Source organism: Callorhinus ursinus, unplaced genomic scaffold, assembly GCF_003265705.2.
Source record: "Callorhinus ursinus isolate GAN/ISIS: 27379988/994484 unplaced genomic scaffold, GSC_fseal_2.0 scaffold2, whole genome shotgun sequence".
Classification (NCBI taxonomy): Eukaryota; Metazoa; Chordata; class Mammalia; order Carnivora; family Otariidae; genus Callorhinus; species Callorhinus ursinus.
This window is the reverse complement of record NW_027397064.1, coordinates 19,836,367-19,907,046: the sequence shown is the minus strand read 5'-3', so window position 1 is coordinate 19,907,046 and position 70,680 is coordinate 19,836,367. Positions and strand designations below refer to the sequence as shown.

The window sequence follows — 70,680 nt, the reverse complement described above, 5'->3', positions numbered from 1 at the left end:
CTAGCACCCAACTGAGATACTCTTTTTGGCAAAATTGAAAAAAAGAAAAATAAAAAGTGAGTATCCCTACAAAAAAAAAAAAAAAAAAAGAGGAGGTGTGAGGAATTATCCAGGCAGGGAAAGAGTGTACAGCATGGCAAGTTCAAAGAATTGGGGTGGGGGCCCTGAGAGCATTGCTCAGAGAGTGAGGAGGAAGGTCAAGGAGCATGAAGCTGGAAGAGTGGGTACAGCAAGATTTTGCAGGGCCTTGCGGACAATGTTCAGGATTTCATTTTTACCCTGAGACCAACAGGAAACACTGGAGGGTTTTCAGCAAGTGAAAGACATGGTCAAATTCAACTTTGGAAATTATTCCTGTTGCGGTGGAGGGAACAGCTGAGTGGACTTAAAGAAATGAAAGTCATCAGCAGATAGACTGTAGTCAACATCATTGGCATAGTCCCCTGCCTGTTTTTATAAACAAAGTTTTATTGGAACATAGCCATGTTCATTTGTTTATAGATTGTCTATGGCTGCTTTTAAGCTACAGTGCAGAGTTGAGTAGGTGTGACAAAGACAGCCGTGTTCACTATCTAACCTCTTACAGAAAACATTTGCCAATCCCTGCATAGATGAGACAGCTCTAAGAAGAAATCATAGAAAGGACGGAAGACCTAGGACATAACCTGATAGAGAAAAGAATGACAGAAAAGAAAAAATGAGGGAGCAGAGGAAACTGAGAATCCCAACCTGTTTGAGTTTTTAGTCCCATTTTATAGATCTAGAAATAGAGTTTTGGAGAGTGTGGTAGATTGCACAAGTTTCTCCCCTTCTTTTATGCTTATGTCTTTCCAGTACGATGTCACTGTTTCTCCCATCAAGAGATAGAGTGCACCTCTCCACAGCCTTGGTTCTGGGTGGTCCTGGTGATTGACTTTGACCCATAAAATGTGGTAGAAGTGACACTGTAGGAGTTCCAAGCCTTGACTTCAAAGGCCTTACAGTTTTCACTTCTTGTGTCCTGAGACTATCATGAGAGGAGACCCAAGGTAGCCTCCTGGATGTTGAGAGTCCACATGGAGATAGCCCCAGCCCACAGCCAGCAACAACTACCAGACACGTAAGTGAGGCCACCTGGGAGTGGCCAGCTTACTGCTGTCTCCTGAATGAACCAAAGCAAGCCCAGCAGAGGATCTACCCAACTAAGTTTAGCCCAAATTGCAGACCCACAAAGCCACTCAGCTTTGGGCGAGTTTGTTACATAGCAAAATAACAGAGGAAGACATGGAGTGACTTCTTGCAATCACATGACCATATAGTTATTAAGTAGCAAGGCTAGGATTCAAGCCAGGCCTTAGGACTCCAAGTACATAATGTCCTCTCTATTCATGTTTAAACAAGGCAAATAGCAAAAATGATACTATGTTAGTCTGTCTTCCTGATGGTCTATCTTAAGGCACTGAGTCGGCTGATTCTAGAATTGAATGATTTGTTGTTATTTGAAGATGTCTGGGGATATCTTTATAAAATAGAAGATATAAAATTTAGAAAAGTGTGCCAGCTTGCCTAGTGTCTGAAAATTCAATTATATGCATCTTTATGAGTTTGTTTTCTTTCTTTTGTTGTTTTTTTTTTTGAGGGGGGAGGGGTTACCCCCTTCTCGCTCTAGAAAAGATTTCACTCAGGCTTCCTCCAACAGATTCAGTTTGCGTTTGGTATATTCCCTAGTTGGATTGTAAATAATAATCTTGGGAGGAGAGTTAGCTGTCATTATTATGTTTCTTGCAAGGTTAGGCACAGAATAACTAAGTCTTAGTTAAAGCGATGATAGCCAGGGATAGTCATTGCCTGGACATACTTTAAAGGAGACAGAGAAGCAGAGAGAAAGACCCCACTGGGTAGCCAGGGTTAGAAGGTAATGTGAATCACTGGGCATCTGAAGGTTAAGAATTAAGAGAGTGGGGAGAGGGAAGAGAGGAGACTTGGAAGGGCTGAAATCCCCCTTCATGCTAAGTCAGAGGAGCAGCTGTTTAATCAATGAGCAGGAAAAACAAAGTGAAAAAGAGTTAAGAAAAGATTCATCTAGCTTGCTAAAATCCAGGTCCATGTGAACAGTCAGTGTGGGTACAAATGGTGAGGAAGGTGAACTTGGCCCTCGAGGTACTACACTCCATCTTCCAGAACCCTCCTTCTCTGCTGCACCCCCCACCGTGGCCACCTTCACAGCACCTCTACTTACAAACACTGCATTCTGTCCCTGCAATATCCTCTCTTTTTTCTCTTATCTACCCAAACTCTCTCTCAGGAAAGCAGCTCTTGGTTATTTGCATATTAATGACTTTAAATGAACATTAATTTAACATTTAAATGAACATCTTGTTCCAGATAAATTGCATCTGAGGTCTAATTATAGGTGGGTGGGCAATGCTGTGTTAAAGGAATTTCTAGGAGTTGTGAGCATGTGGGAGAAGCTCTTTCTGGAGCTGGAGATGGTTATGGCTTGACTTGGATATGCATTCACTACATTTAGGAATAATTCTCAATGAAAATAGAAGCCAGGAAATGAGGGTAGTATGGCAGGCTCGTAGTTTGGTAGGATTGTTCCAACTCTGTGTTGAGGTGAAGATAAACTTGGAAATTCACTTGGGCAAGGAGCCAAAACAATGTCATATGCATGGTAACAAATGAGAGGGATGGTTAGGAATAGACTGGGAGACACTGAGTTGAAGAATACTGAGTCTGCAGGAACAGGGACAAAGTAGCACAGAGGAAAAGAGATGGAGTTAAAAATGACATAAGAAATGATAGCTGGAAGGATGATCATGGAGAAGAGTGAGCATGATTTCAAAGAGCAATTGAGTTACACTCGTCATGGTGGCTAAAATCGTAAGACTAACACCAAATGTTCACAAGGAGAGGGAACACATGTAATTCTCCTTCACTGCTGATAGAAGTGTCACAGGGCACAACCACTTTGAAGAGCTATTTGGCAGTTTCTGTAAGATTAAACATTCATCTACCCTATGAGCCAGCAATTCCTCTCCTAGATATTTACCCAAGAGAAATGAAAATCTATGTTCTCCAAAAGACTTGTATAATAAAAACTTACATAATCGCAGCCTTATGCATCATAGCAAAAACTGGAGCAATTCCAAATGTCCATCAACAAGAAAGTAGATGAACAAATTGTGGTATGTTGATACTATAACATAATCCTCAGTAATAAAAAAATTAATGAACTACTAATACATATAACAGCATCGATGAATATCAAAAATACTATGTTAATCCGAAATTGGCAAATTATGCTCCACAGGCCAAATGTAATCCACCATCTGTTTTTCTAACTAAAGTCCTATTGGAATACAGCCACACCCATTCCATACTGGTGCTACAAGGATAGAGTTGAGTAGTTGAGACAGAGACCAAATGGAATGCAAAGCCAAAAATATTTACTATCTGATCCTCTATAGAAAAAGTTTGCCAAACCCTGCATTAAGCAAAAGAAGCCAAGCACAAAAGAGTACATATTTAATTCCATTTATATGAAATACAAAACTAATCTATGATGATTGGAGGGAAGGGAGAATTGACTAGAAAGGGGCACAGCATTTTGGAATGATATAAATGTTCCATATCTCATTTAGGGTGGTTACATAACCGTATACGATTGTCAAAACTTCTCAAACTGAACACCTAAGATAGGGGAATTTTATGAATAAAAAGTTATTTCTTTGAAAAAAGTTTGAAATAAACCACCTAATCAACCTCATCTTAGGGGAAAAGATTTATGGAAGAATAATTTATTTAATTCAAATAAAATCATTTTGGAAATCCAATGTAATTTTATTATTTCCTATTGGTGCTGTAATAAATTTTACCATGAACTTGGTGGTTTAAAACAACACAAGTTTATTATGTTATAGTTCTGAAGGTCAGAAGTCTGAAACGGGTCTCCTTGGGCTAAAACCAAGGTGTCAGGAGGGTTTGGGTTCTTTTCTGGAGGCTCTAGGGAAAAATCTGTTCTCTAGTCTTTTCTAGACACTTTCCTGGCTCATAGCCTCCTTCTATCTTCTCAGATAACAGCGGCACCACTATGACCCTTCTTCTATTCTCATATCTTCTTCTCCAGCTCCTGCCTTCCATTTTTAAGGACCCTTGTGGTTACACTAAGCCCACCCAGATAATCCAGGATAATCTCCCTGTTTTAAGGTCAGCTGACTAGCAACCTTAATTCCATCTGCAACCTTAATTTCCCCTTGCCATGTAACAAAACAGTCAGAGGTTCAGAGAATTAGGACATGGACATCTCTGGGGGTCCCATTATTGTGCTTACCACAGACACCCTGTCTGCAAAGCTAATATATCTCTTCTAACTACTACTTGATTGAAAATCTAATCACTCTTTGATGCATATACTCACTCTACTGAACTCCCACCTGTTGTAGCAGATGACCACAGAGAGGAGACACAGAAAAGGTATTTCTTTGAAGCACTGGAGGCACAGGGCTAATGCCTTCCAAGACAATAAGAGGAAATGCCTCTATAAAATTCATGCCAGAGTTGACAATCAAGATAGAACAAGGGACTCTGACTATCTTGTGACAGGTAGCAGGCATTGGTCAGAAGGACAGCAGAGATTAGCAGGGGAACTGATGACTACCAACAGAATAAATCTCGGATATAATTAGTATTGTGCTCCAACCAACTGAACCAGCCAACCCTACATTCCATTTATTCACAACACAACAGAGTGAATGAGAAGGCAGTACGACCACTATTGCACAAGAATTTTAGAATTATGAAACTTTTCTGTATACTTAGAGGTTTCACAATATTTCCATCTATAATTCATAACCGCAGGAAGCACATAAATACTGCTGGTAAAGCCACACTTGCCCATGTCTTTGCTTTTGACTGGAAATAAATCAACCCAATATGGTATTATCAGCCATTTTCACTTATCAGATGTTCTTACCAACTTCTGTGTACTCAGAGGAGTGCTGGGTTAATGAAAGTTTGTTACTAAATCCACATATGAAGTAGTCACAGTAGAAAAGGGGGGTGCAGAAGCATGCCCTTGGACATACGACCTTGGACCTTGGATCTTTTAAAGAACAAAAATTCAACTGAGTAAATTTGAACATCTAATTGTCTTTATCAGATGATTCACGATTCAGGCAGCATCCCATCTAGCAAGTAGAGGGGAGCTCCAAGAAGTTGTATAAAATAGAAGGTTTTCCTAAGAAGGAGGGTAGGGCAAGAAGTTACTAGCAGAAGAAAAGAAAGGATTGTTCCAGGCAAGGTCACCTTCCCTTAAGGGGAAGGGCAGAGGGTCTTATCATGCAGATTACCTCATCTTCCTTTGAGAGGTGGATGGAGAGGGCCCCTGTGACAGATAACCTCATGGGTACTCTTCAGAAAATTCCTGACTGGTTAAGACTACATTTCTGCGGGAAGTTGAAACTGCAATTAGGTTAGGTACTAGTCTCCATTTAGGGGTGTGGCCTAAGTGATTCCATTTTGGGCTTGTGATTGTCTTTTTTTTTTTTTTTTAAGTATGCTCTACACCCAACATGGAGCCCAATGTGGGGCTTGAACTCATGACCCTGACATCAAGACCTGAGCTGAGATCAAGAGCCAGACATTTCACCAACTGAGCCACCCAGGTGCCCTGTACTTGTCTTTTAATGGGTCCTACCCATCCAGTACAATTTCCTCCATATATTTTAGTTACCTATGTGCCAAGGCTCTGTATAGAAAGTGAAAGAGACACTTAGCATGTAGCGACACTGCATACACAAAATGAAGCAATCAGCATCAGGAGATAGTATCGTGAAATACTAGAATCTCAACCATAGCTTTGATTATGTGATTTCATAATGTTTTTATACGCCACTGCATAAAAATTGTTGTTTAAAATATGGATAACTTTGAAATGGAAACACAATCAAAAGTGGAACAAATTATTTACTACAATATAAATGTCATAGTCTAGATAAAAATCTCTCAAAACACGAGGCCATTAGAGGAAAAATAATAAAATAGGTTTTCAGTGATGGAAAAGCCAGTAACTATTGTTCTAATTCAATCACCTCATCTTATAGATGGAATCTCTAGGGTTTAGTGAGATAAAGTGCCAGTTAATGGGTGGTGAAGCCTCAGGATGAGTTCAAGTTACGACCCCAACTGCATCTCTGTATCTCCTGTGGTTGGGTTTTTTTTTGTTTGGTTGTTTTTTTTTCATTTCTGCCTAAAAAGAATGTGAGCATCTGAGTAGGAGCTTCCTGGTGCTCTGCGTCGTGCTCAGATAACTATTCTTAGAAGTGTCCCAGAACTCAGCACTACTGGACTGTCGCCCCTAATGTGATGAACTCTAAGCAAGAGTGGTCAAGATTAATAGCCAATTCATACAAAAACTGGCCTTGCCAGACTTTCAGGGTCCAAGACATTAGTAGATGCATTTCCCAGTGTCAAAGATTAGTGCCTGGAGCTAGCTGGCCTGGATTCCCTACAGTTTCCCATGTCACTGGTGAGAGAAGACTTACAGATTTATTGCTGGACTATAGTGAAATGAAATCATCATTCGGTCATCATTTCAAACCAACACACAGTCTTACTTTTTTTTTTTTCCTTATAAAAGCCCCTTGACACATTTCCCTCCTTCTTCAAGCAGCCATTATCTGCACTATGTAAAATAAGATCAAGTAATAAATTTTTGTGCAGTAAAGGTAGTCTTCCTGATTATTCGCTATGTAATGATAACATTTGCTTTTTAATTCTTTCAGTTGGAAAAATGCCTTTATTTGTAAATAGCTGCTTAGCAACATTCTTTGTAAATGCTCGTATCTCATTTGGAACACCTATCACTTGGTTCTGGAAATCCTTAAATTCCTTGGGGCTTATGCAGTATTCTGAAAACATGGACAAAAGCAGGAGAAAAGATGTGAGAAAGTTGAATCATTCCAATTTTCTAACCAGAAGAGGAATTTAATAAATATGAAAAGCTGCCTTCATTTTGGATGGAACTGATGTGATGCTGAAGGAAAAATATGAAATTAAAATCTGGAGAGATAAAGAATAGTGTGTCTATCCATGAAATAGCACATGCCTAGAGCAGATCAAGTCAGGAGTGGGAAATTGGGAAGGTAAAGAAGATCTAAAACTGTGGAGTTTTATCATCTGTTTATCACTGGGAATCCCTGGTGTCTTGGAGCCAAATGCAGCCCTAACTTTTTACAGATGAGGGGAAAGAATCCCAGTTACGATTATTGTCCTGAGGAGCCCCATTTCCTCACTCACATCCTCAAGGTGTGTGTGTGTGTGTGTGTGTGTGTGTGTGTGTGTGTGTGTGTGTGTTGAATGGGAAAGGAAATAAAGAACCCCAGTGAGTTTGTAATAATGTACACCTGTCCACATCCAGGGTAGGAGAAATGTACATAAAGGGATTTCTCTTGGTGTTGGCAGACTCCAGCCAACAATGGGAAGCTCTGACTTCCCTCTTCTGGATCTTTCCCAGGAGCATTTTTTCTCTTTTCTTACTTATCTATATACCAAGGCTCTGCACAGAAGGTGAAGCTGACATGTGGATGCAAGAGTCACCATAAAGTGGAGGCCCAACACTTCCTTGTTGAAACTCAGCCACTCCAGAAAGTGGTATGAAGGTTCTTCAAGAAGTTAAAAATAGACCCACCCTACTACCCAGCAGTTGCACTAGTAGGGTATTTACCCCAAAGATACAAATGTAGTGATATGAAGGGGCACCTGCACCCCAATGTTCACAGCAGCAATGTCCACAATAACCAAACTGTGGAAAGAGCCCAGATGTCCATGGACAGATGAATGGACAAAGAATACGTGGTATATATATGTAATGGAATATTAGCCATCCAAAAGGATGAATACTTACCATTTACATCAATGTGGATGGAACTGGAGGGTATTATGCTGAGTGAAATAAGTCAATCAGAGAAAGACAATTATCATATGTTTTCACTTATATGTGGAATATAAGAAACAGGGCAGAGGACCATTGGGGAAGGGAGGGGAAAACTGAATGGGAAGTCATCAGAGAGGAAGAAAAACCATGAGAGACTCTTAACTATAGTAAACAAACTGAGGGTTGCTGGAGGGGAGGTGGGTTGGGGGATGCAGTAATTGAGTGATGGGCATTAAGGAGGGCACGTGATGTGATGAACAATGGATGGTAACACAACTGATCAAATTATTGAACAAAACATCTGAAACTAATGATGTACTACTATAAATTGGCTAACTGAATTTAAATTAAAAAAAAAGAAACTCATTGACATTTCCTGTGAACATTAAAAACATCTTCCCTTCTGCTCATCCACTCTTGAATGCTGGGAAAGAAAATGATGCTCAGATACAAAAGAACATATATAGGACATTCTGTGAAAATAAATCAGAATAGGTGTGCCAGAAAATAAGCCAGAATAAGAGGCCAGCTTCTAAGATGGCCCCTTATGACTCCTGTCTCCTTATAACCACATCTTTAGTCTCCTTCCACACTGCACCAAGTTGGTCTGTGTGACCAGCGGAATATGGCAGAAGTGATGATATCACTTCCAAGATTAGATTCCAAATGGCATCCCAGTTTCCATCTTGGATGTCCTCTCATTCTGTGTCTCCCTTGGAATACTCACTCTAGGAGAAGCCAATTACCTGCCACGTCTGGAGGACATTCAGGCAGCCCCATGGAGAAGCCATGCAGCAAGGATCTGAGGCTTCCGACCAACACCTGTGTGATTGAGCCTTTTTGGATGTGGATCCCCCAGCACCAGTCAAGGCTTCAGGTCATCCAACCCAGATCCCGAGCCAGAACCACCTAGTTAAGCCACTCCTGGATTTCCGAACCTCAGAACCTCTGAGACAGTAAATGCTTGTTGTTTTAAGTCCCTAACTTTTGGGGTGATTTTTTATATAACAAGAGATAAGTAATATAACAAGTTAGAATACAACATTTGAGAAATTTAGTCCATAAAAATCCTTGATGATAATGTTATATTTCTTCTTTCAGGGGAAGAAAGATCCTGAAGAGAAATCGTTTTTACCTCACTGAAAGGACGTAAAATGTTTTTTTGAGCCATGTTAAATTCAGTTTTCAAAGCACTTTTATTTGCCCAGTTATCAAGTATCTTTTATATACACACTACTAGGATAAAATGATAGAAATATAAAGACATACCAATGTCTTTAAAGTGCTTAAACCAAAAGTCCCACATGGATACCCTGCAGCATGTTTTGTTTTCTTCCTTGGTATTTGTTTGCATTTTACTTAATCTAAATTAAGAGCTATCAATGCCGGATATTTTCAATTTGACCTTTGCGATCTGCTCCCTAGGCTGCTGGCCTTTGGAGACTGAAACAATGGGCTTCTCTGTCCTCTGGGTTTCTCTTGGTTTAAGGCAACAGAGAAATATGTGGGAGATCAGAGGATGAAAGGAAAAGGAGATGGAGGTATTTATATCCCTGGCTCCTTCCCTACTATGGATTGGCTATTTCTCTCCACCCAAGACCGTGCTCCTGGCAGGCAGCCCTCTCTGCCCCCTCCCATAGCCACAGCCAGGCCCTTTAGACGAAGAAGCAGTAATGCCCTCTGCTGTTACTGGCCCCAGTGGTTTCACCATTCCTTGATGGGTGAGGGAAATCCTGCCCACACCTTTTAAACAGTTCCTTTGTCGATTACCCATTTTGAACGTGTCATACATTTCTTGCTAGGGCTGAACAATATACCCACCTTTTAAAAACAGAAGATTTCCCATAAAGGTCAGTGTTTCCACACTCATCTTAAAAATCAGAAGATCAAGTAATACTGGGTCCATATTCCCAAGCAGCTGCTGTCTGTGCCCTTTTTGACAGACCATGAGCTCTCAAGTTACCCACCAGTTCCTACCAACTGCCTGTTAGGTGAACCCCCCACCTTGGTCAACCTTTTTTGACATTTGTATGATAGGCTTGTCCCCTTATGCTCATTTGAGTCTGTGAACTCAGGCTAAATCTATGGCAGGAAAGAGATAATCTTGAATATAAATCACAATTATATCATATGGTACATTGGTGCCAAGAAGTGATTAAGATAATATGGACAATGGCAATTAAGTAGATGAAATATTCATTTCTGTCTTTGAGACATTTCATGGAGGAACAGGACCATAATGCCTCATTTTGAAGAGCAATACCACATACTTGAAACATTATAGGGTATAAACTCACAAGGAAGCCTGGTCATTATTTATACCGTTGCTTACATGGAAAAATAAGTTCTAGAATCCAGTTGATTTTAAAATAACATTTTTGAAGTATAATCCAACAGTTAAATTAATGACCCTCTTATAACTAACCTTAGGCATCAAAATCCAACTGATTTCAAAATAACATTTTTGGAATATAATCCAATAATTAAATTAATGACTCTCTTATAACTAACTCTAGGCAACAAAATAATGACCTTTTAAAGAAAGTACATCTAAATAGAAAAAGTCTGGGATTAGTGACCTTGATCCAAAAGATTTTAATGGTAAAACATTAAAATCTGGGGGGCGGGGGAGGAGGAATAATGTTCATTATCACCAACATTGTTTAACATCATTGTAGATGAACTAATCGATGCAATTAGACAACAGAAATAAATGAAATATAAGTGTTAGGAAAAAAGAGTCAAAATTATATGTAGACAATATGAGTTTATAGACTAGAAAATACAAGAAATCGACATAAGAACTACTGGAAACAATGGTAAGTAAGGTGATGAGTTACAAAATAATTTCTTAATAAAAAACTTTTCTATATATTTGTTCCTTCAGAAAATATTTACCAAGTATCTATTTTTTTGCCATACAGCATTCTAGACATTGGAGATGACATTAGAGATATAGCAGTAGACAAACCAGATCAAAAAAAAAAAATTCTTGCCCTCATGGAACTTACGTTCTAGTGAGGAAAGACAGACAATATATAAGATAAATAAGTAAAATGTATGGTATGTTAGTGGTTAGTGTTAAGGATAAACATGAAACAAGGAAGGAAGTATATGGTTTATGAAGAATTATCATTTTATAAAGTGGCCAGGAAAGGCCTCCTTGAAAAGATGGCGCTTCATAAAGATCTCAAAGGAATAATGGAGCAAGCTATGGGTGGATCTGAAGGGACGACAGGAGCAAAGGCCCTGAGGTAGGATCCAATTAGAATATATCATGCAAGGAAAATTCCATTCACAATAAGCAAGCAAAAAGATAAGCTATCGAAGAATAAATACTTTAAAAAGTATGTAGGATCTATATGAAGAAAACATAAATACCACAGTAAGAAATAAAATAAGAGCTAAATGAATGGACAGTGTATTCATCAGGGTTCTACAACGGGAGTAGCGCTTCTATGAGCACTATGAAATAAGGAATTAATTACAGAATTGGACCCTACTTAATCGTGGAAGGAGCTAGGGAAGTAAAGATCCAAATGGGGGATCTTAGGATCAGAGAAAAGTCACCAGCTCTTCTGAAGCACTGGCCCAGATGGGAAAGTCAGAGCTTTCAGGGGAATCAGGAAGCAAGGCACCTGCAGCTGCCAAAAGTTGTAAGCAAAGGGAGCCTAGTATACCAGCCGAGAAGCCTATTGCCTCTGCATAGTACCTCCTCTGTGAACTCACAGCCAGTATCTGTTGGTGGGACTGGTTTGCCCTTGGTCAGTAGGGCTCGAGTCAGAAAGAAAAGCAGGACACAGAATGGGGAAGATTAAGAACTCACTGGAACCCACTTGGTCTTCTGCCTCTGCCTTTCATCACCTCTATCCATGAGGACCTTTAAAGATGATGGATGCTGCCTCAAAACTGCCTTGTAAATTTCACACAAATTTGTTTTTTGGTGAACTCCAACCTGGAAAGAAGGTTCTGGAAAATATGGCCTGGTTGACATGTAAAACCTCTACAGACAGACACACTGGGCTCTTGAATAAAAAGACTCATGAAGATGAGTCTTTCATCATTAGTCTTTCACCTAAACTGATTTATAAGCTCAATACCAACACAATTTCACTTGGGGAGGGTTGTCAACAAATGTATGAATAAGGTTTACCTATAAAAATGAAAATGTGAGGGGCACCTGGGTGGGCTCAGTTGGTTAAGAGTCTGCCTTCGGCTCAGATCATGATCCCGGGGTCCTGGGATCGAGTTCTGCACCGGGCTCCCTGCTTTGCAGGGAGTCTGCTTCTGTCTCTCCCTCTACTGCTCTCTCTCTCTCTCTCTCTCTCTCTGTGTCAAGTAAATAAATAAAATCTTTAAAAAAAATGAAAATGTGAGAATAGCCAGGGAATTTCCCAAAAGAAGTAGGAGCATCTGCCTCAAAAGACATTAAAACAAACAATGAAAAAAATAGTTGAGAAATCAACCCTAAAAACACATAGAGATTTTAATAAAAGTAGCATCTCAATTCAGTAAAGAAACAGGATTTTTTTTTTTTTTGGTAATGGTGTTGAAACATGTTTAAGGAAGGCCTCAAGACACAGGATAGAAAACCTAAAAGCCAAAAAAGAAAAGAGTGATAAAAATGACATTAAAACTTAAAGATTGGTAATAGAAAAAATATGTAATAAACAAAGTTGAAAGACCAACAACAAATATCAGAAAGCATATGTGTACCACAGCTGGGGCACAAGGGCTAATTCCTTTTCTTTAAAAAGAACTTTTACAAAAAAAAAAAAAGGCAAAACAAAACCAACTCATACACATTTTTAAAAGGAAAAAAATCAGTAATGCAATAGAAAAGTGGAGAATATCTATAAAAGGTTTACCGAAAATATAAAGAAAAACATCTAATAAATTATTTGAAAACATGCTCAGATAGTCAACCTCACTAATAATTAAAGAAGTGTATGTCAAGATAAGAAATGTATTTCGTCCCAGTCCAATGAACAAAAATTAGAAAGCGCAATTATACCCAGTGTTGTCAAGGGTGAGGGAAGAGGCACTTCAGAGCCCAGTCTCTCAAACGACTTTAATTCCTCACATTGATGTTTCCTCTGGGTTGATTTCTCTGTCCTTCACCTTTTTACTCCAAGCATAGATTCAGTTCCTTCCTGGTCCAATCTAAAGAGGAGCTGAGACCACAACATAGTGTTGGTAAATATAACTTTGTGAATGATTGAGGAATAAAAGTAGAGTTTGGAGTTTGTTCGCTGTTACCAAATAATCACTCCCAACTTGACCCTACACCTAAATTCCCCATCCTACTCTTAATTGTCTTCCATGAGACAAAGTGTACCCCTCACAACCCCAAATCTCTAGGTCCCTCCCATCCTGAGCCCCATAAAATCTTCGGCCTCAACGGCAGGTGGAGATCCTGCCTAGCCCAGTCTGAGGTAAACTAATTTCATGCCTCAGGATGACTGACGCTGGGATCATTCATTTCTTTCAGTAGACAAAATCACAACAGTCAATGGTATGTTTCTCAAAATCTGTTCAATACCAGCATTTAAGAATTATTAATAGTTGGGGCACTTGGGTGGCTCAGTCGGTTGAGAGTCCAACTCTTGATTTCAGCTCAGGTCATGCTTTCAGGGTCCTGGGATCGAGCCCCCTACTTTGGACCCCATGCTCAGTGTAGAGCCTGCTGAAGATTCTCCTTCTCTCCCTCTCCCTCTGCCCCTCCTCACCCCCCACTCACATGCGCGCTCTCTCTCTCTCTCTAAAAAATTTAATTTTTAAAAAAGAATTATTAATAGTTCATCTAAATTCATATTTAAGAAAAACATTTTCTTTAATTCTTCAAGTACCTAGTTGTCTATGTCAAAATGAACACAATATCTTCAACTGTAGCTTCTACAGTCAAATCTATAGTGACTTCAAGATTTTTGTGGTTTTTTTAAAGATTTTATTTATTTATTTATTTGACAGAGAGAGGGGGAACACAAGCAGGGGGAGTGGGAGAGGGAGAAGCAGACTTCCCGCAGAGCAGAGAGCCTGATGCGGGGCTCGATCCCAGGACCCCAGGATCACGACCGGAGCTGAAGGCAGATGCTTAATGACCGAGCCACCCAGGCACCCCTGACTTCAAGTTTTTGACAAGAACTCTAGATAAGTATTTGCATTACACCAATTCTGATGATGAAGCCATATCAAAGTTGCTCCAACTGTAAATTAGTAACTTCACCATCACCAGCAATGAAAAATGGAAGCCTCTCCAAAGGGCAATTATCTAAATAAAAGAGAATTTCAATTCTTATCTTCATCAAACAGTCAGCTTCATGTTCATTCAAATTTCCTATACTTTACATAAATTACTTCTATTTTTAGAACAAATTAATGAATGTCCTTTAGTAATCCTTTAGTCATTTGGGTTTGGTGGACAAAGCATATCTCCATGAGTATATCATTTTGATAAGTTGACCATCCTCTACTGGGATCAATCTTAGACAAACTTGGGACAAGACTAAGGTTTATCTTGGGCACACTTGCTTCCCCTTTGGGTCTCTGTCTTTCAGCACTGAACTATCCTTCCATGAGCATGTCTTCTTTCTGGTTCTTTTTTTTTTTTAAGATTTTTTATTTATTTTTTGACAGAGAGAGACACAGCGAGAGAGGGAACACAAGCAGGGGGAGTGGGAGAGGGAGAAGCAGGCTTCCTGTGGAGCTGGGAGCCCAATGCAGGGCTCGATCCCAGGACCCTGGGACCATGACCTGAGCCAAAGGCAGACGCTTAGCGACTGAGCCACCCAGGCGCCCCTTCTTTCTGGTTCTTAACTACTCTGAATCATTCAGCTAACTCAGGCATAATCCAAAGCCCTCCCTATTGTGCTACCACAACATTTTTTTCTATTTGCTAGTTGTAATTTAAATCAGAAAAAATGATACTGAAATTCTCCGAAGGCATTTTTCTTGTCATCAAAGAAGTGTCAGACATTGCATCAGATATATGTGATATTTCAAATCTCACCACTTAATCTATTTGTAAACTCCCCCATTCCTCTTACCTTACATTTGCTCTTCCATTGCAAACAGAAAGATAGAAAGAGGAGTGCTCTGAATTTATTAAGAATTGAAGAGCAAAAAAGAAAAAAATCAGAGTACTCAACTGTAAAAAAAAAATGCATTCATATTACAACCAGGCAATCAAGACAGCTGTAAAGAAAACCTCATGACATGGAAATTAGGACCTATCCCATATTTATCAGGCCCACAGCTGGCAATTAGCAAGCTTAAAGTGAGCTTTGTGACACATTTTTATAAATTTCCACAAATAAACTGTCCCAGCTCCACTCACACCATTTTTTCTTTCTCCCTTTTTTTCCATATGAGAGTTTTTCTGTCTCCATATGTTTTCAGAATAAAAAACTCTTTCCTTCAGTCGTCAACAGATACACCCTACTGAGAATTGCAGATGGAATACAATCTGTTTAGCTTAACTGAAGGCTGGATCTTGTTCATAAGATTTCAGACTCTGCTTTATTTACCTTCATAAACACCATCCCTTCCCCACAATTCAAAGAAAAAGTACACACAATCACAGTGGTCTTTCTGTAGTTTTCTCTTTAATGATCTAGAAGAGAAATATCATATGGGGGTATAAAAGAGAGGGAAATATTTGGCAAAACTTTTAAAGCATCTGATAATAGCTTCAAAGATTCTGAAGATTAGATTAGGAAGTTTTCTGAATGTTTGAAGAATAAAGCAGTGCATTAATTAAGGAAGTTTGATTTGATTTAGAAGAGACTTCTCCCTTAAACATGCCTATGCAATTGCAGTTCCCAGAGTAGCTGTGCTATTACATGGAATCTTTTGTTTTCTTCATGATATCACTAAACATACTTGGTTTCTTACTAGTTGGAGCACTGAGGCAGGCAGCCTCTGAGAGGACCCCAATAATACATCCTGGCTTCTTGGTATTTTCCAGATAATCTCTTCCCTTCGAGCAATTGGCTCCTAACCAACAGAATATGATAATGTTGCGGGTATGTCATCCCTGTGATTAGGTTGCAGAAGATTGTGCCCTACCTCTTGCCTCTATTGTTGGCTTTGATGAAGCAACTTGCCATGTTGTGAGGAGTAGAGTGTTTTTGCATACATTACAAAGAATCAAGGGTGGCCTCTAGCAAGAGCCAGCTGGGAACCGAGGCACTCAAGTCCAACACCCCTCAAGGAACTGGATCCTGCTCACCATCACATAAGTGAGCTTAGAAGAAATCCTTCCCCAGTTGAACCTTCTGGTGAGAACCTAGCCCTGGGAAACCCCTTGATGATAGCCATGTGATAGACCATGAAGCCAAGGATCCAGCTAAGCTATGCCCAGATTCTTAAATTCCAAATAAATTGTGAGGTAATGAGGTTATGTGTTGTAAGCCATTATGTTTTGGAGTAAATTGTTATACAATAATAGGTGACTAATACAAGTACTTATTTTGCATTTTGGAACTGTCTTTAATACCCACAATTTTCTTTTTTTTTTATATTCAACTTTTATTTTTTTAATAACTTTTACTATGTTGGGGTGCCTGGGTGGCTCAGCCATTAAGCATCTGCCTTCAGCTCAGGTCATGATCCTGGGGTCCTAGGATCGAGCCCCACATCGGGCTCCCTGCTTGGCGGGAAGCCTGCTTCTGTTCCCTCTCTTGCTGTGTCTCTCTCTGTCAAATAAATAAAATCTTTATAAAATAATAATAATAATGATAATTTTTACTATGTTAGTTTCTATAGATATAAGTTACTGTATACTTGTGAAATGACTTACCAAAGTTTTCCCTAACACACTGTTCTTACATTTTAGTTTCAGCTACAATGGACTCAGTCGAACTAATAATGACCAAAAGAATCAGAGGCTGGGGATTCTGATTCAGACTGCAGACAAGAGTATTTGTAGTTTGGAAGACTGCTGGGAATAATTAAGTCATTTTAGGGAAGGCCTTCTACCCAATCTTGTCTATTCAGTACCTCTGCCATCTTGTTTTAATGTTTGGTAATTCATAAATATAATGTATTTGGACTTAAACTGCCAGGACCTTGTCTCCATTTAAAATGAAAGTGTATCAGAGAGGTCACTCAAGTGCAATGTTATCAATTTATACCTTTATCTAAGTATATGAGACAACTATTTGGTTTCAGACTTCTCTGAAAGTAGGTTTTTATAGGAGAGAAAACTGGGTCCTATAGAACTAGAACAGTCGCAAGGTTAAAAACTCAGGAAACTCTTCCAAATTTTATCAAATGCTAGCCCCGCTTGGTTCAACACCAAGAAAATTGGCACTCAGGAGAGATTTAAAAACCCATATCCTCACTTTTTGCACCTCTTTGCTAGATCTTTTTACTATGCCTCTGTGATATTGTGATATAATAAGAAATATATATTTGGTCTCATCCCTGGTTCCTGGCACAAGATCTTCTTAAAACCTTTGGAATTTCCTAAGTGATAGGGGTGAGAAGAGCATCCATTATTATTTATAATGAGCCCCTTTCAACCATACCTGAGTTTGTGTTAATGAGGTGACTTTGCAGGCCCCTAGGTGGCTTCAGGATGGAGCTAGTTGCCAGAGGAAACAACCAGGTGATTAGAAGGTTGAAACTTCCAGCCCACCCTCCAACTCTTGGAGGGGAGAGGAGCTAGAGATTGATTTGATCTCCAATGGCCAGTGATTTAATCCATCATGCCTACATAATGGAACTTCCACAAAAACCCTAACCAATGAAGTTCAAAGAGTTTTCAGATTGGTGAATTCATCAAGGTGTTGGGGAAGCCCTCACCCAGAGTGGCCATGGCAGCTCTGTACACCCCACTCCCATACCTTGCCTTATGTATCTGTTGTATTTGATTATTCCTGAGTTGTATCTTTTATAACAAAATGGTAATAGTAGGTAAACTGTTTTCCTGAGTTCTATGAGCCATTCTAGCAAATTATCCAGACTGAGAAGGAGGCCGTGGAGACCCCTGATTTATAGCTGGTCAATCAGAAGTATGGGAGCTGGGGACTTGTGACTGACATCCAAAAGAGAGGCAGTCTTGTGGGAGTGAGCCCTTCACCTATGGGATCTGTGCTAACTCTGGGCAGTTAGTGTCAGAATTTAATTTAATTGTATGCTACCCAGTTGGTTTCTGGACAATTGGAGAATAAGTTGGTGTTGGAAAAATAACAACAACAACAACATGTATTTGGTGTCAGAAGCATTATCAGGTGAAAACACACCACAGCCTCATATACACAACTGAATTAGATTAGCAGACATTATGGAAGCAGGGTTGTAAACTAATTGTCTTAGGCTCCATAAATGAAAGGTGTAACTAGTTGTGTTGAAGAATGAAAAGTAAGGTTGAAGTCCATGTTGCTGCAGAAGTTCTCGACTGGGACATCACCACCACCAGCAGCAGCAGCACCACCAGCCAGGGTGAGTTTGCAGATGTGGGAGGGCTTTGCCTGTTTGCTTATTTGTTTGTGATAATGACTGGCCTATGCTGATCTTTATCTCTGGCACCTGGCTTTGTCGGGTTCCCTTAGTCAAAAACTGACAGATCTGACTAATTTTGAATCTTGGGAGGAAGCTGTGGAGTCTTGATCCCTTTTCTCTCTTGGAAGGACCCCAGACTCAACAAATGTATCTACCCCTGCCTCAGAAAACTTCACACCCCAGTCATCGATAGCTTCTTTTGAAGGAGGGGGAGGAAGAGGGAAAAAAGGAGAAGGAAGAAGGAAGAAGAGAAGGAGGAGGAAAGGAGAAATGAGAGGGAGAGGAGTTTAAGTTCTTCCTCACTAAACACCACAGAATATAAATAAGCAATTTTAATATGATGTGATCAGTGCTGTGGCATGTTTGGACACTGGGTACAGAAATAATAATGGTGGATAAGATTGAGTGGAGACTTACTATATGTTAAGGTGACTGGCATTCTTAGCTCTTTCTGTATTCATCTATTGTAATACACATCCCAATTCTACACAGTGGGTAGTAACAAGGATTCCCACTTTACAAACAAACAGACAAAACCTCAGGCTTAGATAGGATAGATAACTCCATGAAGCAGAGTTCCCCGGAAAGACTCTGAGATGGAGACTAGCACGTAGAAGGTCTTCAGGGAGTACAGTGTTTTGGGACCAACCCTGAGGGAGGGAGGTAAAGGAAACAGATGGGGCAGAAGAAGTGAGTGGGGTACAACCTCAGTAAAAACTTCAGCCCAGGGGCGCCTGGGTGGCTCAAGTCGGTTAAGTGTCTGCCTTTGGCTCAGGTCATGATCTCAGGGTCCTGGGATCGAGTACTGCATTGGGCTCCCTGCTCAGCAGGGAGCCTGCTTCTCCCTCTCCCCTGCCCCTGCTTATGCTCTCCCCCCCACCAAATAAATAAATAAAGTCTTAAAAAACAAACAAACAAAAACAAACAAACAAAACCTCAGCCCATCTGTGGCAAGCTCTGAAGCTGAGATGGCCCTTCAGAATTGTCTGAGTTGAAGCCAGGGGTTGCTTCAGCGAGTCCCTGGGTGGAGGCTACTCCAGGAAGAGCACATGGCCCTTCAACTGAGGCAATCCCAGGAAGGATCGACAGCCAAGAGCTGCAGCAGCTGAGGGAGCCCGCGAGCGAGTGTTCCATTTCTGCAGCATGGTCCAGGTGGCACATCATCCCATAGAGCTGACCACTGTCTGAGTCTATTCCTCTAAGGGCTGAGAGACTGCTCTTAGAAAGACAATTGTTCTCTTTTATTTAGACTAGTCTCTGGTTGTGAGAGCAGAGATCCCTCTGAACGAATGTAAATGAAGAAGAACCAACACACAGAATGCACCAAATTGCTCCATGGTGTACAGTAGCAGGATTCCGGGATTGTCCTCTGGAAGCTTGGGAGGGAGGAGGCTGTAGAGCCCTGGAGACTCAGAGAAAAGGCCCAGGAGAAAGAGAACAGGTGCTCCAGCACCGCAGCAGCAGGTAACACCTGGAGATAGGGATCGCTGGGAGTGGCTGCCTGTGTGCAGTCGGCCAAGAATCTAAAACGCCATTGAATTTTAGGTTGGCAACTCTTTATACAGTTTTTGGTGGTTCCCCCTCTGTTATTCTGAAAACTTCAGTAAATGCATTTTGCACACATGTTGCGGGGGTGGGGGTGCGGTTAACTGGTACTTTGGGGGAATATAGAAGGAGCTAGTCCATGCCTAGGGAGAAGCAGGGAAGCAAGCTAGATAATTGAGAATTCAAAAAGCAGGAAGTTGTAAGTCTCCCTGAGAATTTTTGGAAATGTTGAGAGGGACATTGAACTTTGAATTATATATGGATTGGGGATCAATCCAGTGAATTTGGTTACCAAAGGCAAAAGTTATCCTCAGAAAACTGAAGTGCTTTTAAAATACCCAGTTTATATTTTCCCAAAAGAAAATGTGATAACACTTTGCTTTGGAAAGTCAAGGAAGACTTCTGAGAGGAGAAAGACAAAGGAGCTGGGCATTGAAAGATGAGTAGGAGCGTCTTAGGTGGACAGACAGAGATAAGGTAGGTGGGATAAAAATACATTCCAGGCACCTCTTGTTTCAGATTTTTATAGGGGTTCCCTTATGTAAGGATGACTGATTAAATCATTGGCCATTTGTGATTAACTCAATCTCCAGCCTCCCCCCTCAGTCTTCTCTCCCACCGGGTCAGAGGATGGGCTGAAAGTCCCAACCATCTAATCACATGGTTTGTTCCTCTGGCAACTAGCCACATCCTGAGGTTCTATAGGGCCCACCTAAACTGCCTTATTAGCGAAAACCCAGGTATGGTTGAAAGGCAACAACATGTGTAAAGGTCCAATGTATATTAGGAATTGTGCCAAAAAACCCAGTGAGTCTGGAGGATAGAGTACCATAAAAGGAAAAGAGATTAGAGTAGCAAGCAAGAGATGACTCCAGGCTTTGTATGCCAGGCTACAGAGCTTAGATTTGACAATGGAAGCTCCTAATTCCCAAACTAATATATGACTACCCACTGGTTGGCTAGAGCTTATAGAAAGATACAAAAGAATGGGGCTTATTTCTCTGGAACATAAATTTTACATATAGACATTAGGAGAAGGACATGCTTTTTAAATGAAAACAAACATATTTTACAGTAAAATTCAAAATTTGCATGATTTTTTAACATAAAAATAGGGTTTCAAATAAACTTTTTTGACTTATTCAAAGCTGCCTTGCCACGTTCTCTGACATGAGAAAAACTTGGATGATACTACCAGTATAGGCGACAAGAAGCTTCAAGCAGTACAGTAAGCCAATCAGCAATTATATTTGGTTTTGTGTTGTTCTTATTTTATGTGTTTCCATTTTATATCTCCCCCAAGTTTGATTTTGTTGTACTTAATAACATGGGAAGAGGAGAGAGAGAGAGAGAATGAGCGTGACAGGGAAAAAATGGAGGATGGGTATATATATATGCTACTGGCTGGCTGCCCAGGCTGGGCTTCATGGGACGTCTGTCCTTTGGCGAAGTTTCAATAAATCTTTGGTTTGCTTGGGCCCCAGCTTTGCTGTTCAAGATCTGGGTTTTGATCGCGTCACCAGTTCACCCATGGTAGAGCAGATCCTAGAAGGTCTTTTCAATATATATTTAGAGGATCCTCCCTATGAAGACCTATAAAGATCTTTCCTTCACACCAGGTGATAAAGATTGTTCTTTCTTCTGGGACCAAGGAACATTAATATTCCAGCTACCGTTCTTAAGCCAAGTAGATCTACAGTTACACTGTCTTTTCCTACAAGATAGCAACATGTTTGATCAGAGGGAAGATAAGTGACATACAAATTCCTGCCTGAATTGCCTTTGTTTAAAAATCCTGATCCCTAAAATATTTATATTTGGTTCTGATTCTGATGGACTCTGTCTGCATGAGGCTGATCGTAGCCTTGCAATGGGTGTAGACTAGCGAGGCTAGTGAATGGACAGGGGGCAATCCCTTCTGCAGAGAAAGGTCTAAAGAGTCAAGACTCTTCTTCCATTTCCTAGAGCTCTAGCTCAGAAATTCCCTGCGAAGTCTGGCTTTTGGCTCTGGGCATCCCCTCTGTTGTTTACCTGAAAACACAAGTGGAGCCACGCTAGCTCAGGGCCTCAGATGCTTAGGAGACTGGGACACACTTTGGATAAAGGGTTGAACACACTGTGGGTCTTATTAGTTTGGGCATTGCATTGGAAAGGGGGTGGAAAAGCTTATGTATCCCTTCAATTGATTTCTGTCTCCTTATGCCCTGAAATGTTCACCTTCTGGTCATTTAAAGAATCGAAGTATATTTTAGAAGGGGCAGAAGAGGGGTCCCTAATGTTAGCAGACCCTGATATACCCCAGCCCTCCCTGCACCCTATGCATTCACAAGGTTGTGTGGTAAACCTAGAATTACAGCCAAGACAACTGGATGGCTCCATGACACATTTTCCCTCCAACTGCAGTGGTGGAGCTGATTATGTCTGCCTCACGCAGTGGCTAACCTCTCTAGCTATGCTGGATTCAACGGGGCTCTTCTCTACATGGGACAACCATGAACACTCCTCATTTTTTGGCCTTCTTTCTATATTGCCCGGATAATGACCCCTTTCATTATAAAATGACTTCGGGGACATTAAAATGAAGGAGAGCACATATTCTCTTCCATTAACTGCATTCTAACATCCTCAGTGAGATTTGGGGAATTCCAAAACCCCTAAGAACCACGAAGGTGCCAATTTCTACTCTTTCTCTCAAATTCTGGTGTCTCTGGCTCTTTACAGAGTGACTACTGTTTACGAACCCAATGAAGGCCAATGCTGTCTTACAAAACAGATGAAAGTACGCACAACATACTAGTTTCGCAATAATTAAACACCTGTTGATTAATTGATGCTTGATCGGTGATATGACCAAAGGAATCGCCTTTTAGAAAAAACTGCTTCCTAATAAAGTCCTTCAATAACTAATTCCCCTTTGCCAGTGCTCAAGACCCTCTGATGCTGAGCAGAGAAAACAGCTTTTAGTGAGGTCCCAGAATGCTAAGTCTGAGATAACTTTGTCCTTCCACACAGTTTAACGGCTCTGTGCAGGGGCAATGGAGTAACTATCTGGGTGCCCCTTGACATTGAGAGATCTAAAGGAATTTTTTCCTTTCCTCTAAAATCTGTGATCAAAGAAGACCTAAGGGTGTCAAGAAGAAAAACAAGCTAACACAATTTGTATTGAATTTTGAAAAATCTTTCCCTGTAGCCATGGGTAACTGGATAAGGAAACACTAAACAAGTCCCTTTGGGGATATTACATGGTGGTATTCAATTTTATATTCTGCCTCTTGCATTAGGGATTTCTTCAAGATACAGACAGGCTCTGAGAGACAGACATATATAAATAGAAGCATTGCTCAGTGATGAGATTACCCTTGGCTATAAGGCAAAATTACTTCTAAATAGATCATGGCGTTTAAAAAAAAATTCTGGTTTCAGTGCTCTAAGAGCATAAGTATTTTAAAGGTTATGCATAATGCTCCAAAGAGTCACATGTGAAATCACTTCAGATATAGAAGGAAATTGTGACGATGAACATACTCGATTCACCTTTTTTTGACAGAGCAACAAAATTCCCTCCAACACTCCCTACACTCACTCCCCCACCCAGATCTAAGAGCAACAAAGGGTAGTTTTGATTTCTTGCGCCAAGAGATATGGAAGAGAAACATTACATGATTAGTTAAAATTTCCTTCATTGGGGAATAAGGCTCCTATGCAACCAGAAAAATCAGAACTCCCTCTGTTAGCACGCTATGTACTTAATTAGGGTCTGAACTGTCAATGTTCAATATGCTAATTATATGCTTAAGAACACTGATTATAATTTTTAATCTATCACTCTGCTGGATATGGCACCTTCTGGATATATAATTACATATTCAAGGGATCTAAAATACTCTCAGGTTGCCTTTTTCCCAAGCAAATCACATCATTCATGTTAACATAATTTTTGCCTATCAAAATTTTTGTTAACAAAAACATATTGGGATTTCTTCTCCATCTATGCCAGAAATTTTCAGACACATCCCTATTTCTTCGTCTGAAATAGTCATCATTTTTTTTTTCTTTCATCTAAGGGAATTTTTCTTTTCCATCATGCAGAATAATGTCCCCAGAGACCTCAAAGCTGTAAAAGGAGTTCCTTCCCTGGTGAGGATAGAAGGGAAGAAGACTAACTGGAGAGACTAGTTATCTCTAGTCTATACTATGACTTCTGGAAATTCTAGGATGCCTGTTCTCACAGTCCCTGGGATTTAAAGACAAGCATAAATGTAAACATGACACTTAACAGGCTCCACACCTCCCCCTGCTCCCAGTAATATATATTTCAGATAAGCCAGGATTCCTATATTCTTATTAACCATTTCATATCACCCTTCTGTGGGAACCACCACTAGAGCTTGTCCCTAGACGGTGCCCTGAACCCAGATCCATGACATCTCCATGGTCTGGAGAGACCAGAGTGTGGCATGAACTGACAGCATAATCATCATGACCTCTAACTCTCTGAGGCTTCCATTCCATAAAGGGAGGGAACATTCTTCTGACTCAGTCACCAAGAGATACCAGGCAGGTTTCTGTATCGCAGCTGATGGGTGCTCTCCTCAGGCTTCCCACGTCCCTCCCCAGTGGGCATATCATGCCTAGAGGCTAAACCTCTAGGATGTTTCGAACTGAAGCTTCAGAGGGAGAGGGAATCAGTCACTGGCTGCCTTGCTGTCCACAATAGCAAAAGACAGCAAGGGCTCATGGACCTACCTATGACCTCCCCTGGAATTCCCAGAAATTCTTTGAGCAGAGAAGCTTTGAAAGGAAGATCCTGTGTGAACAGAGGAGGGAGAAGAGCCTTTGAATGGGGCACTGCACTGAAGGGGGTTACATGTTTCCTCAGACTGCCATAGCCTGGACACTTCGGTCCACCGGTAAGGACAAAACAGTGTGACAGGGACTACAGTGGGGATAGGGCCCCAAACACTAGGAAACAGAGAAATAAATAAGGTGAGAAAAACAAGGGCTTGGGGAGCCAGAGAAGAACCGGTGAGGCTTAACTAGGGCAGGAAATGTAGGTAGGAGTAACTCGTCAAGCTGGCTAGGACGCAGGGTGTTCTAGAAAGAGAAAGCAGCTTATGCAGAGGCCCAGAGGAACACAACCAGGTGGGGGGCAGCAGGGGGCAGGGGTTGGAAGGTGGGTCAATATAGCTGGAGCGGTGACAACAGAATGGAGAAGGGGCCACCTAGGGGAGCCCTGAGAGCCATTTCATAGACCATGGACTTTCTGGAAGACACAGAGAGGTACACAGAGAGGTGGTCTTTGCCAAGGCAGAGACAGAGGGGATGAGAAGAGGAGCTACTGAAGGAAAACTTCTCTGAGAAGGAAGAATCACAACAGTATCTTACCTTCCTGGTTTCTGCACACCTACCCAGCTCATTAATCCTACCACAAACCCACCGAGGCAAATCTCACCCATAGTGTTTTACTTCTCCAGAAAGAAATGGGTTCTGGGTGGTTGACTCAGAGGTAGGAAGCTCCCTCCCAGGAAGACATCACATGCCCAGGCTGGTGCTCTTCCCACTGTGCTGCAAAAGCCTGCAACTAATGAGCTTACGGTTTTGAAGCTGCTGACCGCACTCAGTGGAAATGCATGCGATTTGAGAGAAATCCCACTGGCAAAGAGACCAAGTAGAAAGAGAAATTCTCAAGGAAAAAATAGTTCCTTCTGTTGTTCAGAAAATAATTCCACTCTGAAAGCCATTTTTAGAATGGCTAAATAACCAAAGAATTACATGAGAGATCTATTTTTATCTTGTGGGGTAAACAAATTTATTTAAATATTATATTTTATTTTCTATATTTCCATATGTAGGCTCTATTTTTACTCAAAGATGTTATTTGGAGAAATACATTTATATCTTACTGCCTTCCAGAACATCTGATAGATAGATAAAAGTTGAATTAGCCTCCAAAATTCTGAAAAGGGGAATCTCTATACCTGTTTCTCCTTGGAACAAGCAATATTAAGATAGCTAAATAAGTTAAAAAGTCATTTATCTACCTAAAATGTGTATGCACTGTAATGAAACGGTTCTGTGTTCTGCCAGTTAACTGAGGGTGTTTTATCTGGGAAACACCTAGAGCCATCACACCAAAGAGGAGCAAACAGTAAAAAGTTTTATCATGAACACATGATCTTTGAAGAACAAAATCTACTCCCTTGGCAGTGATCAAAAAGGAAAAGTGTGGGAGTGTTTCCTTCAAAGGAGACCTTCAGGTAATTGCTCTCATGTGGTTAACAGCAGCTCATTTAACCCCTGAGGGCTGTCCAGGGCTGTGCTAACCAGCAACACACTTCCTTATCTGCAGTTTCCTTCTGCACACGTAGGATCATTAGTGGATGGAAAGCAGGAGAAGATACCTAGATGGCAGATGGCGGCGCATAGATGGTATCTGTGAGCTGCTGGTTGTTGTCAAAACTCTAACAAAATCCCTTCCCAAGGACGGGCCACATTCCTTTTGTCTTGCGCCGAAACTATGGAATTGACGATCACAATATATAAAACTGAGTTCTTAATACCCCAGCCAAATCTGTTCTTCCTCTGGTCTTTCCCAGTTTCATAAATGTCACTTCAATTCACCCTGGCACTCCTTTCAGTAGGCATTCCTTCACCCTTCACATTCAACCCACTATCAAGTCTCCAATCCATCCATAATCTCAAACCACGTGGACCACCCTAGTTCATGACGCCTGGTCACCGCAGCCTTGGAGAGCTGCAAGAGCCTCCCGTGAGTCCCCCCACTTCTACTCTGACCTTCTCTACCCCTCCCCACCCAGCAGCTACAGTGATCTTCCAATGCAAATGAGAAATTACAAGTTCCTCAGGTTTCCCTTTGCTCCTAACACCCTGTAGTATGTCCTACAATACATCCAACTTGAGGTCTGGCCCAGGCCCTTTCTCCAGCTTGACCTCACACCTTTCTTCCCCACAATTCCTTTGCTTCCAAAAATATGCCAATGAATTTCTCACTTCCAGGTCTTAGTACATGCTGTTCCCTTTACTTGGAGTGTTCTAATCCTTGCTCTTCACCTGGCTAACTCCTACCTCCAACGGGTCTCAATGAAAATATCCAGTTTTACCTGACCCTTCAATCTTAATTTGATTCTAAATTATGGCATTTTTTTCCTCAGTGCATGTAGTTTTTCTTGGCACTTAACAGCAGTTTGAATCTACCCATATTTGCCGTGTGTTTATCTTTTTAATGTCAATGCCTTCTACTATCCCGTAATCTTGGTGAGAGCAGGAACCAGGTGTGCCTTTCTGGTTCACCTGTTTCCACGGCCCATAGCACAGAGCCTAATACATAGTAAGTGCTAAGAGCTATTCGCTGAATGTATGGATGAACAGATGAGCAAAGCCAAGGCTTACGGATATTTTTACTACACAGAGAGTTTTCATTTCATTTAAAAGGCATTAATATTGAACTCCATTTTGTTAAGATCAGTAGAATACAGAGAATATACAGTTGAGTTAAACTGACTTGTATTCAAATACTGCATATACTATTCAGTAGCTGGATACCATGGGGAAGTTTCTTCCCTCTCTGCATCTTGGGATTTTAAACTCCAATAGTAGAAATAGCATGACCTATTTCATAGTAGGTTGAAAGTGCCTTCTGGTTTTTTTCTCACAACATTATCGTCCTTTCCAATTTTTCTATTGTTATAATTAGAAAAGAACAAAAGTATTATTTTAGAAAATGCCTAGTTCACAAAATGCCTAGCTCACAAAGTCATTATGAAAATTATCAATTAACCAGTGATTCAAATAATGTATTATCTAATGCTGAATGAAAAAACATAAATGTGAGGGTGCCTGGGTGGCTCAGTCAGTTAAGTATCTGCCTTCAGCTCAGGTCATGATCCCAGGATTCTGGGATCAAGTCCCACATTGGGCTCCCTGCTCGGTGGGGAGTCTGCTTCTCCCTCTACTCCTCCCCCCTGCCTGTGCTCTCTCTCTCCTGCTCTCTCTTTCAAATAAATAAAATCTTTAAAAAAAAATAAATGTGATATAAAACAACGACAATATTGGTTATTTCTCTGTAGCTCTGGAATCAGGAGTGGCACATCTGAGTAGTTCTACTTCAGGTCACTCATGAGGTTGCAGGCAGATACAGCCAAGCCGTGGTCATCTACAATCATCCAGTTAGAGCTGGAGGATCCACTAGCTCACTCACATGGCTGGCAAGTTGATGCCAGCTATTGGTTGGGGGCCTCAGGTCCTCCTCTTTCTTTCTGCAGAGCTACTTGAGTGTCCTCACAGGCTGATGGCCGGCTTCCCTCAAGGTAAGGAATCTAAGAGGCCAAAGCAAAGTTGCAATGCCTTTTATGACTCAGACTTGGAAGTCACACACATTGTTGCTCCCACCATATTCTATTGGTCACATGGAGTCAGCCCTGATTCGGTGTGAGAAGAGACCCCACTGGAGCCAGAATACTGGGAGCCATACAACATTTGAGAGCCTGACTTCCATAGACAAAAACCTTTCCCACTTTCTCCCTACAAGATCCCCATAAACTTCTACCACTGTGTGTGATGTGTGACATTGGAAATTGCTAATTGTGGTGTGTCTGGGATTGTTTTCTTTTTAGTACTAGCCTTTTGTCATGCTGCTTCAGGTAGAGCAAAATGAGTGTCCTTTGTATATTTTCAAGGATATACCTAAATCAATTTCATATTCTTTCCAAAGTCGTTTCTTGTTTAATTTGCTTTATCCAACATCTCCGCATGCCACCATCTTTGTTCATATTTAAACATTTTAGATAAAATTCATCATTTGATGATGACAATGAGAGTGATTACACATCTCAGATCACTACTCCTTGATTTCAATGTAGACAAAGGTAATTTAACTAACAATATCTTTGTAACTGTTATTCTGATGTGGAAGCTGGAAAGTGGAATGTGTAAACATGTAATAGGAAAGCCTAACACCTTGGTCCCATATCTAATGACATGTCATTGACTGGAATTAATTGAAATTCTTGAACTCTCTCCTTATTTATCCCCATTACTAAATAAAATTGATAAGAATAGTCCTCACCTTACAAGCATAAATAGTAGCGTCTATGCTAAGCACACATAGAACACTCGGTTTCCTCTGGAGATGGGAACTAGCTGTCTGGGGAAAAGAAGTGAGAAGAAAAATACATATTTTCACTGTATGCTCTTTTGTACCACCTGATTTTTAAACCATTGAATGTAATATCTAGTCAACATCAAAAAAGTTATTTAAAATTATTGGACAATTCAACTGTTCATCAATAGAAGACGGTTAAATAAACCAATTTCCTATCCAAAAAATGGGGTCTTAGTTAGGTGAAAAAGGAATGAGGCACATCTCTATACAGTACTATTAAATGAGCTTCAGGATATATTGCTAAGTGAAAAAAAGCAAAGTATAGAAAAGTATGCTTAGATAAAACTGCACACTAAAATATAATAAAATTTAATAAATAAAATATATTATCTAAAATATAATAAATAGGGGCACCTGGGTGGCTCAGTCAGTTAAGTGTCTGCCTTCAGCTCAGGTTATGACCCCAGGGTCCTGGGATCAAGCGCCGCATTGGGCTCCCTGCTCAGCAGGGAATCTGCCTTTCCCTCTCTTACTCCCCCGTTTGTGCTCTCTCTCTTTCTCTGTCGAACAAATAAATAAATAAATAAAATATAAAATTAAAATACAATAAAATTACAGAGCAGTGGATGGATACCATAGTATTTTTAAAATAATGGTTATCTGTGGAGGAAGGAGGACCTGGGTGAAGGTAGTAGGGATGGAAGCTAGACTTTTTTGAATATTTTTAGATTTGACTTTGAGACCCTGAAAGTATTTTGCATAATTATAAAACCAAATTTAAGTTTAAAAAGTAATCCCTAAAACTTTAAAGTGAAATGGAACAAATGAACCCATGGGCCCAATTGTTGGTACAACCACACAGTAAGGAACGCTTTTGAGTGACATCAAAGCAGAATTCCCTGAGTGTGAACTGGAGCCAGCCAGCAAGGGCTCTCCAAAACTGTGTATGTCTCTTCCCAACTCGGCATCCAGTGATGCAGAGTCCATAGCTTGGAGGCAGCCACTCGAGGGTATTTGTACTGTGGAAATCAGCAAATGCTACAAATCAGTCTTCTGCTTATTTTGGTTTTCCTGCTTCTTTGTTCTTGGAATACTGACTGTTAAACATTTACCAGCACACCACTCAATTTATCTGTACATACCTAGAGACCAAAATAATTACAAAACAAAATTAAAATTACCGCAAATTAGCTTCAATAATCATGGTGTTGGTGTAGTGTCGGTGTTGTTATTCTGAGATTGTCTTGTGAGCAGTACAGGATAAACAAATGAGTCATTATGTTGCTATTGTTAAGAACTGGGATTTTGGAGAGTGGGAGAAAGAAGATAGGAATGTAAGGGATTGAGTAAAAGCCCTCTGTATTGAATTTCATTTGGGAGTATCAGTGTGAACACATGATGAATTTTACTTTATCTAGCATAATCATAGCAATGGAATCAGCAAAATCCAAACTGTGGGAACTCTGAGGCAAACTACACAATTTCTTCAACAAAAACAAAAGCAAAAAAAAAGAAAAACAAATAGAAATGGAGGAGGGTATTATTGATTAAAAGAGATGTAAAATATATTTAACCAATCTCATTGTATGAACTTCTTTGGATCCTGATTCATACCAAAAAAAAAAAAAAAAAAAAAGGAAAGAAGGAAGAGAGAGCATGTGAGCAAAAGAGAATTCCTGTGACAATTATGGAAACATGAAAAAAAGCTGAACATCTGGGGATGCCTGGGTGGCTCAGCTGGTTAAGCATCTGCCTTTGGTTCAAATCATGACCTCAGGATCCTGTGACTGAGCTCCGCATCAGGCTCCCTGATCAGCAGGGGAGTCTGCTTCTCCCTCTCCCTCTGCCCTTCCCATCTGCTTGTGCTCTCTCTCTCTCAAATAAATAAAATCTTAAAAAAAAAAAAAAAAAAAAAACAGGGACACCTGGGTGGCTCAGTCAGTTAAGCTTCTGCCTTCAGCTCAGGTCATAGACGCCAAGGTCCTGTGATCAAGTCCCACATCAGTCTCCTTGCTCAGTGGGGAGCCTGCTTCTCCCTCTGCCTCTGCCCCTCCCCCTGCTTGTGCTCTCTCTCTCTCTCTCTCTTTCTCCCTCTGTCAAAATAAATAAATAAAATATTTGAAATAAATAAAATAAAATAAAAAATGAGAAAACAAATGAGAAAACTGAATATCTGATGTTATTAAGGATTTTGTGTTGGTTTTGTGTGATGATTGTATTGTGATTATGTTTTAATAGCATAGTCTTTGTCTTTTAGAAATACTCCCAAAATATTTACATATGAAATTACACAACCAATATGCCTAGGATTCGGTCAAAATAATCAAGGGTCAAAATAATCAAGGGTAGAAGTTATGAGAGAAGCTGTAGAAAAGTAAAATTGGCTGGCTCCCACTCTCACAGCCATTGCAATACATTGAGCTCCATGGAGAGAGCGCCGGGGCAAGTGAGAGCCAGACAGGCAGTGGGTGACTCTGTGCCTTGCTGAGGAAAATAATTAAACATGGGCAAAAGAGATCCTAAGAAGCCGAGAGGCAAAATGTCATCATATGCATTCTTTGTGCAAACTTGCCGAGAGGAGCACAAGAAGAGGCACCCAGATGCTTCAGTCAACTTCTCAAGAGTTTTCTAAGAAGTGCTCAGAAAGGTGGAAGACCATGTCTGCTAAAGAGAAAGGAAAATTTGAAGACAAGGCCCGTTATGAAAGAGAAATGAAAACTTATATCCCCCCTAAAGGGGAAACAAAAAAGAAGTTCAAGGATCCCAATGCACCCAAGAGGCCTCCTTCAGCCTTTTTCTTGTTTTGTTTTTAGTATCACCCAAAAATCAAAGGAGAACATCCCAGCCTAGCCACTGGTGATGTTGCAAAGAAACTGGGAGAGACATGGAATTAACACTGCTGCAGATGACAAGCAGCCTTATGAAAAGAAGGCTGCTAAGCTGAAGGAAAAATATGAAAAGGTTATTGCTGCATACCGAGCTAAAGGAAAGCCTGGTGCGGCAAAAAAAGGGAGTTGTCAAGGCTGAAAAGAGCAAGAAAAAGAAGGGAGAGGAGGAAGATGAAGAAGATGATGATGAATAAGTTGGTTCTAGCGCAGTTTTTTTTTTCTTGTCTATAAAGCATTTAACCCCCCTGTACACAACTCACTCCTTTTAAAGAAAAAAATTGAAATGTAAGGCTGTGTAAGATTTGTTTTTAAACTGTACAGTGTCTTTTTTTGTATAGTTAACACACTACCCAATGTGTCTTCAGATAGCCCTGTGCTGGTGGTATTTTCAATAGCCACTAACCTTGCCTGGTCCAGTATGGGGGTTGTAAATTGGCATGGAAATTTAAAGCAGGTTCTTGTTGGTGCACAGCACAAATTAGTTATATATGCGGATGGTAGTTTTTCATCTTCAGTTGTCTCTGATGCAGCTTCTATGAAATAATTGTTGTTCTGTTAACTGACTACCACTCTAACTGCAAAAAAAAAAAAAGTTGCAGCTGTTTTGTTGACATTCTGAATGCTTCTAAGTAAATACAATTTTTTTATTAAAAAAAAGAAAAGTAAAATTGGTCATAAACTGATAATTGTTGAAGCTTAGTGATGGATCCATGGAAGGTTAATATATTGTCTACTTTTGTATTTGATAGAAATTTTTAAAATGTTTTTTAAAGATTAATTCCTTCACCCCTATGCCTACAAGATTTTGCTTTTCCCCAAGTTTTTTTTTAAATATAAGCATATCTTTATAGTTACTACAGTTTATAATACTATATTATATACCTGAAAGTCACTAAGAAAGTGGATCTTAAATGTTCTCATTACAAAAAAAAATTTGTAACTCTGTATGATGATGGATGTTAACTGGACTTACTGTAGTGATCATTTTGCAACATATACAAATATCAAATCATTACATTTTACACCTAAAACTACTATAATATTATGTCAGTTATATCTCAGTTAAAAAACATATATAAGCATACTTCTGGTGAGATACATTTCTGTGGATGTGTTTTTACTATCATCATTTACTAAAAATTACTAAGTGCCTCGTGTGTGGGCCTCAATTTAACAAAATTTATAAAGCAACAAAGTATGGACACAAAATCATATTGAATTAGTTAGGAAAAAAATCGACCAAAAGGCCTTGGCAGCTATGAATGAAATGCTTAATTAGGAAACACAAACACTTTTCAAACAATAAGCAATCAGAACTTCTTACAAAGTCACAAGACTTTAAAGGAGTTATTGCTGCTGTATTACATTATATAGGCCCACATAGAAAGATTCTTAAAAACATCTGGAATCCAAGTACATCTGCTACAGGTGAGCAAACAGAGCCTCCATAAACTGATGAAAGAGACAAAACAAGCCGATTGACCCGAGGGGCACTTTTATGAATAGCCCATTAGGAGGAAGCATAGACAGCACTTCTACCCACTGTGCATTTCTCAAGAAAATGAAACCTCAAAAAAGTACAAAGAGGCATCAGCCAAAACCATCTCCGTTTGCTTTTGGTGTGAAATATCCTTTTCCAATTCAGACAGACAGCAAATATTTAACAAGGAAAGGGGAGAAGCAGGTGCAGAATTTGGGCAATAGGTAACGACTCCTTGCACCATTTTGAGTCATCAGTGAGACAATTTAGGTCAGTCACCCTCAGACACAGATAGTGCTTTTGACCACTATAAAAAGTAGGAAGCATTTTAAGAAGAGATCCACTCCTGCCCCTGGCCCCATAGTTCCAACCAAATAAAAAACCCACACACCACGGCGAGTTGGTGGTGAGAAACATCGGCCATCAGCCAAGGTAAGTAATGTAAGCAAACCCTGAAAGTGTCCTGAAGCCAGACTTCAGAAGAGAATGTTGGCTTTTGGAGCTCCTCATCGGTGTCCTTAAAGTCTCAAGTCACGTAGGAAGCATGGTTTTCTCCATGGACATAAGCCAATGTCCCTGCAAATGTGTCTTTTGGGCCACCTACATCAGAACCACCTTGAAATGTTGCTAAATACAGACCTCCTAAACAAAATGGCAAGTGTGACTGGGGAATCTGTATTTTGAACAAGTCCCTGGGGCTGTTTTCGTGCCCCCTAAAATTCTGCAACCACTGTACTAGGCCAAAGCTGAACAGTGAATGTTATCACAGGTCACAAAATGCCCAACAGCAGAAGCGAATGCTCATGACTATTCTTTTACGTAAAGTACATGTGAAATCATTTTGTAATCACGTCTCATATCTACAAAACTTGGTGGGAGGGTGGGAGTAAGGATTACAGATTATTTAGGGTAGGAGTTTCTCTCTCACTCCCTGTATCTATCCTGTAGCTAGCCTCCTTATTTTTCTAATCTCTGAGTCATTCAGATTAAATGTTCATGTTAAAAGAAAAAAAAGTTACAAGGAGAGATAGTGACCCGTTATTTTTATTGAATATCTGTGGTATGGAGTATATGCAAACATCTAGGATAAGAGTGCATTCATCATGCCCATTATCAAAAGACTAAAACTCACTCAGATTAGTGGGTACCAGCAAGAATCTAGAACTGGCATGAAGTTCCACTTATCAGCTGTGTGACTTTTGATAGTTCACCTAACCTTTCTGAAATTGTTCTTCAGTTTGAATCGACAATGAAAATCTCTTACCAGGATGTTACGGGGATTAAATGAAGTACTGTATGTAGAAGCTTTTTGATATCTGCTGAACACAATTGAGCATAAATTGTTACAATCTTCCATTTCTCCAACAGCATTCAGTCAGGCAACTAAGCCTGAGCATCCACTATATACACACACTGGGCTGAAAGGCATTGTGCTCTTGCCATCAAACACATCAATGTAATGCTTACAAGACTATGATGGGCAAGGAAGGGTCCTCCCTCCAAGAGGGGTCTTTAGAGGGGGATTATAGAGAAATCTTGAGCTGGGAGATGGACAAACTGAATGTTATGTTTGTTCTGTGCATCCCATGGGGAGGAAGGACGGTCAATACAGGCTAATCAATCTCCTGAAATCACTTATCCTCAGGACACTGAGAACTCTATGGAGAATCCAGTCAAGATCTCTACTTGTAGAGACTTGTAGGGATCCAGCTTTTAAATCAGCAAGTGAGGGCGCCTGGGTGGCTCAGTTGGTTAAGCGACTGCCTTCGGCTCAGGTCGTGATCCTGGAGTCCCGGGATCGAGTCCCACATCGGGCTCCCTGCTCGGCAGGGAGTCTGCTTCTCCCTCTGACCCTCTTCCCTCTCGTGCTCTCTATCTCTCATTCTCTCTTTCTCTCAAATAAATAAATAAAATCTTTAAAATAAATAAATAAATGAATAAATCAGCAAGTGACTGGAAGAGAGTATATTTCCCTCCCTGATTGAAAGATTGAAAAGAAAGCAGCCACTCTCTCCTCATCAGTTCTCAATTGCTAGGCTTTCCTTGACTTTTCAAAAACTGCTGTGTATTTCTGTTTATCAGGAATCAATCTCTGGTAATGTGGCTGTCCTCCTGCTCTCCATCAGTAAGTGGATATAACTGAACTAGGCGGACTCAGAGATGCCTGCTTGGTTTGCTGCAGTGCCCAGATCTTCCCTTTCCTTATCCTTTCACACACCCCCTCTTCCCTCCCCAGGAGCCCTATATCCTCAGTCTCTCTTAGCAAAGGGAGAAAACTGATCCAAGCACTAACATGGTTTTGATATAGTTTGATGTTTTGCTCCTAATAGTGCTGTGTGCAATTTTAAAGAGGAAACCAAAAGAATGCATTCCAAAGGACAAAATTGCAGGAGGAACTTTCTGGGAGGAAGTGGAGAGATTTTTGGGTCCCCCCCGATGACATCAGTGAGCGACCCCAGACCTAAGAACCCTGCTGTTCCTGTCCTACCCCCTGGCCATGCTTGGCACTTAGTCACCTCCTATGCTAGGCAGCCATGCATGCCTCTGTCATTGCTGATAGCTGGTCATTTCTTTCTTCGGGGAGAGCCAAAACTCAGCATCTTCCATGGAGCCCCCAACACTTGCTCTCCCCTCCCCGGGGTCATTTCCTGCTGAACCACTCTGGTTTCATAACATTATTAAGAATGTCATAATGGACTGGGCCTGGCATAGCTAAGGGGAAGAACCGAGAATTTAAGTCCTGGTTGAGGACAATGGCCAAAGTCTCTTTCTACCTGGAAATTTCCCTAATTCCCTCACCTCTTTCAAGGCTTTGTTCCAATCTCATCTCCTCTGCCCTTAGCAGCCCTACCGAAAGCCACATAGGCTCCCCGCCCAGTGTCCAGACTCCCAATTTCCCTCTTCTTTTTGCTGCAACATTTGTCAACATTCAAGATGTCATAAAACCTACTTGCTTATCTTGCCTATTGTTCATGTCTGTCTTCTCCCGCTGGTTATAAATAAGTTTCATGAGGGCAGGAATATTTATTTGTTCATCAATATATGCCTAGTATCTAGGAGTGCCTGACATATATATAGTAGGTACCCCATAAATAGTTGCTGTTAAGAATAATATAACACTACTAACAAAATAATGTAATTAATTAGAAATAAATAATTTCCTGATTATTAAAATAATAATTAATTAATGATAGGATTGTTGCTGGTGATAATTATAATGTTTGTATGCTGTTGATGGCTAATAAGTATATTGAAAAAGCCACAGTTGTTAACTGAAGTAGAGAGGTCAAGGGGAAAGGAGGACCCACCCCGTGGTGGGCACTGCATGGGCATGCGTGCTTATTAATACAACACTCCCCATTCCCCACAGCGTTTCTAGAACAAGGACCTTTCACTGACAAGTCCCAGCCTAACCACCAGACCCCAGGGCCTGGGGGGCAGCCAATGGGAGAGCTAGAGCATACATTTTCCCCAAGACTCCTGGAAATTCCTGCAGGGAAAAGGAAATACTGGCCAACCCCGGACTTAGACCTCAGGGGCTTCCCCCACCACTTCATCCCCCAGATCACTGAGACAATCCTACAGGTTTCCAGAAACTAAAAGTAGCTCTTCATCAGGAAGCCGCCGGGGAGTTCCCGCCGGCTCACCTAGGACGGTCCAGCCAGCCCAGATGCGGCTCATGAGTCTGTCACCACCTGCCCAATGAGTAGATAAATCAAACGTAGGTCTGGGCTATTAAAACTGCATTAAAACCAATATACATGAGCCAATAGAGCCCATGAGACGGGAGCAGGGTTGCTGGAAAAGTCATTGGCTCAGAACAAACGACTGGGTTTGGTCCCTGCATCTCACCAGACCTTAATCAGCCCCAATCACTCAAGTCCTGCTTGTCTCCTAAAAGCTAAAACAGTAGCATCAGCACTTTGTATCATCCTGTCTTCTGAAATGGAAGACATGCCTGTCGTGGAAAAAACTCTGGAAAGGCAGACACTAAAAGTGAGCAACAGTTACCCCTGGGAGAACAGATCACAAGAGTAGAGAAGGGGATGCATTTAAATTCATCCACTGCTGAATTTTATAAATTGGTCAAAGCAAGCATGTGTTGCTCTTGTAATTTAAAAAATCAATCGTGAGTCTTTTTGAAAAAAGAGTTCTATACCGGAGGACACAAGCTGGCCTCTCAGATAGACGTGCTATGACCCTGTGGAAATTCTGGGTGAAATGCAATCCCAGCTTGCTCCAGTGGGAAGTGTGGAAAAACATGGACCTCATCCGCCGTGGACACCAAGGCCACGTCATCCCAGGAGCCAGCTTTGCCTCTCAAATGGTACTCCAGCCCTGGGGTTCGCTTCTATGCCTTTCGCCTCCGTGGACCGCACGCAAGTGTCCACTCCTCGAAAGGCTTTGCCCCGGAAGGCCGTCTGCAGTCTCTGCAAGTCTGCCTGCCCAAGATCAGGTTATCCCAGCCCATCCCAAATGATTCCTTGTTTGCGGGACACCCAGAGTCCTGCTGAACGAACTGGCCTAAAAACCTGATCCCTGTTCCAACAGGATACAGCAAAGGGATTTAGAAGTCATGGCTGACGGCAAGAGGAAAATACTGCTCAATGAGAATAGCTTTGTCCAGAGGCTGGTGGTGGTGGTGTGTAACCAGACGTCCGCCCTGAGGCAAGACGGGAGCTGGCTCATGCAATCTGGGCTCCCAGGAACCACAGTGAGCCCCATTCACAAAACCACACCCCACAGCCCGGAGGCCGCAGAGGCTCCAGGCCATGCTGAGGGCACCTTTTCCAGAATGTGGCAATACAGATCTGTAACCAAAAGAGTCTACTTTCCCTGTGGTCAGTATCTGCGACTGAACTTGAGGCAAGGCTGGCATTGCACAATGACTTGCAGAGTTGGAAGGGACTCTGGGGCGTATTCAGAGGGTGGTTTCAAACTGGGTTTCACAGAGCACCAGGGGACAAGGGTGAGGCCAAGGGGGGGGCTCTGAGACACCCATTCTGGATTCATCAAGAATCAGTTCACCATTGACCTATTTTGTATCTGGCTTCTTCCCTGCAGATGCCAGACAGTCTTGTGACAGGTCCAATCTCGGCATGAACTCATGTTCAAAGAAACATCTGTCCCTCAAAACAAATATAATCTGAAGCAATTCAAATCTATTCCCAGCCTCTTAAAATAAGAGAAAATAAAATAAAGCCAAAGGGGTGGAGTGCATTCTTAATGCACACTAAGAGATCTTTAAAAACCCATTACTCTCATTCTCTGCCACTCTCGGTACCCGCTACACGGACAGCAGCTGCTCCCTGAAACCTTACTCTCCTCCCTACTTTCAAAAGCCAGACGAGAAACTGTCCGTGACAACCAGTACGGCAGTATGGCTGATTCCACCCACACACCACCACCACCACCATCCCCACCCGCCTCCCTTCTCTGGCTCCCTTCACCATGTAGCTCAACTCAGCTTCTCTGGCTTCACTGGTTGAGCTTTGGGCTTTTCCCCCTTTGCCCCATACAGGAAAGCCCAGACACTGGTACAGCAAGCGTGAACCCTTCTTCCTTACAAGGTAGGGAGTATGGAGAAAGATGGTGAATTCTAGTACAGTGTTTGGTTTTGTTTTGGTTTTTATTCCTTGTTGCGTTGAGTTCCCACAGCAAAATTCATTCTTAAAAGGATGCCACTGATCCAGTCCATTCCAAATGGAATCTCTGAGAAAATTCTAACTGGTAATCATTTTGCCTCTATACATTCAGTGAGAAGGGGTTCATTACTTCACAAAGCAATATGTATAATTTGGGGCCCGCTTTCATTTGTGAAAGGTCTTCCTGAGCCAGATTTTTGACAGGGTTTGAGGTCTGCTTGAAGGACCTTCTGCCTAAAAATATTTCTCTCCATCAACCGGCAGAAATGTCTCAATGTTTGAAGTTCCCACATCGATTCCCCAAGGACTGGTTAAATATAAATATAGTCTCCGAAACAGGTAAACCTTTCAGTCCCGAACACCAACCTCATTCTTTGAGTTCATTTTGCCAATTAGCTAGCCAGACAACAGGTGATACCTTGAGATTTGGGGTTAGGAGTGAAGAAGAAAAACAGTTTCAAAGTATGAGGTGACTAGGAGGCAAGTCTCGAGAAGACACCCAGCAAAGTGGAGGAGGCCTGGAGTAGTGAGAAAGGACAGACCCAGGCACGCCCAGTGTTAGAGACCCACTGCCAAGCCCCCAGACCCGGAGTAACAAGAGGGCACCGCCAGATGTGACCATCCAAGAAGCCTTGAGCTGCCATCATTAGTCGACACAGTGGTTCCTGACAAACTTTTGGTGTGGAGTACCTCCTGAGGGCACCTCCTCAGCATCCGCTCCTGACCCAGTTAACTCACGAATTCTTCTCTCTTCTCTAACTGCCCAACGTTCGGGCTCTTCACCTGGTTCCAAATACCCCACCCGTCCCGTGATCCCTGCTCAGTCTTCTATTCCCACACCACCCTCTCCAAGTTCGCCCACCTGCTGCCCCTCTCACCTCCTGACCCAGCCCAGTCTGTGCCCATGAGCTCTGGCACTCCGAAGGCTCTCCCCACGACTAGCCCTCTTCTTCTGTTCTCCATCTCTAACGACTAATCATCAGCTACACCTGGTGCCCCCCACCTCTGATGACTCCACCTTGGAGGTCTGGCCACGTGCCCCTTTCCTGTCAGATGTCACAAAACCACGCTGCCGAATTCCTTCATTCTCAGGGCTCTCTAAACGTTCATTCATTGAATAAAGGAAGGAAGGAAGGAACGAATGAAAGCTTTATGCGATCTGGCCAGGAATGTTGAGAAAACGACTAAACAGAGGTTCCCTTGAGTGACAGAAGTTGTTCAACAATATCAACACCAAAGATATTATGAGGTTAATACCCGTTAGGCATCTGTCCTCGGAGCTCTCTCTGACCCCAGTAACCGTGGACAGGCATTATTGTTTCCAATCAATGTCTGTTCCCTTTCTTCTGACTTCCCTTGGGGATTTTCAGTCAAGGCACAGTAACCGAGAAATAGGCTGATGGTCCAGTTAGGCCACCCAAGCCTCTTTCCTCCAAGAATTTGCATTTTGAGTTGAGTGACCCAAGAAAGGAAATAATGGAGCAGATTCCTCCAGAAGGCTGTGCCCTACAGAGACTGGCTGGTTGGGTAAGAGGCAGCATGTCACCATGTGGGTACCAGAGCCAGCTTGCCCAGAATTAAACCGGGATCCACCATGTATTACACCTGTGTCTTTGGATTCCTCCAAGTTACTTAGCTCCTTGCTGCCTCAGCTTCCTTTTCTGTATAAAAGCGGTATGCCGTGTCCATCAGAATTCCTCTTAGGTTCAAATCAAGATTCAGACTCACAAGACAGCAAATGGCTCTGCATTTGGCATCAGTTTACTCAGAAGCGTATCAGATGTTCTTCAGCACAGGAGTCCCGACAATAATTCATGCACTAGGATTCAAGTACAAGATGCCAATATTCACATCAAGTGGGAACTGCTCCGGCTTAAAACCTCATGACTTCCCCCACCCTCCTCCCTCTCTAAGAGCTTGTAGTTCTTATAACAATTCTGCAGGGGTAGCTTGCAGGTTCCCACATAAGGACATGCCAGTTGCAAGAGTCAGAGAAGCCAAAAACGATAGCTCCTTAACAGGTGTTTATACTTGTCCCAGCCTAGGAGCCTTTTACCATAAGCAATGTTGCCTAGCAATACGGTTGACACATACCATCATGTCTGGTTTTCCAGAGTAACAGTTGGGCAGTTGATTAAAGGTCAGATTGTCATGCTGCAGGGGACTTGGGGTTTTGTTAACCCTTTCCCTCATAGGATAATAATGGTACCCACCTCAAAGCATTGTTGTGAGGGAGGGTCAGATTAATTAGTACGTGTCAAGGGCTTAGAACTAGGGCCGGAACGAACACAGTCAGCGTTCAGTCAATGCTAGCCACAGTTACTGCATATTTCTGGCGCTGCCTGTGTTTTCCCTCCTTTCCAAAATCGAATTATTCTGGTTTTTCTTCTCTTAGCTACCAGTAATCCTTCCAGTAAATTGAACTTTTGCTTAACTTGACCAGAGCACCTTTCTACGGCAACTGAACAGCTTCAATTAGTCCAGAGGGTTCAGAGGAGAAGGAGCCCATCCGCACCCGGGAGTCTACCTGACTCAGGACCTCTGGTGAGCACCACATTTCTAAGTGCCAAAGGAGAGCCTGAAACGTTCAGTGTCCTGCTGGCCCAGAGGGACGTGGAGCCTGAAGCAGATGTGGCTTCCAGCCCAGAGCCTATGGTGACTTTGTCAAGGGTGCAAAGGGGAGAAAACTGTTCCTCTGCTTACCTCGCTCCGTGATCTGAGGTCGCTGTGTTTACTAGTGACTTGAGGGAAGAATGTTGTCAGAGCACATGGGTCGAAGCAGAGAGGTGTCTCAGAGAGAGTAAGTCGTTAAAGCAGCTCATTAGGGAGCGGAGAGTGAAAACCCAGGTAAACACAGCCGGCCGGGATGCTCCCCCTGTGTGGCCCTTGGCCAGAGCACAGACCTCAGTCCAGGGAGGGGCAGTAGACAGTACATCTGTCCCTAAAGGAGTTGCGCCACAAATGGCATATTCATTTCTTTCTCCCGCCCCATTTCGTGAATAGGAGTGATGGTATCAGCAGACCTGCGCCGCTCCGTGTCACTGAGGTAACTGTCTGGGCTGAGGCAGGATGACTCACTTGAAGGCAGTTCTCCTCCTGTCTCCTCTTTATGGCCATGGTGTCTGGTTTTCTGAATTGATAATTCCGCCCCTTGTCCCAGCTTCCCCAAGTCCCTTTCCTTCCACACCCCACAGCAGATCTGACTTGCATCTTCCCGCTGCTGACACTCTGACTAAAACAAGCCGGGAGAGAAACCGAGGATGCTCTCCTACCCTGGGTCTGCTTGGGTGACAGTGACTTTATTTCTTGCTCAAGTACATTTTTACGCCTGCTCTCTGAGTCTAAGGAACGTTGCCTAGACAATGACTTATTTAGAAAAGGTGAGAAGAAAGATGGATCAGGAAAGCTAGCAAGTGTCTTGCTACAGGCTGACTCCACGGCCATCTTTCCCTTCCAAAGAACGTCAACCAAGCACAGCCCCTGTGCCTCCCCCTGGGCTCAGACTTCTTTGTGGAATGGACAAGTGCTTCCCAAGTGCCGGCCACTTTCTTCATATATCACTGCTCCCCCCCCTCCTATTAGTTACCTCTTTTATTTCAAAATTATTCCCATCTATTTTTTAACATAAATCCGCATTTACCCTCTCCAAATTCAAAGTATCCATGCAATCATAAGTTTAATGTGCTATTGTTACTCTTCCCTCAATAAACATAGAACTCTTAGGGTGTGTCAGCCCCCCCCACAAGTGTTCTACAAATATTAGCTCCATCAGTCCTCACCACCACCCTGTGAGGTAGGGGCTGCTTCGTCCCCATTTTATAGATGGGTACACTGAGGCTTGGATTGATGAGGAAGGAATCACAGTAATTAGTAGAATTGGGACTGAAATCTGGGCAGGAATGCTCTTGAACTTGAGTTGAACCTGAGTTAACCACGAAGGGGTTCTGCCTTTTTAATACAGAATAAAATAACAACACAACTATTAAATTGTTTCCATTTTAATTGATATACCACAACAAATCATCTCGTGCACTACCCGTGGTCCATACCACGCCTTGAGAAACACCGGCTGGGTGGCAAAGAACTCTGGACTTTTCCACTACCGCTGGCTGGGTGGTCTTGAGCAAATTTTTTGACCAGCATAAGCCTCAATTTCTATAGGCAATAATCCCTACTTCTCTCATTGATGGCTGTAGAAACTAAAGAAAATCATACCATTGAAAGTGCTTTGGGAAATATTCTTGCCACAAGTCAACATCATCCCCTCTGATGATGAATAAATGTTTAAAATGAAAGAAACAGTGCCCCTACTTTTTCATTACAAGCGGCTCTTACTGGTTGAAAACTCTTTCACATAAAGAGTAGATCCTTATGTTCCTTTGTGTTAGGGGTGGTTGCTGCTACTGCCAATCCAAAATATACTACTTCATGAAGTAAGGTCTGTTTCTATTATTTCACTACCTGATGACTTCCTGTGTATAACATTCAAATGTGAGCAGCTCAGCCAAAGGCCCATAAAGCCATTTCCCCCACACTTTACACTTAGCCGTGCTAAACATCTGCTTTTCTTGGCCACCTGAGTTGATGAGTTTTGCTTTGCACCGCGGTGAGGTCCAGGTGTCAAGCGAGGACCCAGACATTTTCTTCCCTCCATGCCTCAAGAGGGGTCTGGGTTTATAGCTCCATTTCCCCTTCCGAAAGAGCTGGTGGGGAGAAAAGCACTGCAGCTGGGCTTTGTTACCCTCAGTCAACAGCCATGACATTTTTTTAAGGTGGCTGGCGGGACCCAAAGTTGCATTCTCGAATTTTCGGCTAGGTTGGAGCTGTAGCCATCTGGAATGATGAATATGAATATAAACCTTAGTGAGGGAACTTTGGCTTTTCCTTCTTTGGGAGCTCCTACTCCTTAAAATTTCCTTGCATCCTTACCCTGGGACTATTGCATTTTCTAGACTGAGTCTATAAGCGTGGGCAAGGATCTGATCTGTTCCTTTTTGCTCCTCCTCATCATCAATATGATATATTGTATATATCATAATGTAATGTAATGCTATGGCATATAATGTAATGTGAAATAATGTAATGCTCATGGCACATTTTGATATCCTGGCAAGAGCAGTAATCTGTAATGAACCGGTGAAACCCTGATATCACAATTACCTTTTGGGGTCTCCTACCTTATTCCAACAACCCTTCCGTATCAAAGGATTTCTTTTGAGTCCTATGTCCATTTTCCCCTTGGAAAACACATCTCAGTATAAGAAGAACTTCTCTGATAACTGATCAATGTGAAAAAAGAGGCAAGATAAATAAATACAGAGGAAACATCCCCGAAATCCCTCATGGCTTGTTTCTGTGTCTCTATCAGCCAAATCAGAGCCTCCTATCATGGGAAGAAAGCAACTTTCTTCCTGAATCAATATGGATTGTATTTGGAAGACCAGAGTGTATGAAAGAAATGATTCAAAACATGAATGGGTTTGTACACAGGATACTGTCTGTGTATAGCTGGGTCCTGCCCACAGTTTTCCTAAGCCATGTCTGTTGCCTATCCGACAAGAACAGATCACTTTTTAAAAATGGTCCTGGTTGACTATAAATAACCATATTCATTTAGCTGCTTGGGAATTTCCCTTCAATCATCCTTTATTGCAGAGATATATTAAGAAGTATAATTTTTACATTGGCTTAAAAATGTTACCTGTCCCCCCCCATAGGTTCCAATACGGCTCACTTTCCCCATCACCCACGTCTCACTGCTGTGCTCTGTTCCTAGACCATGGGCCCAGACATCTTCCTGTGCCTCCAAACTTTAGCCTTCAGATTCAGATCTACCATATTTACTAGAGATGACTGTCCCAGGCATTGTGTTAGACACTTTCACATACGCTACCCCATCTGACCCCCAGAATTTTAAGAAAAGCAGAGCGCCCCCATTTCACAAGCAGGAAACCCAAACAGGCAGAGGGTCACCAACCTTGTGGAGATTGATCCCGGGTTTACACCCGAGTCTTCTCCAAATCCCTTATTCTCTGTATTAAATGAACTCCTTCAACTTCTCTTGCCCCTGCTTTGGGCTACCTCGGCTGGTCTCACTAACCACCCATCCCCCTCTTTGCAAGATGTCTCCTCTTTCCTTTCCATCTGTGCTTGCGAATTCAGCCACCCTGGGCCCCTCCCAGACCTGTCTTCCCTGCATTCTATAATTGTCTCCTTTCCACTGACTCCCTCCTTCTCCTTTCCTGCCACAGCTAAGTTCCTAAAATTCCAGCTACACTCTTCCCATTGCTCAGTTCCTATCTGCTGCTCACCTTCCGGAGATTGCCCACCAAAGGGTCAGCTTCCATTCACGGCTGGTCTACGCCTCTATGTTTACCATGTTCTGATTCCATAGAGACCTCAAGCAAGCAAGCCTATGCTGATCTGTATGCCAAGAGGAAATATATATCCAGATATATATTTTTCTCCACAAATTTTTCAAAGCACCTTACTAAATATTTTTCCAGGTCTTCTGTTTTCCTTTTAATTGTTAAACATTTCAAGCTACCTGGAAGTAAGAACTATGTCCTCTCGTTTTCAGTAGTGGCCTGAGGACATGCGTGCAATCCAATTAGAATCAAATAAGATACAGAATCCAAACCGTTCCACCCAATGGAATCAGCTCATCGTATACTCATTCTCTAAATATTGAAATCCCATCACTTCAGGGAACAGGAGAAGTAAGAAGAGCCACATTATCTAGGAAACAACAATTTCTTTTTTGAAAGTTAGCTAATATTACACAGAAGCCCCACTTTGCATAGATGGAGGAGACATAGAAAGAAGACATTGTTAGCTCTGTCACATACCTGGGCTGTGTTAGTAGGAATGTAAGGAAGAAAATACTCCGATATACTGCTGGTATCAGTGTAAATGGGTCACACTTTCTTGGAGGAAGATTTGTCAGTATATATCAAAATAAAAAATACATATACTGTCTGACCCAGCAGTTCCATTCTTTTAGAACTAATCCCACAGATTTACTCACATCTATGCACAAAGAAATATATGTTGTAATATTTCTTGCAACATTTTAAAAACGAGGCAGCTTAATATCATATGAAATCATCTCCAAGATAGGATATGTAAAAAAACAAAATGCAGAACGATATGTACAATGTGCTAATATTTATGGACATGGGGTGAACACACATGAACACACATACACTTGCATTTTAAAAGACTATAGACCCATAAACACACACATACACAGTTGGATTCGAAAAGACTGTCTCTGGCAGCTTATAGCAGGAAATTCTCTTAGCTGTTGTCTTTGGGGAGAAGAATGAGGGACTGAGGGGCTGAGGTAGGAAGGAAACTTATTTTCCCTCTAGATTTTTAGGTGCTAAGTTGAAATTTTGCCTTGCACAAGTATTTTTTTAAAAATTTTTTTTTTTAATTTTTAAACAAAAAGAATTTTGTAACCCCTTGGGTTAACTTGAACATCTTTTTTTCCCAGTGACGTGTAAAGCATTGCTGTAATTTAAACTTTTTTTTTTTTTTTTTCCCAGCGAAGTGTGAAGAGTTGCTGGAAGATTTGAGAGGCCTGGGTGGGTCAGCTCTGAATTGAGATGTTTCAGCCACTGATTTGCAATGGAAGGTTTTTCTGTTGCCTCCCACTGGGTTTCAGAACTTTAAATGAAGTGTCTCTGTAAAGTGGGCACACTTAGTTAATCCATACCCCAAAGTCAGTCCCATTAGTTCACCTCATACAACGGTCATCAGCTATCCCTGAACGCTTATTGTCGAGGGACAATACTCCATAAAGTATTTTTTTTGGGGGGGGGGAATGCAACAACTTTATTGAAAGAAAAGTGCAATGAATTTTGTCAACAGCTTAAAAGGGGGAACTTAGACACCTCCCCTCAAGCGCAGGTTGAGTACTCCATAAAGTATTTTTCTGTGCTACGGGTTCTAGAACATATGTATGTACAGAGTGTTAGCAGTACCGTACCGTTCACCAGCCACATCCAGTCTGCTCCTGCCCCAGGGTAGGAGGCATCCGAAGGTCAGTAACACTACCTCAGCCACCCCTCAAGTTCTCATTTCTCCACACTCATTTGCGAGTCCGCAGAACCATGACAAGTCCGGGCCTTCCATCTCTGGCTCCGGATAACTTTGTGATCTTCCCTCAGGAGCCCCCTAACCTGGCATTTTCTCAACCGTCAACCTCACACCCCATGAAAGAAGGGGAAATTCTGAAGACCAGGATCCCCCGAGCACCCGGAACACAGCCATTGGCAGACAGACTGGGACTCCAGGCAGCCCTGGCCCTCGTTACCACTGTCACCGGAGAGGTGATATTACATTAGCCACTGCTGCCAAGGGGAAATAAACTTTTAATAATAAGAATAACAGCAGCAGATGGATACTTGGGTTCTTCCAGAACAGCCATCCAGGGACATTCCGGCCTTAAAATTCTATCAATTCAAGCAAAAGTCGATGTCTCCACCCCACTGGGGAACACTTGAGCCCCCATTGTTTTAAAGATTTTATTTATTTATTTGACAGAGAGAGACACGGAGAGAGCAGGAACACAAGCAGGGCGAGTGGGAGAGGGAGAAGCAGGCTTCCCGCGGAGCAGGGAGCCCGATGTGGGACTTGATCCCAGGACCCTGGGATCATGACCTGAGCCGAAGGCAGACGCCTAATGACTGAGCCACCCAGGCTCCCCAACACTTGAGCCCTTAATGTCTTTTACTAGCAGCAGAGGACCCGAGAACTGACAACAGCTGAAGACCTGGCTGTTGCCCGGTCACCTGTGAAAGAGTGACCACTGAAGAACTGAGGCCCTTCTCTGCATGTCTGTTTTTCTCACTAGTCTTTCCAACTTTCCCATAGGTGTGGTAAGTCCGAAGGGGTACTTCTCTGAAATCATAACCTCACACTCTCTCTGGGGCCCTCACACCCCCAGAATGCTGAGATGCTTTCAGTAATGCAGTCTCCTTCCTCAGCTTCAGCTTCCAGCATTGATCAAGAAAAGGAGACGGCATCTTGGTTACACTCCCCAATCTCATTCATGTACCATCAAGCCTCACCTATGGGAGGAGGAACACTTCCAGACCCATGATGCGCATTTATATCTTTACGCATCTAATATACTGACTGTTCCTAAAGCCTCGTGCAGTTTGAAAGAGAGCATACTGCAGGTAAAACTTTAATTGATTTTAGGCTGATTTTTCCATGGAACAGGGGCTTATAAATCACTCTACGTGTCAAACTCTGCCCTTTTCCCAATTCAGTCGTCACTCTCCTAGTAACTTGGGAGATCTAAACCAGACATTTGTATCTGCCAGGGGCCCTGATTGGATTATTTCCTTAATTCAGCTGAGAATTGGGGGTGTTACATTCTGTTAATTCACAGATGACCTATTTTAAATGAATGGTTCAGAGCCAACTTCTCTTTGAGACACTGGACGTGACATAAATACAGTGCAGGAAGAAGTCAATTCTCCATTCTGGCTGAACTTTGTTATTGTTCCAACCATTCACATGAGAAAAAAAAACCCTCAAATACTCTCAAGCTTCATAGACATATTTTTGTCTGCATGTTTACTCAGAAAGAGCAAGTAAACAGCTTCATTTTCATATTTAAATTAACAGTGAGAGGAAGATTCTAATCCAAAGACCAAATCCAAAACCAATCCAAAGACCCCAGCTATTCTGAATTAAAGCTAAAATTATGGAAACGAGTTAGAACCACAAATGGCATCTGGCTTTTAAACTCTCTCTAAGGCACGGATGTAATGGAACCACACTTTGTGTTAAAAGAGTTTTAATGGTTTTAAAAGAAGTTTTGTGTCTTCTTCTTTCCTCTTCTTCAGACTAACTTGTTCAAGTGCTATGGCAATAAGACATGGAGTTAACTATTATTATTCATAATGGATTTGCAAAACTTCAAGTGCAAGGAGAGACAAAGGAGCTCCCCACCAATGTTTGCCTATTGGAGGAAGATGCTGGAAAATGAGTAGGCAGATAGAGCTTCATGATTCAAAGCAATGGCTTGTGCCAAATTCCTCACAAAAAGGTACATTTGCGATGGTCATCCTTCACCCCCCAACCTGGAGGTTGATTTTGTATACGACTCGTGCGATCCAGGACTCCATGATTCAGATACCAGGCCACCTCAGGCCCATTGCTTTTCCGCACCAATATTTATGTCTCCTTCTTTTAAAAGCATAGATTTCCTTCTTATTTTTACCACTCCACTTCAAATGGTTTCTTTCAGTCTGCACTATGAGGTCAACAAAGACCAGTCAGAACTGACTTTTCAGATGTCGCATTTTTTTCCCATTTTTGCAAGAACACTGTGATGAAAGAAAACCATTACCAACCAGGTTTGTTAGCAACCTCCTCTCATAGAGTTCTTTCCACTTAGAAGGTCCTCCTCTCCCCTCCACACACCCAAGTCCTTCCTTCCCACACTCCAAATCACATGAAGGACTGTTCTAAGGACCCTTCTGCCCCTTCGACCCACAGAGAGCCAGCCCCACGTGAGCACTCAAAGAATCACAGAAGGGCGATGCTGTGCTCTTCAGTTCTTGAAGGAGCTCTAAGCTGTAACATCAAGACTTTCATGTGCCTACAGGATGTAGCTCAAGGTAAGGCAGAGGCTAAATAAGATGACACTTAGGTTGGTAACACTTGGTCTAAAGCTTGGCTGTAAACCCCGTGGTTAAGCAACTGTCCTTCTCAGCCTGCTCCACTCATCTTAAATGCTACCCACACACATTTCATCCTGGCTTGTTGAAGCTGTTTGAAGAGGAAGTTATAGATCAGGTGCTTTTCCTGAAAGCACAGTCTGTTTCCCAAAAGAATATGCTACTATTAGACAATTAAACCTAATTGTGGGAAAAATTTGTAAAAGACTGACAGGGACCAAAAAGATTACAGGTTGTCCTCAGTGGAAAGCTAGGCATTGTCTAAGTATAATCTTTCCAGTTCTTGGACTCGATGAGACCTCTGTGCCTCTTATTGACTTTGAGCTATTTTACAACACTGTGAATTGTACATAACTGACAGTAAGGAAAATGATTCATGTCAATAGACATGCAAATGAATTTTGTTCCCTGAAAATACCATTGATTTCCCTCCCCTGCTGTGGAATGAGCCCAGTTTTGCATCAATTCGTAGGTTTATTGCGGCATTATTGCTGGTTCTTTGAATTCTCCTTTGAGCTGCTTGTAACATCTTATTGGTTCCCGTGTTAATTAATAACTTCAATAACATCACTAACACGTTAACTTTATATCTGAGATTCATGGTTGTATTTCACTTAAAAAGGAATCCAGTGGACAGTACAAAATTGTTTTTTACTTCTCTCATTGAGAAATCCCTGGAGTTCCCCTCAGGTGGGCATTAAGAAGCTCTTCATCTCTAGTCTCCATTGTTCTCCCCCCACCCCCCACCCTTAGAGTCTTCTTTGTCTTTTTAGTCATTTATCCCCATGACAGGCTTTCAACCAGCCAGTCCCATCTGAAGAAAGGAGAGTAAATATTCTGATTCCTCCATTTCCTCAGTATATAGCAGCTGCAGAAAAAAAACAAACTTGGCTATGACTAGTATTGATGACACATCAGACCAAAACTCTAGTGTATTATACTAATTCCAATAGTCAAGGATGCCCTCCAAGAAAGAGGGTAGGAAGGAAGGGCTTAAAACTCCATTCCACCACCCTATGCTACCTTTCTTTTCCTATTAAAAAGGCATGTTGATAATTTGTCTTACCATGAGTGAAGAAGGTTTCTACTGATCTAGTCTACTCATTTGTCAAGTGTCTATCACGGCTCTCAACCAGTTCTCAACATTAATTGAGCATTTGTTATATAATAGGTATTGGTCTATTTGCTAGAGATTTATAGACCTCAAAGAGCTCACAGTTTTGAAGAATCACCTCCACATGAGTGCATACTTATAATATCATGTCGCCATACAACGTTTAATAAATCTGTACGTTTTCAGAATAACTATCATGAAGATGTCCTGTCTGTGGCTAATGAACACAACTAAAGGGTCAGAAGAGTACTTGGGCCTTAGGGTCCTTGACTTCTTTGCCATTAAATTTGATTAAACCCAACCACCTCTGTACCAGAACCTACCCAAATACAAAATAGTAGAGATCAGATCTTTCAGATGGCTAGTTATCAAGTTACTACCCACAATCCAGAAAATGTCAATACTTGGTTTGGTTTTCAAAATGACAGTTCCTAAAATACAGGATTAATAACAATATCTCGAAGAGCATTTAAGTGGTTGGGACACTGTGTTGAGACTCGACATTTGGGGTTGGTGGGTACAGTTCTGCTTGTGGGTGCCTTTCTAAAGTGAGTGGGCAATTTATTTTCCCGACCTCCAAGAAGCTCCTAGAATCTGCCATGTTTTATGAGTGATTTTTAAAGTACATTCTAGACCTCCCTCCTTTTCCAACTGTTCAGGCTTCACTGGGCTTTTAAACTTTCTATTTCATTACAGTACAAACAACTCTACAAGCGGGCCTCCTGCTTCTTCCCTCAGGCTATGCGGAATTATTCATACTCGAGGTCTAAAGAGGAACATCAGCATGAAGGAAAAACAGACTAAAGAGTGAAAACAAATTAGCAATCCAAACAGCCCTCTCCTTGCCTGTCGTGAGAAGGCCTTTGGTGCCTCCTCCCAGAGTCAAGGGGTTTTCTGAGTCAGAGATTAAAGGATACATTTCCAGGGCTCAGAGAACAGACGCTCTGTAAAATGTATATCCACCCAAGGCAACCAGGACCAATTACGCATGCGTAGAACCATGGCGCCCCCGAACCCTGCAGGAGCCTCCAAAGCCAGAGGAGCCGCACCCCTGGGCACCAGCCTAAAAGTGCATTTCATATTTTCCTTCGTGCTTGGATGGGGAAAAGAAAGAAAAAAGAAGAAAGATAAGGCATTAAGCTATCTTTGGGAGTGTTGTAAAACTTTTCCATAAAGCATTTGTTGTTAACCAAGGTGATCTTGCCCCACAAGGAAACATTTGGTAATGTCTCCAGATATTTTTGATTGTCACAGCTAGGGTTGGGAGGTATTACTGGCATCTAGTCATAGACAACAAATGTTGCTAAACACCCTACCCTGCACCAGGCAGCCCCCACTACAAAGAATGATCTGGTCTATGTGTCAATAGTGCTGAGGTTGAAAAACCCTGTCTTAAAGAGATTAAGCATTGAAAACAGAATTTTTTAAAAGCTTCCCTCTCTCTCTCTCTCCCTCTCTCTCTCTCTCTCTCTCTCACACACACACACACACGGCTGGCTTCATGAGTGTGAAACCCATGAACTTGCCTAAGGCACCACACTCAGAACGGTCCCCAGATTTGAGATCATCCCCTGCTGCCGCCATCTTGAAATCTTAATAATTTTGAACAACAGATCCCACATTTTCTTTCTGCTCTGGGCCTACAAATTATGCAGCTCGTACTGCAAGCAAATGCATGCACATGAAAGACTTGTCCATTGCCTGGAGCAGGACCATATGTCGTCCACTGTACCCTCTCTCTGCCCCAACATTTTCCTTCATCATGGCAGTGTGTGTTCTTGTTCTGTTTTGAAACCTCCTTTGGGGCATGGCAAAGCTGAAACTGGAAAACATACCTATATTACAGATTTCAAAGTGCCTGCAGACTCATTCCCTCTTTCCCTGTCAAACTGTCTAGGATACCCACAGAAGGCACCAAGGAGCAGGCCGCATTATGTTATGTTTGACATACACAGACATTTTCTCAAGGACCCTGGGAAGGAGCTGGAGGCACAGTAGATGGTGTCCTTTGCTGCAAGGGCAGTAGGGCTCTGCTCCAACCACCCTTGCTGGAATCACAACACAGAGCAAGCATCTTAATACCAGAAATCAAATAAAATCAACTTTCACATCTATCCCCTCTTGCAAGTCTTTTTTTAATATAATGTTCTCCATTGTTAACAAACCTGTAATATGCTTTAAATGTCCTATTAAAATTGCAGCAAGTTTCCGTCCATCACTTTGCTTCATTAATCCCTTTTTACGTACTCTCCTAGGTCCGTCAGCCACAGTTTAGTGTGACAGGATGTAAGACCCTATCTGCAAAGATCTTGCTTACATTTCCAAACACGTTCCCTAAAATGTCCTATTTGTGGGATTATCTGTAATGCTTACATGAGAAAACCGCAGGAGCAACAACAAATTGGGCAAGTATGAGAAACCCCCCAACAAGGTCCAGGGCACCTCGTTGGAGACCCACATCATGTGTCTCTGCTGCCATCTCCTGGTAAGCCATCCTGCACACGCGTCCACGAGCATCTGCCACTTGGGAGTCCCCCTGAGCACTTTAGAACAGCGCTTACAAAGTAAATGGGCTTTGAAAAAAATATTAAAGCACAAATCACAGCCGCTGCCACATTAGTAAACAGTTGAGAACATCAATAATAATTTCCAAGTTTGCTGGCGATTTGACTTAAAACCATGCACACAGAGCAGAATTCAACACCATGGTCTGTGAGCAGACAGCCTTGCCTGAGCAGTGGGAGTCTGCAGGGACCCATCCGAGGACTGCGGGAAAGGCCAAGAGAGGGAGTCAGTAGGCTCTCATAGTAACAGCTTGAGCTCTTTAGAGGTTTTTCTTTGCTCCTAGGAAGGAGGGAAGGGGCCTGCTTTTCCCGGGAAAACAGAAATAGGGTCAATATCCCTCCCTAGGCATCATCTGAGATACCCCTGCTTCTCCTTTCCCCTTTGCACATGCAACACAGACCAGATGTGCAATAATAACGATGATGGCAACCATGCAGATTCTACAAGAGCAGGGACTTAATTCTATTCACCGCTGGATTCCTACTAGAAAAGCAGCTCATAGTAGGTGCTCAAAAGATACATGCTTACCAAAGAAACAGTCAAAGCTGTCATTTGCTGATAATATATTTTATGCCAAGTCTTTTTATCTCATTTAATCTTTATAGTAACCTATGAAGTATGTATTATTATCCATGTATTATTGATACAGAAAGTGATTTTTTTTAAGATTTTATTTATTTTTACTTGAGAGAGAGCATGAGAGAGAGAGAGCACAAGTCGGGCAGGGGAGAGGCAGAGGGAGAAGCAGGCTCCCCACTGAGCAGGGAGCCCGATGCGAGGCTCGATCCCAGGACCCTGGGATCATGACCTGAGCCGAAGGCAGACGCTTAACCGACTGAGCCACCCAGGCGCCTCACAGAAAGTGATGTTAAGTGGACTCGGTAATGGCCAGCCTGACCAGAGAGGAAATTCGTGTCACGTTACCAGTAGCCCACGGAGAGGTGGCTGCATAATAATAATAAAACCAGTTATTGAGAAACCACTTTGCACCAGGAGAGTGCTCAGTATTATTTTATTTACCCTTAGCAACAGCTCAGTGAGATCAGTATAACTGAATATTGCCATTTTATAGATAAGGGCCAGAAGGTTTAAGCAATTTGCTGGGCTTCCAACCCAGGGCTGCCTCAGTGATGCAGCTCTTCCCCTCCACGCATCTCGCCTCTCGGGCTAGGTGTCAGGCTATCCTCCTTCCCCCAGGGAGTCACCCATGAGAGTAACAGTGTGAGCCAACTCCAGCATGGAAAGCCCACCAAATGACCACCTGCAAGATACTTCCTGCCTGAAAGATTTAGCAGCCTGGGTATAGAGTAGAAAGAGACCTGATGTGGCCATCTCAGAAGTCAGGGTGGCTGGTTTACAGTAGACAAGAGTCTCCTATATAGAATGACAAAAGTCAAAAGGTCAGCTGTAAGAAGAAAGTATGGAACCATGACAGCAACTTGGTTCCTCCATTTGGCTGTTCTGTAAAGACTAAACTTCACATATTAAAAAAAAAAAACAAAAAACAAAAAACAAAAAAACAAAACTGGGGTACCTGGGTGTCTCAGTCAGTTAAGCGTTCTGCTCTTGATTTCGGCTCAAGTCTTGATCTCAGGGTCCCGGGATTGAGCCTCACCTCGGGCTCCCTGTTCAGCGGGGAGTCTGCTTGAGGATTCTTTCTCCCTCTCCCTCTACCCCTTCCCCTGCCCACATGCTCGCTCACTCTCTCTAAAATAAATAAATAAATCTTTCAAATTTAAAAAACAAGACAAAAAAACCCAACAACTCTTGGATATTCACACAAAAACTGATACACAAATGTTCATAGCAGCTTTATTTATTGTGGCCAAAAAAAAATGGAAACAACCCAAATGCCCATCAGCTGATGAATGGATAAATAAAATGTGGTATCTCCATACAACTGAATATTACCCAGTAATAAAAAGGAGTAAATTACTGATAATGCTACAATGCGAATAAACCTTGAAAACATTATGCTGTATGAAGAAGTCAGAAAAAAAAAGGCTACCTAGTGTGTGATTCTACTTATACAAAATGCCCAGAATACATAACTCTATAGAGACAGAAAATACATGAGTGGTTGCCTAGAGTCTGGGGTGGGGGCAGGGACAGACGTGAAGAAGCGTGAGGAAGCGACCTCTAAAAGGTATAGGGTTTCTTTTAGAATAATAAAATATTCTAAAATTGATTGTGGTCATAAATGCATAGTTCTGTGGATTAAAAAAAAACACTGAATTATATACTTTAAATAGGTGAGTTGCATGGGATATGAATTATACTCAGTAAAGCTGTTACAAAAAAAAAAACAATTCTACATGTGTGTTTAGAAACAAAATGAATCCTTTAATTATTAAGGGAAAAAACTCTTGACACTCCACTGAAAATGATCAGGCCCTCCCCTGTCTTCCTTATCTCAGCAAACGGCACCATGCTCTTCCACAGCTAGAAAGCAGTGAGTCATCCTTGATTTCTCCTTCTCCTGTGCCACCTCCAAAATCCAAATCCATCAGCAACTACTGTTCATGACATCTCCAATACACATCTCTAACTTTGCCCATTTACCCTTATCCACACTGCTGCCCCCTTCCCTCTTTCCTGATCCGGCCATCCTCTGATCCATTTCCTATAAATTGCAAGAGTGACTGTTTTAAAATGGACATCGGTCTGTGACTTTCCCTGGCACAGACCCCTTCGGCGGTTGCCCACTGGAGGACACAACATCCACCTGCACCTTCACAATTGCCCCAGCATTCCACCCTCTAGATGCACTGCTCTCTTTTCTGTCCCACAGTTATGCCAAACTCTTTGTCGCTTCCGGGCCTTTGCACATGCTACTCCGTCTGACTGGACCAGCTTCAAGTTTTTGTGTGACTGGATGTCAGCCGCCCCTTAGGTCTCAACTCACAGGTCCCCTCTCAGAGAAGATGTCCCTGATGCCTCATGTAGAGCGGTCCCCAGTGTTCAATTTCATGGTCCTTATCAAAATTTGTAATTGCCTTATTTGTCTACTCTTGCCTTGCTCATTAGGACCGAGGTTTCATGTCTTCTTTATAATACACTTATAATTAAAAGAAACATCCTTTTTGGGCACCTGGGTGGCTCAGATAGTTAAGCGTCTGCCTTCAGCTCAGGTCATGATCCCAGGGTCCTGGGATCGAGTCCCGCATCGGGCTCCCTGCTCCTTGGGAGCCTGCTTCTCCCTCTGCTTCTCTCTCTCTCTCTCTCTCTCTCCCTCTCTCTCCCTCTGTCTCTCATGAATAAATAAATAAATAAATCTTAAAAAAAATAAAAGAAAATAAAAGAAACATCCTTTTTAATGAAAGGGTGAATGAAAGCCCATAGAAACCCTACATTTTGAGACTGGTTAGAGAGGGATCCAGCAAAGGTGCTATGTTCCTGCAAACTTAAATTCATGATCATGGGAAAAAAACAGGACTCTCAGATCCTAGTGAGACTATGAAAGATGTTACAAGGATTTTTGTTTATTTACTGAACTCAAACAATAACAACAACATACAAGACAAAGAGAATATCTGCAACATTTTATGGAATGTAAATTCATAATATGGGGTATAGAATAATTAATTTCCTCACTTATTATCCTAGTTTGAATTCAACAATTTGGTATTTCCCTCATAAATAATTCCAAAGAGATGCTTATACATTTGTTCTGCTTTGTGTATGGATAATATGAATTAGGGAGGCATTTTTCTTCTGGGTGTGGTTCTCCATCCCAAAGTTGGATGATTTTCTAAAATTGAACGTCTGAGTCTCTGAGTTACTTTTCTCAAGTCATGACTCAAAGGGGGTAACAATTCGTGTATATTCAACCAAAATTCTTATTGTTGCAGAAGAATAATACAGCGTATTTTAGAATCAGTTGCTTGGGGATATCAACAAGAAAGGTTGCCCATACTTCAATCAAATGAGGGGCAAGGAATGAACGGGGGGGGGGGGGGGGGGGAAACGGGGTAGTGGGCAGATGTCCTGGAGAACTGTAACTGCCCAAGTCTCTGTTTTTCTTCCTTCCCCCAGGCTGAACTTGAGTCCTGATTCTGACTCAGGATGCCTGAAGGGAGGGGAGGAGATGTGTACATTTGCAACACCAAAGGTAGCCTAACATGAAATCAGGGTTGAAAAACACAGGCCAGGCACTGTGAAAAGATCAGGTCACCAGCAGTACTAAGACGGCCAGTATTTGGAGCTCCCCAAGAGGAGGCCTTGTCTGCGAGTGACAGTCATGGAAACGTGTATTTCAATGCAATATGATAAATGCTCTGAGCACCTCCCGATGGGAGTACGGAGAGACCTGTCCCCGAGTCGGTCATATTTGTTACGGAAGGATGAGGGAATTTTGAGGACTCAAATGGAGCAAGGGTTCTCTATTGCTACTTGCAATTTTGTGTTTCCAAATAACTTTTAGTGATTTGCTTTTGGAGAGAGGCATCCTCTTCACCAGCTATCAACCCGTCTTAATGGGCCTGTGTAGCTTTAGTGCTCAGTTTGCTAAAATAATAATAATAATGAAAGGAAGCTAAAAAGACCTGACAAGAGTTGTAAAAGGGCATTCCGGACCGCATTCTATGTGAAGAAAAGTCAAGCTACCATATTTGGATTGGGGGGTTGCCTGGGGTTGCTCCAGGAGGGGTTAGGGACTTAAATGTGTGATAGATGGTTTTGAAGATGGAAGATGGGAGATAAAGAATGAGAGCTAGCACAGCTTTCATTTAAAAATATCTGGGCTCTGTGAATGGTCAGCTGTCCAGGGAAGTTCTCACAGGGGCATTTCCACGTTGGCAGTGCAAGCTGGAGAGGACCTTGTACTGTCTGCAACATGAGCAACACCCAGCGGTATGCCAGTTCATAGCTTTCAAGGGATCACAAATATATTCTGGTAGTTTTTCATTCCTTTGGAGAATAAAATGCCTAAATATACACACATTCACAATATACACAGCGGTTACAAATCTAGCTATAACTAAATGTAACAATAAATTGTTCTCTCTTTAGAAGATTCTGGCAAATGTATCTTAAAAGTTTTGAAAATATATCTGTAGGACTGGTCTTCAAGAGAGAATGGAGCTATTCAGATAGGCACACATATCTGGTAGAAGTCAAGCTGAAGGAGGTGTGATAGGAACACTTTTTGGAAATAGAAAGAATTGAGCTTGAATCAGACTGCACCATCAATTAGCTGTATCAAGTCGGGCAGTTGCTTAGAGTCTCTGATCCTCATTTCACTATTAGAAAATGAAGGTGATCAAAACCTGCTTGAAAGGAGGATTAAATAGATGATTATGTAAAATTTGGTGGTTCTTATTAAAGTGCTGGAATAGGTTCCTGGGGTTTGCTAGTCTTTCTACTTTTGTGTTAAAACTTTTTAAAGTGGAAAGTTTAAAAAAACAAACAAACAACAACAACAACAAAAAAACTGGAAAGCCAGTAATGGAGAATAAAGCTCTGGAGACAATAGAAAGATCAGTGGATAGGGAGGAGGGAAGGATCAACAGAGCAGAGGACAGAGGATTGTTAGGGCAGTGAAAACACTCCGCATGATATTGTAATGGCTGATGTGTATCATGATACATCTGTCCAAACCCATAGAATGTGCAACACCAAGACTGAATCCTAGTGTAAGCTGTGGACACTGGGTGATACTGACGCATCACAGCGGCTCCCTGATTGTAGCACGTGTCCCACTCTGGTGGGGAAGGCTGTGCATGGGGCGGGCAGGGGATCTATGGAAGAATCTCTGTACCTTCTGCTCAATTTTGCTGTGAACCTAAAATGGCTCTAAAAAATCAAGTCTATAAAAAGAAAAAAAAAGTCTGTAATGACGCCAACAACCTAGCCTACTGAGTAATAAAGACAACTGTTAGACATATATCCCATTATAATATTCAAGTAAATGCCAAAAGTGGAAACAGTCTGATAGACTATAGAGGGTTAACTGGGGTCTCTTTTGGGCGGAAATTGATAGGTACAAAAGTCATTTTGTTTGCAAACCTCTAGTGCGAGTTGACCTTTCTCCTTTAAGAAACATTCATGCCTCATTATCTATTACCTGCCAATTGTCCAAATGTTGTCTAGAAAACGACAACCTCTGAACTTCAATTTAAAAAAAAAAAATCGGTCATTAAATGGGAGGAAATTTAACAAAACTTTATGTTTTTACCTAGGCTTTTTTTTTTTTTTTTTTTTTGAATTGTGTCTCCTTGCTGAGACGGGAAATTTGAATGGCTAACAGACAACAGAGTGAGTCAACAGTGGCATCTAGTGTTCAACCAGATCCTTTCTGCAAAGCTCCTGGACGGAGGGAAACAGGATCCCAGTGTTAATGTGATGCACATCTGCTACGTGGAACCAACCCGCTGAGATCAGGGAGGTGTGCGCTCACCTCAGCGCTTATGGTACTGCTCCTACAGGCGTTCACCGGGAAAGGACGCGGGTTGTCCTAAGTCCAGGGACACCCAAAGTCCCGAAGCCTTAGAGCACCCCTGGAGTCTTAATAAGGAGTTGGTTCCATCCCCTCTGCCTCAGCATCCTCTCTATCCCAAGTTCAAAGGCAGAGTGATAAGCCTTGAGAGTCCCTAGAGGACAAGAGCCCTGGCTGATTGTTTAACAGCCTTCTCCTGGAGTAAACTGAATGGATCTTGTTCACTTTGGGAAACAATCCTGGTTTTGCATTAACTTTTTCCTGAGATACTGAACTCCTCGATGAATAAAGAATTCTGGGGGAAACCATTTGACCTCTAACAGTCTATGAAGAAGGGGCTAACTTTTATGCATATATGCCAGAGATTTGCAACACTTTTTTACTACATTTTTTTTTTTTTTTTACTAGCTGTGGAACTCCTTAGTAGAAAAAGTGAAGTATTATTTGGAATAACAATGTTACAAAACATAGATAAATTCAGATAAAATAGGTGAAAGGGGCGCCTGGGTGGTTCAGTCTATTAAGTGTCTGACTCTTGATTTTGGTTCAGGTCATGATCTCAGGGTCATGAGATCGAGCCCCTCTTTGGGCTCCTGCTAAGCGAAGCGCCTGCTTAAGATTCTTTCTCTCCTCTCCCCCTGCCCCGTTAGAGAGCACACACTCTATCTCTCCCTGTCTCTCAAAAAAAAATTGTTTTAAAAAATAAATAAATAATAAAATAGGTGAGATATAGCTGCTCTATTTAAAGCAGGAGTAGGTGGAAAAACTGGATCCCCAGTCACTCAACCTTCTAGAACCCCACCCTTTCTCTCTCCTGTCCCCACCCGCTCCCCCTCAGCCACTCCCCTCACGTCCCATTTCCTCAGCCCCACCTGGTCCCAGCTTCTGAGGGTTTTCTGCAGAGCCCTACTTCCTCCCAATACAGGCCCTTTAAACTTAGATCTATTTTCTTAAGGTGACTGTCAACAGGAAAGCACCTGCAGACCTGAGCAAAAGATACAAAGTAATTTCATACAGGGACAAGTGTAACTTACTCAACACAGAAAGCTACAGCAAGCAACAAGGCTGCACAGCCCTTCTCCAGTTGGAAAAACAAGCTTTCCTTTCTTTCTACATCCGAAAAGGTGCCCCACCCTCCCCCTCAGCCCCTTGCTAATGACACCACATTTTTGGATGAGGACGCCATCAGATCCATTGAAGTCTGCCCACCTGTCTTTCCATAGGTGTAATTAACTTGTGACCATGCAAGCAAAATTCTGAAGGTTACTGGAAGGAGAGTCAATGTGACATATTCCTGAAACTTTGTACCATGGAGCTTTCTCTACAATAATCCTTTCAATTCATGTCTTCATTCTCTAAGAGGGCATCATTAAGTATCTTCCAAAGTATCCAAACAAAAAAATCAGCATTTTGATGGCTGGAAGCCACTTATTCCTCTTGACTGGGAAATTAAAATCGTCTTCCAGACAGGAAACTGACAGCCATATCTTATAACTAAAATGTCATCTGTATGGTTTTATCAGAACATAAAATAAGAAAAACTCCTCTTGGTCCACTTTACTTGGTCAAGAGAGGCGCGAGCACTTGGGAAGCTCCGTATAAAAAATGGCATTGTCATCCCTACTGAAAGTTTATTCATGAGAGTTTACACGGAGCAATTTCTACAGACAGGATTTCTTCTCACTTACCTCATTTTCGGATTTCTCAACCTCGGCACTACTGACATTTTGGATCATTCTTTGACGGGGGAGGGCGGGTTCTGTCCTGTGCGCTGTAGGATGTTAGCAGCATCCCTGACCTCTACCCACTGGATGCCAATAGTCCATCCCCCCGAGTTAGGACAACCAAAAAATGTCTCCAGAAATGGCCAGACGTCCCCCCGGGGGACAAAATTACCCCCTTCCCCATTGAGAACCATTGCCTTATACGAATTAACTATTTAATTCTTACAAAAATCCCTACACATTAGATAGCTTTATTTCTCCTATTTTCTAGGTAAGGAACCCAAAGTCTGGGTAAATTCCCCAGTTCTACACCACTGTACTCAGTGTGGAGCCCAGTAATCCCGCTCCAGGGTATGTGCTTTAAATGACTCTGCTACATCCTCCTTTAAACCCCTAACCCCCTTACTGACCGGGATCCACAGCCATCTCAGAAAAGCCAGTAACTTCCCTGGCCCTGCCACCATCTTGTGAGACATCGCTGCTTCTTCCACAGGACTGTCCTCTGTGAAAAGAAAGACAAAAGTGAAGTTAGATCCCTTATAGGTTTGCTCTACTGTGTGAAACAATTCCTCAGAATTGTTCCTATGGCTTAGAGGTTGCCATAAAGTTTCAAGAGCAGTCACAGAATCAAATTTTGCTCCCTACATCTCCACTCATGGTGGAACTCCACCTTCCACCTTTAAACTCCTCCCCAAATTTGGGGCTTCCTGATTCCCTCTGGGACCACAGCTAGAGCCACCACAAGTGGGATCTTAGAGGGTACTTAGTCTGTGTGGATCAAGTTCCCCGCATTAGCTCACTTAAACTTCATACCAAGCCTTCTACTGATATTGCTACAGAGAAAACTAAAGATTAAAACCATTAAGCAACTTACCCAAGGCCATCCGCCTTGTTAGTGACAAAGCTGAAATCTAAATGTAAAAAGCTGTGCTTTTCGATGTAGTGTTCCATGATTCATTGTTTGCAATAAAATAAAATTTTTTTAAAAAGTGCTCTATACTTTGATACGTTGTCTATTAAAACAAAATCTTAAGCTTAAAAAAAAAAAAAAAAAAGGCTGTGCTTTTAACCACTAAGATACCCGTTGGCCAGCTATGGCATCACCGATGTTTGTGATGAAATTACAGCAGCCCACACCTGAAGCAGCAAACAACACCCTAAGACCGAGCCTTTGCTGTCGGAAGCACCAGCACAGATGGCTCATTCTAAGCTGCTGTCAATGCCACTGGTGCCAAACTTCTAGCATTTCCCAGTGTCGGGGAGGGAAGGGGGGCGGCGCGGGCAGAGGAAATAGCTTGTTCCATTCTTTTCTCTTCCTTTTGTGTCTCCTCATTTTACAAGTCAGGGGTCAGCACACAGTGATCATGGAGAAGGAAACTGTCAGTGGCAAACGGAGCTAGACTCAGAATGCCTGCCCTCCATCCCTGATGCTTTGTTCTTGAGTAAAACCCTGCCTCTTAAGGCTCTCTTCCCTCAGGATACGGGCTTTCCTCATTCATCCTCTCAGTGGCTACTTCCTTGATATCTTCCATACGCCAGCCAGTCCAGTAGGCACTGGGGATGGAGTCATGGGCAAAGACAGATGTGGCGCTTGCCTGCCTCATGGAGCTTGCAGTTTATGGAGCAGACGATCATTAATCTAATCATCACAGGAATAGAGTCAAGATGACAGCTGTGTTAAGGACCATGGAGGAAAAGTGCACAATGCTATAAGATTACATATGTTATATATGTTAAGCGTCTGCCCTCCACTCAGGTCATGGTCCCAGGGTCCTGGGATCCAGCCCCATGTTGGGCTCCCTGCTCATCAGGGAGTCTGCTTCTTCTTCTCCCTCTGCCCCTTGGCCCTCCCATTCTCTCTCTCTCTCAAATAAAATCTTTAAAAAAAAAAAAAGAACATTGCTTTAAGCAGGAGGGGACATGAACCTATTTGCATTTTTACTTCACTCTGAAAGAATGAAAGGAAGGATGAAGGGAAGGCGTGGGCTACTTGCAGAATATAAACACAGCAGAGGGGGTAGCTCCCCTTGAAGGGGAAAAAATCTGTGTCCTAAGATGGCTGACTGAGCCAGCAAGGGAGTCCCAGTCCCTGCCCCGGGGCTCTTCTGGGTTCCTCTCCCTGCCCCGCTTCCCGCCCGTGCCAAAAGTGCCCAGGATGAGGAAGTAGAAGTGTATAAATTACCCCCTTTGTTTGGGCTCGGGGCTCAGATCTTCGGAGACCACCCTCCTCTGAGCCCGCCGGGGTTAAATAAACCTCCTATCCTCCAAGATCTCCGGGTGCCTCTTGGTTCTTCCGTCGGGCGATCCAGTCCGGGTTCCGGAACAGTCTTACACCTGGAGAATTATATCCCACGAAATGAACTGAGGAGCCACAGCCGTATCATTTTGCTTCTGTTTTGGATGCTGCCACGTGACACAGTGAGAGACCCAAGGATGAAAGCTGATAACTAGTAGAGAAAAGAAAAGCCCCATAAAACAGATGTTTTAAACATGAAGCAGGTGTTGATGTTTATTTATACCTGGCTACTGCATAGATGGACATTGTTAAGACTTCAAAGTAGGAGTTTTCCCCATAGGCAAAGGACAAAGGAAACAAATAGACAAGTCACAAAAGAAAGAAAAGTGGTAAACAAGCATATGGACTAATGTTCACCCTAACAAACAGACATGCAAATTAAATCAACAAGAAGGTACCTTTTTCTTGTCAGATTTTTTTTTTCCTGGTGTATATTCCAATGATAACAAAGATAAGGTGAAATTATATTTTCAGACATCACTGCTAGAAAGAGCAAAAATTGATACAAACTTTTTGGAAAATATTTGATGCGGTACATAAGGAGTGATTTAAACGATAGTGCCCTTTGATTCTGTAATTCCATGAACAACACAGAACAAAGTAATATGCATGAAGATGTTCATTGCAGAGAAAAAGTGGAAACAACTCTAAATGTCCAAAATAGATGAAAGATGATAAAATGTATTACACCTACACAATGTACTATTAGGCAGCTTTATAAAAATGATGCTTTCAGGGTGCCTGGGTGGCTCAGATGGTTAAGCCTATGCCTTCGGCTCAGGTCATGATCCCAGGGTCCTGGAATGGAGCCCCGTATCGGGCTCCCAGCAGGGAGCCTGCTTCTCCCAATCCCTCTGCTCCTCCCTCTGCTCATGCTCTCTCTCTCTCTGTATCTCTCTGTCTCAAATGAATAATTTTAAAAAATCTTTAGAAAAAGAAATGATGCTCTCAGAGGCTACTTAGTAACAGAAAAATGTTTATGACCAGTGAAATGTGGTAAACTATCAGCTCATGTATAAATCTTTGGCTTACAGTGTTTTTTAAATTTTTAATGTAGTATCCAACATTGTAAAATTGATAAAACTTACATAAAAATCATGTTTGTTTGGCTCTTCTCAAAAAAATCAGAATAACTAGTAAAACTGAGTCCATTTGCATTCCAACAATCATTTGGAGCTGAGTAGTAACTGTTCCCTTTAGACAAGGAACACATAATAAACCCCTTTGATCCACAGTCCCCACCTAGTTGACCCTTGGAGACATTTCAGTTCATGACCCCTGACCTAAATTTAATAACTAGGATATAAAGTTGTACATATAAATTTCAAATATGCACGTGAAAAAGAATGAAATCTCCCAAAATGTTATGAATGATTATATTAGAATTATAGTATTATGATTAGTTGTTTTCTATTTTAAAATTTGCTGCATGACTTTCAAATTTCTTAAATGGGTTAGAAATTGACCTAAGTCAATGTAACTTTTCATCAAATGTCCTGTCTCTTAGTAAATATCAGTGTTCTCCAGCAATTAGAAGAGGAAGGTAAAGGCCATAGGTCTCCTCCCTGGTAATTTGCAACCAGATGGTATGAAAGTGAATCTTAGCCCGAATTCTTCTAAACATACAGCCCTTATTAGCCAGGGGCTACACATTTGCTTCCCGTAATGCCAGAGAATTCACCCTTTCTTTTCTTAAGACCCACAATATCGAAATGAAAGTTTGAAAGAAACTTGAGTATAAATTTCATTCTTAGGTAGATACAACAATACCCCAATAACCAAACCAGATAACGCAGGCTCAGGTCTGCGTTATGGTGTAAATTTTGCTAAAGATCATTGAAATGATTGAACAGCCATTTGGGAAGTGGATTCCTGATGAGAATACTTCAAATGCAAACTACATGTCTCTAGGATGTATGATGGAGTTCACTCACACATTTCACACTGCTAATGCTGAAGAATTTTTAAAGTAAATAGCTACCTAGAAACTACAACTCTTGGTTTTTGAAAGAAGTAATGGTCTATAGGTCTGTGTTTTATCTACTATGAATGTCCATCATTTAATTTTGTACTTACAATACTGTTGTTTCTAAATTTAATTTCACTAAATACTTAGAATATAGATGAGTAGAAAACCAAATTAACCCCATTTCGATACTAAATGATTAAAGGATGAGACTCAAGCTAAGCCCTGGGTCCCTGACTCAGTTTTCCACAACCCACTCTCTTAAATCCAGATGTCAAGGGATTTGAAAATGGAGATGCCATGTATCCTCTTGTAGTGTGTCAAAGCAGAACAGGGAATAATATTCTAGAAGCAAATAGTAACACTTCTTGAAACAGTATAAACAAAGTTCCAAGTGGTTGGCCGTTTTTAACTCTGTACATGGTAGTGATTTGGAAATTGAGAATATTCCTTTCAATGCAACTTAATCAAATTTAAACATATTCCTTGTGATGTTAGTAATAGAAAGTTATCTGTAGAAATGAATAAATGTATTACTCTAATGGAAAAGAAGCCAGGGCTATGCTATGGTGCCTCTGTGATCATTGAAGAGTAGTCAGATAAACTCGTTTCTGCATGGGACACCTGGGTGGCTCAGTTGGTTAAGCGACTGCCTTCGGCTCAGGTCATGATCCTGGAGTCCCTGGATCGAGTCCCACATCGGGCTCCCTGCTTGGCAGAGAGTCTGCTTCTCCCTCTGACCCTCCCCCCTCTCTTGTGCTCTCTCTCTCATTCTGTCTCAAATAAATAAAATCTTAAAAAAAAAAAAACTCGTTTCTGCACACGTCAATACAGGCTTCTTCAGAAGCTACTAATTTTAATAAACTGATAACCCTTAGTGAAACTTATATGCAATGTCTTAGCTAAAGAAAAGTCACTTTTATGAGCATCTTTAAAAACTGCTTAACCACTGATGTTAAATGAATTTACAGATCATGATAGCCACACAAGATAAAATTTTTTTTATCTTTAAAAAAAATTTAGAGACATTTAAAGACATTTAAAAAATAATGTCTTAATTTGAAAGATAAATACCTTTTGAAATGATTTGTAATTCAATAATACGTATTTCAGTAGATAAATGCTCTGGCTTGGTTTAGTAACCAAAAAGTCACTATATATGTGTCATACACAAGTGCAGACTTGGGTATTGTATATTTTTGGCTCTGACAGTGTGTCACAATCGAGTTCCCTGGGGAAAGATTTTGAAATGGAGATTGACATGCAGGAAATTATCAGCAAACACCTATGGAGAAGAAAAGGCAGGCAGGATGCGCGAAAATGTTATTGAAATGGAGTCACAACAAAGGCCTGAGTCAACTTAATGGGGTCCCCGGAGCTGGGATAACTCTTCACTATCTACACCAACTAAGTGCTCAATGGATACAGGATGTTCCCGGACAGGCTGGGAACCCTGGCAGAAGCAGCTCCCATCAGTCGATGGCAATTCCCAGAGAGGGACTCAGCTGAGAGCTCAGACACCAAGACCGCCAGCAGCTGAGGGAATCGTCCAGCCCCAAGGAAGGCAGGCTTGTGCAGCGCGTCCCCACGCCCCCCTGCTACAGTCCACCCCTGTGATGCACAGATCGGCTGGCTCTTTATGGCAAGTTCTGGGAGAGGGTCCTGAGAAATGAAGAAGGCTCACTGGACAACTTGGAGCCCCACTGCCACAGCTGGTCTCAAGGCCACACTCATAACAGCCATCATCTCTCTCCTCTGAATTCCTGAACAGTACTCCTCAAAACTCTCAAGGTCATCAAAAGGAAGGAAAAGTCTGAGAAACTATCGTAGCCAAAAGGAACCTAGGGGGCCATGGAGACTAAATGCAATATGATGTCCTGGATGGGATCCCAGAAGAGAGAAAGACATTTGGCATAAACTAGTATCTGAATAAACTATGGGCTTTAGTTTGTCATCACGTATCAGCATTGGCTCATTAGATGCGACGAACGTACCAATACTAAGGTAAGACGTTAATAGTGGGGAAAACTTCGTGTGAGGCGTATAGCACCCCTTTACAATCTTTGCAACTTTTCTGTAAATCTAACACTATTCTAAAACTAAGTTTATTTTTTTTAAATAACAAGGGAAAAAATGGATCACTTATGCATTGGTGGGTCTGATAAAAACCCAGCTCCTCATGAGTTTTTCAAATGATGTGTAATTCTCACCTGTAAACAGAACGGCCTTGCCCCAGAACCCTAGAGGTCTGTGTTGTTATTCTCCTACTGACTTCTCCATAAATTCCGCACGGCATCTTTTCTTATCCCCGAGACTTTTATTTATTTATTTTTTTAAAAGATTTATTTATTTATTTATTTGAGAGAGAGAATGAGAGAGAGAGAATGAGAGATAGAGAGCACTAGAGGGAAGAGGGTCAGAGGGAGAAACAGACTCCCTGCTGAACAGGGAGCCCGATGTGGGACTCGATCCCGGGACTCCAGGATCATGACCTGAGCCAAAGGCAGTTGCTTAACCAACTGAGCCACCCAGGCACCCTCCCCGAGACTTTTATAATCAAAGGTGTCTGCAGGGTCGTAGCCTGGACTTGCCTTGGAGCCTTTTCCTGCCCTAGACCTCCCTCAGGGGTCTAAGATTTTCATGTCGCCCAGCTATCTGAGGTGGAAGAGTATTTCCAGGTGAGAACGTAAAGAGCCCTACCAAGTGTTCTGCTGCCCTCTTAGCAGTGTGGGAGGTGAAAGATGAAATAACTTGACCTTTCCTTTGGGGAAGATGTTCCAGCAATGCCCTTGACCACTGGGCCCCTAGAAACTTCACTGAAGGGATAGGTCCCTGAGACTGTAGGATTTATCTCCCATCCTCTGAAGCGTATGTCTTTTCTCCATGCATTTGCTACTTCGTACTCCTCAGATCTAATGCCAGTGATTGAGATGACTCATGTGATATTCTGCAGAATGACCAACTGGTACCTATTCTCTTGGACTATATTAGACAGGGTGGGAGAGTCTAGCTCTGGAGCAAGTCCATAAATGTTACTGTTGTCCATCCCAAGTAAATGCAAACATTCCTGGTCTGCCTTTCTGATGAGAATGGAAAGAACCTATTTGCCAGATCACTGGCCACATTCCACGTAGCTGAGTCTGTGCTAATTTGTTCTCACAAAGATTGTCCATCCAGCTCAGCAGCTTCAATTAAGGCTCCCACTTGGTTGAGTTTTCAATAATCCACTTTCATTCTCTGGCATCCATCTAGTTTTCACAGGGGCCAGCGTGGTGAATTGAATGGAACTGTGGTCAAGACCAATGCTCCTGTAACCTTTAGGTCTTTAAGGGTAGCACTAATCTCTGCCACTTCCCTGGGATGCAATGTTGATTTTGGTTTCCTATCATGGTCAGGGGCTGGAACAGTTTTAGAGCTTTCCACTAAGCTCTCCCACTGGGACGGTTTTTAACTCACAGGCCAAGAAATGAATGATGCGCCTGCCAAGTCCCAAATACACTCAGCCCAATAATTTATTCTGGAAGTGGGGAGATGACCATTGGATAGATCCATGGACTCAATGGACCTACTATGATTTAGACCTGATATAGGACTCCGTAAGTCCCATAGGCCTCCATTCTCAAAGGCACACTATCATGATACTCTTGTCCTTGAGCATCAGTGTCAAGTTCATCCTCAGAGTGTGTTTGTACACTCTTTTCCTCAGTGTACAGTTATCCAGGTAAATAACCATAGGTCGTTCTGAGGAAGGACTAGGAGAGTCTTTGCCATATATACTTGCAGTGGTGTTGCAAAGACCTCCTCTTGGGGATCTAGACTGTCCTTCAGTCAGTAGTTTTTCCATCTGGAAAATAGCCAAGGTCTGGAAACTTGGCAAGAGATAACTTTGTTAGGGTGGCTGTACCCTATCTATCTCCTGGTCATCCATCTTTGAGATCTTTCGCTGGTATAGCTTGAGCAATATTCTTACTGGTTACCCCTCTGTTCTGCCTCTAGGGATGCTATGCTGTGTTCTATTAACCATCTCCAACTTTCTCTGTAGGTACCCTCAGACCTGGCCACTCATAATGATCCTTGTGCCCACTTTGCTTCTGGCAGTAAAGCACTGCCCCTGGGCCCCTATTCTTCCATCCCCATTGTTATTAGTGAGCCCACTTCTGGAACAGCATCTGGACCACAGGCCTTACCACTGAGCTTCTCAGTGATGTGGCTACCCCCTCACCAATGCATTCCTGGTCACCTTGGTCAGTGTGTCCACTGTGCCTTCCTGGGTACCCCCTTTAGGAAAACATGAATACTTGATTGTTTACTGCAATAATATCCATGAAACATGAAATCAGCAAATTATAGGGTTTTCCCCCTGGTGAACATTAAAATAAGTAACTTTTAATATGGAAATTTCCATTCGTCTCTACCATCTGAAATCATCCTGTATACACAAATGAACCTTTGAGAAATACTACAGTGGTCAACAGGGAGACATTTAGAAAGTAGGAAAACCCTCCAGCCCCTTGCACATCTGTGGATCCAGGTCCTGCTGAACACTGTGTGAGTTCTGGAGTGGTCCCTGCAGTCACCCTTGAGCCTGTCATGTACTGCGGTGTCCCCTGGACCTGAGCACAGATCTGCCCTTTGACTGGCTTTAGGACAAGCAGGAGGTCCTTAAACCCATTTGCCTATCAGCTTCTTTACCCTTTACTTTAAAGGGATTATGGAAAGAACAATCTGTTCCTTCTTATTTCTTGGAAATATCACACACATCCAACTGAAAAGTAA

The 70,680-nt window shown here is 42.0% G+C and overlaps 1 long non-coding RNA gene and 1 pseudogene across 2 annotated transcripts; both read left to right on the top strand.

Annotated features, from left to right (window-relative positions):
• The first annotated feature begins 24,541 nt into the window (after positions 1 to 24,541).
• Positions 24,542 to 26,519, top strand: LOC112835562 (uncharacterized). 2 transcript variants are annotated; one of them, XR_012381679.1, is made up of 3 exons: positions 24,542 to 24,879; positions 26,091 to 26,226; positions 26,319 to 26,519. It is a non-coding gene; the product is annotated as an uncharacterized lncRNA (long non-coding RNA). The 2 variants fall into 2 exon arrangements; XR_003211250.2 differs by having other exon boundaries at positions 26,057 to 26,226.
• Positions 26,520 to 31,584: 5,065 nt separating this feature from the next.
• On the top strand, positions 31,585 to 32,507 carry LOC112835553 (high mobility group protein B1 pseudogene; annotated as a pseudogene).
• Positions 32,508 to 70,680: the final 38,173 nt, after the last annotated feature.